This window comes from Barbatula barbatula, assembly GCF_947034865.1.
Source record: "Barbatula barbatula genome assembly, chromosome: 12".
Lineage (NCBI taxonomy): Eukaryota > Metazoa > Chordata > Actinopteri > Cypriniformes > Nemacheilidae > Barbatula > Barbatula barbatula.
The window spans coordinates 19796433-19868521 of record NC_136775.1 but is presented as its reverse complement, the minus strand read 5'-3'; the positions used below and the strand labels follow the sequence as shown (position 1 = coordinate 19868521).

At 41.7% G+C, this 72089-nt stretch overlaps 2 protein-coding genes across 3 annotated transcripts; both read left to right on the top strand.

Annotated features, from left to right (window-relative positions):
- The first annotated feature begins 37975 nt into the window (after positions 1–37975).
- On the top strand, positions 37976–42433 carry rrp15 (ribosomal RNA processing 15 homolog). Of its 2 annotated transcripts, none has more exons than XM_079469048.1 (5): positions 37976–38127; positions 38555–38943; positions 39042–39139; positions 39718–39901; positions 40288–40829. In XM_079469048.1, the coding sequence occupies exons 1-5, from the start codon at positions 38079–38081 to the stop codon at positions 40441–40443; spliced, it is 876 nt and encodes a 291-aa protein (XP_079325174.1). In that variant the 5' UTR covers positions 37976–38078; the 3' UTR covers positions 40444–40829. The 2 variants fall into 2 exon arrangements, with proteins under 2 accessions (XP_079325174.1, XP_079325173.1); XM_079469047.1 differs by having other exon boundaries at positions 38055–38127; positions 40285–42433.
- Positions 42434–43292: 859 nt separating this feature from the next.
- Positions 43293–71720, top strand: tgfb2 (transforming growth factor, beta 2). The gene is made up of 7 exons (XM_079470411.1): positions 43293–44376; positions 61955–62118; positions 65843–65975; positions 67096–67206; positions 67600–67765; positions 68572–68725; positions 69298–71720. Exons 1-7 carry the CDS (start codon positions 44028–44030, stop codon positions 69454–69456), a joined length of 1236 nt encoding a protein of 411 aa, XP_079326537.1. The 5' UTR covers positions 43293–44027; the 3' UTR covers positions 69457–71720.
- The last annotated feature ends 369 nt before the right edge of the window (positions 71721–72089 follow it).

The window sequence follows — 72089 nt, the reverse complement described above, 5'->3', positions numbered from 1 at the left end:
GGAAACTCCTTCTCTTGACACAACATGCCCCAAGTAGTGAAGCTGCTGACGGAAAAAACTGCATTTTTCCAGTTTGGCCTTTAAGCCCTCCTGCTGTAAGCGGCTAAAAACCAACTCCAATCGCACAAGGTGTTGAGCTACGTTGGTCGAGAAGACAATGATGTCATCTAAGTACAGCAACAAAGTTTGGAATCGTTGATCCCCAAACATGCGTTCCATCAACCGCTGGAATGTACTTGGGGCATTGCACAACCCAAAGGGCATCCGATTAAATTCAAATAGCCCAAAGGGTGTGCAAAAAGCTGTCTTACCTTTGTCTTGCTCTGCCACTGGAACCTGGTTATAACCACTAACTAGATCAACAGTTGAAAACCACTGAGCCCCAGAAAGGGCATCCAAGGTCTCCTCGATGCGTGGCAATGGGAAAGCATCCTTCCTAGTCCTCTGATTTAACTGTCGGTAATCGACACACAACCGTATCCTGCCATCCTTTTTCTTAACAATGACTATGGGGGAAGCAAAGGGACTACTACTTTCCCTAATCACCTGACTTGCGAGCAATTGTTGCACATGTTCTTTAACCGCAACATAGTCAGAGGGAGGGATACAACGATACCTCTGTCGTATAGGAGCAGAATCCAATAGTGGAATCTCATGTGTAATCAGGTTGGTACACCCCAAATCAGAATCATCTGTTGAAAATACAGATCTATATTTTCCCAACAGACCCTTCACCTGACTCTGCTCCTCTACGGAGAGATGCGACAGATCCATTTGCTGGATCACCTCTTCGACCCCATCAACACTTCCAACTTGTGAGGAAACTACAGCCTGTTGGTCACTGGCAGCATTTGGACGAGTAGCAATAATCTCTCCTGGCCAGCTCATGGGCTGGGCCTGGCACAATGTTCCCACCACTTGCCGTGGTTGCAGAAAGACATCAAGTTCACCTATGTTAACCATCGGGACTTTAGTGATACCACCTCTTACCGGAACCAGTGCTACAGACGCCAACAAGCCAGATGGAAGTGGATTCCCATTATCCAAAGGCTCATAAAGAGCCATAGACAAGAACCCACACTGCACAGCACAAGTAACTGGGACAAATTGCAGGGAGTTGGCCGGAATGCGGACCGTATGTCTGCCCCTAACACGTACAGGCCCCCCGCTAAATTCCGACCTCCGAGAGCAACCAGTCTGGCAATATTGCATTGCTAATGTCCACGCTGGAACTTCTTTAACTATAGGGAGCTCAAACAACTCTGGGCCATGTTGATTAAACAGCTCCTGAAAACACTCACCTATAACATTCATTCCCAATAGGCCCGGCAACCCCGATGTAGGAAGGACCTGCGGAGGGTCTCTTACAATAAGAACACCCTTATTGTGAATGCGTCTACCCAATATAACAAAATCCAACTCCAGGTACCCTACGAAGGGGATAGATAGACCGTTAGCGGCCCGAAGCTGCAACCATCCACAATCATTCAACCGTTCCTTACCCCAGGGTTCAAAATGTGCCAGGAAGAAGCTCTCTGTGACGGTGGTTACCATGGACCCTGTATCCAATAAGCATGGAACGTTAACCCCACCCATATTAACTATGACGGAGGGGCACTTACCCAACAAAGTGGAAGGTCCACTACCAGTGGGGGCATGAGCACCTGAGCCAGGCCCTATCCCATCTGAACTGTGGCTCATCAGTTCAGAGGGTTGCAGTTTTCCGCCTGCCCATTAAGAGGCAATACATTTACATGGGACAAACCAGCCTGTTGATCTCTAAACGGAGCCTGTCCTAATGTACAATTCCGAGCAATATGCCCAGGCTGATTGCATCGCCTACAAATGATAGGGCCAAGCCGCCTAGGATGGCTTCCTACACTCTGAGACTGTAGTTGCCGTAGACTCTGAGTCAATTCATTAAGTTGTTCCTGCTGGGCCCTCATCATTCTCTTCAGTTCTGTAAGCTCCGAAACATTACCGTCCGATGGGCCAGAGGACTCTATCCGTCCCTGTACTCTATACTGAAGCGCAGAGGAATTTGGGACCGAATGACTCCTCTCCCTCATCTCATAATGAAACCCCTCATCCACCCATCTAATGGCTTCTTTACGAACATCCAATAGGGTGGAGTCAGGATCCAATCGAACAAAACGTTTGAGCTCCCGCCGTAAGCCACTATCCAGCACATGCTCTACAAACTGGTCTCGGAGTAAAACCACTGAATTAGTCATACCTCCTGGGGCCTGATGTACCACCTTATCCATTAGTGCAAAAAGGGCATGGGAATACTCTTGCAAAGACTCACCCTCACGCTGTTTACGGGAAAAGAAGTTTTGCTGCAGGGCAATATAGGACTGTGAACACCCATAAAGTTCCTTCAAGATGGAAAACACCTGTTCTGGTGTTTCCCTATCTTCCCTTGCCCTATACTTAATCTCATTTTTAGCAGGACCCTCTAAATGATCTGAAACAAATAAGGTCTGTTCAACCAGAGGCAGATGTCGGACCTGTAAGCAAGCGTGTATCTCTTCCACCCACTCGAACACATTGTCTTCCCCTCTACCACTAAACATACGGCCCCTCCGTTCCCTAGGGACATAGACCACTCGTTCAACTATGGGACTAGGGGCAGGTAGGACATTCACAGTTGAGGGGCCCACACCTCCCGTTGCCTGCCCTGCTTGCTGTTGGTGCAACCGCTCATTTTCTCCCCTCAATGACTGCACCTGTCTTCGCAACTCCTCCAATTCACCCTCCATGTCTACAAGCTTCCCCACCAAAAAGAGGGAGAGAGAAAAACAGAAAAAAAAAAAAAAAATACCTTACCACTTAACCAGAGTTTCCTCCACTACCACACTCCTGTCTGTATCTTACCAGCTGCTGTTTTGCTGTAACGGAAACACACCACAAATAAAATATAGATATAATGTTTTTTTTTCTTTATCTTTAAATGTTTTTGGTCAGTCTCTGCTTGTAACTTCGAAAAAAAAAGAATCCTGCCGACTACGCCACTTGTGACCGTATGACGATCATTAGCTTACACTGGTAAAGCCCTTGCTCAAACCCCAATTATCGAGCCTCCCAATTACAGGTTTTCAACTGAATGAAAAGGACAAGCAGAGACAAAACCACAGACTACTAAATTTATTTATCAAAATTACTAAAAAACACCTGTAACTCAATATCAATGGTAAAATTTAATAAATGTCAATGAATCATCCCAATGGGTTTCGTTTAGACCGTTTCCCTGGGCCGGCCACCCATACACTGGCCAAAAGAACAAAATACAATGCACAACAAAAATAAATTAAAGTTGGTTTCTTTCTTTGATATTATGTCTTTGCATACACATTTCACTGCTCAATTCAAAAAAACAAAATAAATACAAATCAAAACACTTCAAACCAACCAAACCCAAAAAGAAATAGTAAATTTAAACCCACTTAACAACCATCAAATGAACCAAGGGCAACAGAACAACAAAACAGATAAATACTCAACTCCGTAATAGAGCAGCATAAATGTAAAGCATGACAACGAAAGGATTACAACCAACCCAAGTAACAAAAACAACTAAATTTGTTAATAAACAATACTAAATAATACAATGAAGCGATTTCAATTCAACTCCATTACACCCACATTTGAACAAAATACACAGACAACGAATAAACGCAAATCAAATGGAATTACGCCAGCTACGTGAGCGAACCCGGTAGCACCAGAGTCAACGACCACGGGTTTAGAGCGCATCCGTGATTGTGGTACAGTTGTCAAGGCAATCATTCAAGGCGATCGCGAGCATTCAAGGCGATCGCGAGCATTCACGACAATCGTGAGCGTTTAACAACAGGAGAATCCAGCGTCCCAAACTGGAAACGCTATTTTAACCGCAGCAAAACAGCAGCTGGCAACCTCTGAAAAACAAAGACATTTTCGTTTGCTCCCTCCCCACTCCTCTCAGATTTAGTCACACAAACCAGGTAAGGGAAACATATTACCTTTCACGTGTAAAAAACTGACTCACATGCTCACTAGCAATGTCTGGACACACCCGACTACTCTAAAATTACATCAAGCAAGAACACTAAGAAAACATGTGAATTAAGTTAAATTCCCACGAACACCCATACTCTAGATTTATATTTCCCCATCTCTGAGCCACCAGTTTAATATAACACATACCTTTCTCGAGGAGTGAAGGAGAACCAAGACCTACACCAACAGGTCACATCGATTGAATGTCATGAAGCACCTAACTCACCTGAGTTTATATAGCTGGTTGATTACCTGACGTACCCACCCACTTAATGAGCTGCTATTTCTTAAAAGGGCCACGCAGACTAATCTTAAAGGGGCAATCCCACTACATCAATATAAAGCAAGACAAAGAAATGGTACAACCAACCCGAGTAACGAAATAAACAAACCAAATAATAATAACAATAATTTCAATTCAACTCTATTGCACACCCGTTTAAACAGACATACACAGACAATGAATAGACGCAAATCAAGGAAATTCCGCCAGTGAAATGAGCGAAGCTGATGACGCCAGAACCAGCGGCCACGGGTTTAGAACGCGTCCAACATGAGCGATGTACAAGCACTTGAAGACGTTCAAGGCAATCGCGAGCACTCAATGCAATTACAAGCGTTCAATGCAATAACGAAAATCCCGCGTCCCAAACTGGAAACGCCATTTAAGCCACAGCAAAACAGCAGCTGTTCACTTCTGAAAAACAAATAGACATTTTCGTTTGCTTCTCCCTCCCCACTCCTCTCAGATTTATAATCACGAAAACATGGTAAGGGAAAATAATATTACCTTTCACGTGCAAGACACTCACTCGCACATGCTCACTAATAATGTCTGGTCGCACCTGACAAATCTAAAATGACACCAAACATGTGAATTAAGTCAAATTCCCACGGAGATTTATATTTCCCTCAGTCTATGAGCCACCAGTTTAACAGATCCTACCTTTCCAAGGAGTGAAGGAGATATATGACCTGCGCAAACAGGTCACATCAGTACAATGCCATGAACAACAAACTCTCACCTGCATCTATATAGCTATGTGATTACCTGACGTACCCACCCACTTAATGCGCTACTATTTTTAAAGGGGCCACGCAAACTACTCTTAAAGGGGCAATCCCACTACATATGCAATAATTTGGCAATGCATTATGTTTAATTGACTATTCCTGGAGCGCTGAATATTGTTACTAAGGATGCACCGGGCCCGATACCAAGCTCATGTACTCGTACTTGTACTCGTAAAAATTCCCCGATACCAAAGACCGATACCTCACGTGACGTAATTGACAGAACGTTCCAGTGCACACAGAGACACCTGCCGTAGCAGACACAATGTCATAGACTGTTCACACCTAAATCGCGCTATTCGTATATAGCTGGACGCTTGAACATTTTGAGTTTACTCGCTTCATTCGCGCGTGGAATTCGCTTCAATCGCGAGTAAAATTCGCGTCATGCGAGGGGCTTTTGGCAGGCGGCTCCAGTCTTGTTGCGAAATGGCGGACATGGATTTTGTTGAGCAGGTAGCTGCGCATAAAGTGCTATGGAAGGCTGAAGATAGACGTAGACTCGTTCGGCACCGTGCCTGGGTCCAGAGGCGCAGTCCTTCGGGGGCGCAGTCCTTCATTGTTGTTTCAGATTTCTGCCTCCGCTCGCTATGTCATAACCACGTCACTACTACAGCAGGCGCCTGACTGATTAACGCGGCGCTAATTTTCGCCAAAGTTCAGATTTTTCAACTCCCGCGAATAACGCGAACGCTCAATTCGCGCCGTCTCATTTGCGTGAATCGCACCGCAAGTAGGTCTATCGCGTCTTTGCATTGATTTAACATGTAAATCACTCTCTCTTAACACTTCATTCGCGGAAATATTTCTAAATCAATGATGACGACCCACGCATGGCAATCTGCATGCTTGTCCTTGGTTTTGCCCTTTGGAGGTTATTGGATGGACACTGTGAATTTTGGCTTTGAAAAGTTTTGATAAGCACAAAAGATTGATTTATTTTTTCATAATATGAGTTGAAGTTGTTAAAAATAAAGATGCTGATATGTTCATTAGTCTCATTGCGTTGTTCCTAGAAAATTGCCACAAATAAAAACAATCTAGCATCGGTGTTGGTATCGGTATCGGCGAGTACCAGGGAAAAAGTATCGGTATCGTACTCGATCCTTAAAAAGTGGTATCGGTGCATCCCAAATTGTTACTGTCTTTTTGTTATTAATCATTTAATAAATGTTTGAAAAAATAAGATTAACTGGAAAAGTTAACTGAAACTCCAAATCTCAAAACTTCGCCGGGCATTGCTGCACACAACATATCATCCCACAATGACAGATTTACTGTAAGGAGTATGTTGTTTGGTATCATCCTCGAGATTAGTAAATAAAGTGATCTTCATATACTGTTTAAATTTTTTTTATATAAAATGCATGTTAAAATGAATTATGCATCTTTTCTTATGCACTTCGCTGTCGCTTCAAGTTTTTTTTGTTGTTTGCTACGGTGGCCGGAAAGTGCAAAACAAATCGCAAAACTAAAATCAAATCTAAAAGCAACATAATAAATCATGAAACACAAACACAAGTCAGAAAACACAACGACACATCAGTCAAACCGAACAAGGTAGGTATTTTGTTGGAATGGGACAACTACTGCTGATTGGACGAAATATCCCCTTGGTTTTTTCGCTTATACATATTAACATAAGCCTGTATATCAGCAGTATCTATCCCATTCCAACACAGTACCTACTTTTTCCGGTTTGACTGATTTGTCGTTTTTGTTTTCTGAATTGTCAATCTATATTGATGACCTTTTTTAATGGCAGGAAGCACATAGCGTTTGGGGTGCACATCCGTCACCTACTGACTTTTATTACAACCAAGTCACTTGACAATCGATCAGAATTATGAGTGGCCCCTCCTTTTAAAAATAGTCAATAGTTTAACTCACTCCCTGGAATTTCAAGAACGCTGAAGTGCATGATGTTATACAAATCGTCTCGGTTACGTATGTAACCTCCGTTCCCTGATGGAGGGAACGAGACGTTGTGTCGACAGAATGGGGTTTGACTTGAGAACCTACCTTCTCTGACTGACTTGAACAGGCCAATGAAAATTGGCGAATTAAATTTGCATGCCGGACTCCGCCCCCGGATATCCGGGTATAAAAGGGAGCCGGCGTGCCGCATTCATTCACCTTTTGTGCTGAGGAGCCTGAGGATCTTGCCCCGACTGCTGCAGCGGGCGGCCAGTGTTGTGGCATGAAGTTACATACGTAACCGAGACGTTCCCTTTCTGTCGGTCTCTCGACGTTGTGTCGACAGAATGGGGTTCCTCGGAAAACGCCACAGCGCTGTGCCGCGTCACAATTCCTCGCGAAGCGACGCTGACTGGCCTGGGCGTGTCAGACGTGAGTGCTTTAGCATGAATTGCAACCTTCCAGTGGAAGGGAAGGAGTCCAGAGCTTTCCTAAAAAGATGGGAGCCCCTTCCACCGGCCGTCACGGACGGCGGCCTAGTTCTCTTAACAGCGAGAAGCCGCCCGGCACCGTAAGGGCCACTGGGAAGCGTCATTCCCCCCTGAAGGAAACGCTCTACGGAGACCACTTCCTACCGCAAGGGAGGAGCTTTAGTGGAGATTCACACACGGTCTCACCGGGTAGGGGAGAGCACGTGGGAGACATGCAGACACGAGAGGGTGTCGCGAGCAGGTGAAGTACACCTGGGAGAGGTCATGGGCCATCGATTGAGAGCCATTCATGAGAAGACAACAGACGGAACCGCCCTGTGGGGGGGTTACTACGTGTGGAGCACTAGGCCTTGTTTGAGTCACTGCTAGAGCTCAGAAACAGGCCAAGGGAGGCAGGGCCGCTCCGCTGGGCCCGCCGCCGAGGAGTGCTTAGTGATGGATGGAACGCCTACTCTTCACCCACGTGGGGGGAAGAGGGGAGGCTAGATAGCGCCGCGTCTCACCTATGGAGGGGCGCTATCGCAGGCGTACGCCCACCGGCTGCCGGACTTACCTGGCGGTGCTTCCTAAGACTCTGGCTGATACCGGTTCCACGCGGAGGCTGTAGAACCTCGCGAAGGTGCTGGGCGTAGCCCAACCCGCAGCTCTACATACGTCTGCCAGAGGGGCGCTCTGAGCCAGTGCCCACGAGGAGGCCACACCCCTGGTGGAGTGTGCCCTCACTGCAAGCGGGCACGGGCGATCCTGTGATCGGTAAGCCATTGATGGCGTCCACGATCCAGTGCGCCAACCTCTGTTTGGAGACAGCCCTCCCCTTGTGCTGACCTCCCAAAACAGACAAAAAAGCTGCTCAGAGCTCCTAAAGCTCTGCGTGCGGTGCAAGCAGAGGCGCAGCGCATACTGGACACAACACGGAAGGGGTTGGGTCTTCCTCCCCAGAAGGGAGCGCCTGCAGGTTCACCACCTGGTCCCGAAAGGGAGTGGTGGGAACTTTGGGCACGTAGCCAGGCCGGGGTCTCAGGATAACATGAGATTGACCAGGCCCGAACTCTAGGCAATCCGTGGCCACGGAAAATGCTTGTAGGTCCCCTACCCTCTTGATGGAAGCGAGCGCCACTAGGAGAGCCGTCTTCATCGAGAGATGAGAAAGAGCGGCATCTCCGAGGGGCTCGAAGGGGGGCCTCTGGAGGCCCGCCAGGACCACATTGAGGTCCCAAGAGGGAACGGAGCGTGGACGGGCCGGATTCAGCCTTCTCGCGCCCCTTAGGAACCTAATGACCAGGTCGTGCTGTCCCAGAGACTTCCCACTAACTGGTTTGTGATGAGCGGCAATTGCGGCTACATACACTTTCAGCGTGGAAGGGGAGAGATTGTTCTCGAGTCTTGACTGCAGGAAGGACAGCACGCTCCCGATCGAGCATATCCGTGGGTCTTCTCCACGAGAAGAACACCAGGACGAGAAGAGGCGCCACTTAAATGCGTATAACCGCCTCGTGGCCGGGGCCCTAGCCTGAACAATGGTCTCTACCACCGCTGGGGGTAGACCACTCAGGATCTCCTCGTCCCGTCCAGGAGCCAGACATGGAGGTTCCAGAGGTCTGGTCTCGGATGCCACAACGTGCCCTTCCCCTGAGAAAGAAGGTCCTTCGTCAGGGGAATCGGTCAGGGGGGAGTTGTCTTCAGGAGCATTAGCTCCGAGAACCAAGTCCGGTTGGGCCAGTAAGGCGCAACTAGTAGCACTTAATGCTCCTCTTCCCTGACTTTGCACAAGACGTGTGCAATGAGGCTCACTGGGGGGAAGGCGTACTTCCGCTTGTCCCGCGGCCAGCTGTGCGCCAGGGCATCCGTGCCGAGGGGGCCCTCGGTCAGGGAGTACCAAAGCGGACAATGGGTGGTGTCCAGGGAGGCGAACAGGTCAACCTGTGCCTGCCCGAACTGCACCCAAATGAGCTGGACTGCGCGGGGGTGGAGCCGCCACTCTCCGCGGGGCGTCGACTGACGAGAGAGCGCATCGGCTGTCTGGTTCAGGTCGCCCGGGATGTGCGTGGCTAACAGAGACTTCGTCACCTGCTGGCTCCACAGGAGGAGGCGTCGGGCGAGTTGCGATAGCTGCCGTGAACGAATACCACCCTGTCGGTTGAAATATGCCACGGCAGTCGTGCTGTCCGACCGGACCAGCACGTGCTTGTCCTGCACGAGGGGAAGGAACCTCCTCAGTGCAAGCAGCACCGCCAACAACTCTAGGCGATTGATATGCCAGCGCAGGCGGGGGCCCGTCCTGCACAGGGGAGAGCATGCTCTTCTCACGGTTGACCTGTAACCCCAAATGGTCTAGGTGCCGGAGCACCACAACGTGCCCTTCCCCTGAGAAAGAAGGTCCTTCGTCAGGGGAATCGGTCAGGGGGGAGTTGTCTTCAGGAGCATTAGCTCCGAGAACCAAGTCCGGTTGGGCCAGTAAGGCGCAACTAGTAGCACTTAATGCTCCTCTTCCCTGACTTTGCACAAGACGTGTGCAATGAGGCTCACTGGGGGGAAGGCGTACTTCCGCTTGTCCCGCGGCCAGCTGTGCGCCAGGGCATCCGTGCCGAGGGGGCCCTCGGTCAGGGAGTACCAAAGCGGACAATGGGTGGTGTCCAGGGAGGCGAACAGGTCAACCTGTGCCTGCCCGAACTGCACCCAAATGAGCTGGACTGCGCGGGGGTGGAGCCGCCACTCTCCGCGGGGCGTCGACTGACGAGAGAGCGCATCGGCTGTCTGGTTCAGGTCGCCCGGGATGTGCGTGGCTAACAGAGACTTCGTCACCTGCTGGCTCCACAGGAGGAGGCGTCGGGCGAGTTGCGATAGCTGCCGTGAACGAATACCACCCTGTCGGTTGAAATATGCCACGGCAGTCGTGCTGTCCGACCGGACCAGCACGTGCTTGTCCTGCACGAGGGGAAGGAACCTCCTCAGTGCAAGCAGCACCGCCAACAACTCTAGGCGATTGATATGCCAGCGCAGGCGGGGGCCCGTCCTGCACAGGGGAGAGCATGCTCTTCTCACGGTTGACCTGTAACCCCAAATGGTCTAGGTGCCGGAGCACCAGGTCCCTGTGTGTACACAACAGATCTCGCGAGTGCGCCAAGATAAGCCAGTCGTCGACATAGTTGAGTATGCGCACCCCCTGCTCCCTGAGGGGAGTGAGGGCGGCCTCCACGACCTTCGTAAAGACTCGAGGAGACAGGGACAGACCAAATGGGAGGACGCGATACTGATATGCCTGTCCCTCGAAAGCGAACCGTAGGAACGGCCGGTGACGAGGGAGGATGGACACATGGAAGTATGCGTCCTTCAGGTCGATCGCCATGAACCAATCCTGACGCCTGACGGACGTCAGAATGCGCTTCTGCGTTAGCATCCTGAACGGCAGCTTGTGTAGGTGCTTGTTCAGGGTACGCATGTCCAAGATGGGGCGCAGCCCGCCACTTTTCTTGGGGACAATGAAATACGGGCTGTAAAACCCGGAGTACATCTCGGCCAGAGGGACGAGCTCGATCGCCCCCTTCGCCAGAAGGGTAGCGACCTCGGCCCGAAGCACGGGAGCATCTACCCCTCCCACTGAGGTGAAGACGATGCCCCGAAACTTGGGTGGGCGCTTGGCGAACTGAATCGCATAGCCGAGACGGATCGTTCGTTCTAGCCACCGTGCTGGTCTGGGAAGAGCCAACCAGGCTCCCAGGTACCGAGACAGGGGGACCAGAGGTTCGATCTGATTCATTGCCCCCGTGGGGGGTGGTTCGATGGCTGGCAGTACGGCTCCCTCGTCGTGGGGGGGACCCCGGGGAGGAGAGCGGCTCTGCCGAGGTGCCTGTCGGGCGATATCGCGGCCCACCGCACCGTCTGACTGAGGGTGCTGGTGGCCACTGAGAGTATACCCAACCGTGTGTCTCGCCGAAACACAACGTGGGGTTGCCGAGCACCGTCCTGCGGAGGGTGAGAGCGGCTGTGAAAAAGACCCAGGGAGAGAGACAGCTCTTTTCGTGAGAATGTGGGCACCAGGCCCTGAAAAGGGCCCGGCTGGTGTTGCTGGGACGGGGCAGGCACCGTCCCAATCCGACCCTCCAGCGATGTAGTTGCTTGGGTCGGGCCCGGTGAACTCGATCTCCCTGGGTTCACCCCGTCAGGAACGCTTCTGCTTCCGCGGAGATTGGTGACGGGATGGTGCTCTCCTCTTCGACATCCTTCTCCGGGAGGCCGCCTGTGCAGGGGGCGCTGGGGCCGGAGTCTGAGTCAGAGAGGGGCGGGGCTGCTGGGAAGCAGACGCCGCGCGGGACCTCGACGGACGATAGGCGGCCGGGTCGCGGCGGGGCAGGATATGCTTAATCGCCTCCGTCTGCTTCTTTACAGTCGAGAACTGCTGAGAGAAGTCCTCGACCGTATCACCAAACAGCCCACCCTGCGCGATGGGAGCGTCGAGAAAGCGAACCTTCTCAGCGTCCCGCATCTGCGCAAGGTTTAACCAAAGGTGTCTCTTCTGGACCACCAGTGTGGACATCGTACGACCCAGGGCTCGCGCCGTCACCTTCGTCGCCCGAAGAGCGAGGTCAGTGGCAGTGCGGAGCTCCTGCATTAGCCCCGGGTCGGACTTTCCCTCATGCAACTCCTTCAACGCCTTGGCCTGATGGACCTGCAGGATGGCCATGGCGTGAAGAGCCGAGGCAGCTTGACCCGCAGCGTTGTAAGCCTTCGACACCAGTGATGCCGAAAACTTACAAGCCTTGGAAGGGAGTCTTGGTCGATCCCTCCAGGTGGCAGCTGTCTGCGGGCACAGGTGCACCGCGACTGCACGTTCCACCTGTGGGATGTCGACAAAGCCCTTAGCTGCCCCGTCATCGAGGGAAGTCAGGGCGACCGAGCCAGTCTGACGTGCACGCGCCGAAAAGGGGGCGTTCCAGGTCCGACTGAGCTCCTCATGCACTTCCGGGAAGAATGGTACCGGTGCCGACCGTGGCTTAGAGTCACGGCCGGCTCCAAGATACCACGTATCCAACCGCGAGCGTTGGGGAAGAGGCGGTGCGGTGCACTGCAGCCCAATACTCGCGGCGGCCCGGGAAAGCATGGCTGACATCTCGACGTCCGCTTCATCCTGAGCTCGACCCCCCGGGGGAGGAAGCTCCAAGGAATCGTCAAGGTCGGATGCCAGGAGGTCGCCCTCCGATGCTGCGAGCGACATGTCATCGTCGTCACGCCCCGTGTCCGAGTACCTGACGGAGGAACAAGGCGGCGTACCGCCTTTTCCGGGACGGTCAGACGAGCGAGGCGGGGCGTGAACGGTCCGGGAGCCGGTGGCTGACGGATTGAGGCTCACGGTAATTCCCCGATCACCCTTGGTGCTCGCCGAAGCGGACGGCAGGGCTGATGCCGCTGCTGCCGCAGAACGGGAAGCACTCGAGGTGGCGGCTGACAGCTACCTGTGACCGCAACGTCTGAATCACCATCTGCCCGCAGTGCGGGCAAGATGAATCCACAAATGCTGCCTCAGCGTGCTGGGGTCCCAGACACCTGAGGCAGACATCGTGTCCGTCCCCTTCCTCGATGAGTGCGCCGCACCCACGAGCACAGCGGGACATGCCGCACTGAAGAAATATTAAGCCCTGAAAAGGGCTCGCTCTTTAGAGAGACGCTTTGGCAGTTGCCGAGACGCCCAGGGGAAGTCACAGGAAAAGGGACAGTCCGCTGCACCACGTCGTAAGACCAGCAACACGTAGATAGTATCTGCAGAGTCGTCAGCATCAGGATGCGAAGGCTCCGAAGAACAAAAGGTGAATGCATGCGGCACGCCGGCTCCCTTTTATACCCGGATATCCGGGGGCGGAGTCCGGCATGCAAATTTCATTTGCCAGTTTTCATTGGCCTGTTCAAGTCAGTCAGAGAAGGTAGGTTCTCAAGTCAAACCCCATTCTGTCGACACAACGTCGAGAGACCGACAGAAAGGGAACTGCTTTTACAGAAGTAGAGACTGTAAGTTTTGAATGCTAATGTTTTTGTAAATCTTACTTTGTGTTCAGCAGAACAAAAAACTTTAAACTGTAAAGTTACAATTTTGGGTCGATTTAATTAAACTTTTGTTAAATGTGGTTATGCAATCAATCACAGCGACAGTTGTGATCTCCTCATAATGTAAATACATTTTGGCATTTCCAGTGTTATGGATGTAAAATTTAGAGTTATGAGTGTGATATATAAATGCACAGAGAATGTATTTATTAGTTAGATGCGACAATTTAGAAAATGGCACTTACCGGACAATGAAAAACCATGCACTAAAATAAAAAACTTCAAATCAACTTTATTTATATAGAGCTTTTTACAGTTTTCATTGTTACAAACCGGCTGCACAAGAAAACATATTGACTATAAGCAAATATATATATAAAGATATACAAGTAAAAACAAAAAGGGTGAAAAGACACACACAGATTCAGACACACACACGAATGATCACACAGACACACAAACGATCACACAGACAGACACACAAACGATCATGCAGACACACACACAGACACACAAACAATCAATCACACGCAGACAAACACACAGACACACAAACAATCAATCACACGCAGACAAACACACAGACACACAAACAATCACGCAGACACACACAGACACACACACAGACATGCAAACGATCACACAGACAGACACGCAGACACACACACACATACACACACGATCACACAAACGATCAGACAGACACACACGCAGACACACAAACGATCACACAGACACACACAAACAGACACGCAGACACACAAACGATCACACAGACAGACACACAAACGATCACGCAGACACACACACACACACACAAACAACCAATCACACGCAGACACACACACACACACACAGACATGCATACGATCACACAGACAAATACACACACGATCACCCAGAAAGCAAAGGAAACGATCACACAGACACACAAACGATCACAGAGACAGACACACAAACAAAAAAAGGTGAAAACGAAATACAGACAAACAGGTTCAGACAAAAAAAAAAAACACCCCACACACACAAACACAAACAATCAGACAGACACACAAACGATCACACAGACACACACACAAACAATCACACAGACAGACACGCAGACACACAAACAATCACACAGACAGACACACAAACAAAAAAAGGTGAAAACACAAAAGACAGACACAGACACACAGATTCAGACAATCAAAACACTCAACACACACAAACAAAAATGATCAGACAGACACGCAGACACACACAGACAGACACGCAGAAACACACACAGACACACAAACAGACACACACACACGCGCAAACGATCAGACAGACAGACACACAGACAAACAAACGATCACACAGACACACAAACAATCACACACAGACTGACACACAGACAAACACACAGACACACAAACTATCAAGCAGACACACACGCAGACATGCAAACGATCACACAGGCAGACACACACACAGATACACACACGATCACACAGACACTCACAGACAAACACACACAGACACACAAACGATCACACAGACACACACACAAACAATCACAAAGACACACACACACAAACAATCACACAGACAGACACACACACAGACACACAAACAATCAATCACACAGACACACTAAAAAGGTGAAAACACAAAAGACAGACACAGATTCAGACAAACAAAACACTCAACACACACCAACACAAACGATCAGACAGACACGCAGAAACCCACACAGACGATCACACAGACACAAAAACGATCACACAGACACACAAACGATCACACAGACAGACATGCAGACACACAAACAATCACACAGACAGACAAACGATCACACAGACAGACATGCAGACACACACAGACACTCACGCAGACACACACACAGACACACAAACGATCACACAGACAGACACACAAAAAAAGGTGAAAACACAACAGACAGATTCAGACAAACAAAACACTCAACACACACAACACGCACCAACACAAACGATCAGACAGACACGCAGAAACACACACAGACACACAAACGATCACACAGACAGAAACAGACGCAAACGATCACACAGACAGACACACAGACAAACAAACACGCAGACAGAAACACAGGGGCCATCCCCGAGAACTACACACCGCAGTGTTAATTAAACAAAACTTAAAAATTCTAGAAAGATTTGTTCAATTTGAACTACACACTGAAGGAATGCATTCAAGTGTTTTTTGACCCAAAGTAAAAAAGGCCAAAAAGAACAGCACAGACAAACACTCCACACACACAACACGCTCCAACACAAACGATCAGACAGACACACAGACTCACACACACACGAATGATCACACAGACACACAAACAGATATGCAGACACACAAACGATCACACAGACAGACACGATCACGCAGACACACACACAGAGACACAAATGATCACGCAGACACACACGATCACGCAGACACACACACACACAGACATGCAGACATGCACACACACACACACAAACGATCACACAGACAGACACACAGCCAAACACGCAGACAGACACACAGGGGCCATCACCGAGAACTACTTAAAACTTAAAAATTCTAGAAAGATTTTTCTATTTGAACTACACACTGAAGGAATGCATTCAAGTGTTTTTTGACCCAAAGTAAAAAAGGCCAAGAAGAACAGCACAGACAAACACTCCACACACACAACACGCGCCAACACAGACAGACACGCAGACACACAGACACACAAACGATGACGGTGTTTTTTGACCCAAAGTAAAAACGGCCAAGAAGAACAGCATAGAAACCGCTAGAATAAAGATCGTGATGCGCAGATTTTGCGCAGAGATGGTGCTCTTCAATACAACTCGTCATCTAAAGGTAGGCTTTTCATGTATTTCCGCGGGAAGTGTTTCTATGCAAGCTGGATGTGTCATTGCAGGTCACGCACGTTTCTTTCAAGTAATTGATAAGCAGAACTTGCTTTTTCAGTCTAAGCGATGGACCAAACGGAAAACAACACATCACACCTTAACGGGTAAAGTTTCATTATTTCCCTGCACAGTAAACCGCAATTTAACTACTGATCTCTCTCGAGCCGGGACAAGAAAGTACCCATTGCGCACTTAGTTTCATACCGAAACGTCAGCCAAAAACTGGGTGTCTCATTTATTGTCAGACGTTTCGACAAACATTTGTATTAGGACTATAAAACTATTTTTGTAGGTCCAGCTGCCCCTGTTAGTGGCACCGGCACACCCGTGGCTACTGTTTTAAACCAACTTTGACTAAAGGCGGACAGTTTCACAAATGTTAACATTAACCTGACGGTTTCAGCGGGACTGTCTCGCTGCAGACGGATGATGTCAGCTGCCATTGTTTCCTATGACTGGGGCAGAGACACGTTAATGGCACAAAATTAGCAAATTCATATATTCGGGTTTCCTTTCTCGGACGGGATTCTCTATGCTTATAGTTCGGGCCTGTCTCCTCAACGATTGGTGTATTTGATTGCACAACAACGATTCGTTATTTCAGCTAAATGATAAAAACACTCACTTTTAACATGATGGACGATGGCAGATAGCTTTCTTTTGCCGGTCAGCGGGGCGTTCCCTAAGCGCATGACGTCACATGATAACTATGGATACAGTATGCATTCCCACGATCAAATTAATGTCTCCAGACGTCTCAGCCCTTGAAGTTTTAATAAAAAGTTGATAATTATCAATTATATTGTGTTGTTTTGTCAATATGTTATAAACTGTTTATCCATTATACAAACATTGCTTGGTTTGCTGTAAGAGACTTGCCATTGGCTGTTGATTTTGAATATTTAATTAGCTAGATGTAGTCAAGGTTAGGATGGTGTTTAGGCGATGTTTTCATTGATACTTTATTAATATAATTATGTTACGAGCTCCGTTCTAGGTGATAATATGTAAAAGACATAATCTCTTCATGTATAACTCTGAGATTAAGGGTACTTAAAAGTTACCGTCGTTGTGTTTATTGTCACTCCTGGGTATAAATTGCAGAGTACAACATCTCATCATTAGAGCGGAGCTTCGGTCCACGCGTTCTCTGGGCTTTGAAAGGTAAAAGACTAGAAGCTCTGCTTCGCGATCGCGTTAGTAGACGATAGTTCCGCAGATGCGTCGGCGTCGTTTTGTAATTTTGTAGTAAAAATGGGAGTTTTTAACACGCAGAATTGTTCGACTCACTGGTCACATGAGATTTAAAAACGCGTAGCTCGCTGCGTATGTTACTCTTTCAGTGATGTTGGGCTCAGCTGTCGGCTAGTGGTCAGAGTTGTTGGGCTTGTGATCAGAAGGTTGCCGGTTCGAATCCAGTGCCAGCAGGTCATGACTGACGTGCCCTTGATTGCTCTGCAGTAATGTGCCACTGTAAAAAAACAACAACTTGTAAGTCACTTTGGATAAAATGAATACATGTAAATAAATAAATATCCTAAAGTAGTAGGCAGGCTGTCCTTCAATGATCACATTGCAAAGACAAACGGCAACCCTGCCGATATGCTTTATTCAACATTTGAAAGGTTAAACCCTATCTCACTGAGCATGTGTCACAACTTCTTGTCCATGCCCTGGTTATCTCAAGGTTGGACAAATGCAATGCTCTCCTTGCTGGTCTTCCTGCAAAGGCTATCAAGCCACACCAGCTGGTTCAAAACACAGCAGCACGCCTTGTCTTCCAACAGCCCTCTTGTGACACCCATTTTCATCTCCTTCTACAAGCCGGTATCAGATTCAAATCACTGATGCTTGCCTACAGGACGATCACTGGATCTGCACCGTTATACTTTAACACCCTCCTACACCCCATCAAGAACCCTGCGTTCTCTTCTGTGAATACTTGACAGATTCTTTCTCTCAACAGGTAGTGGTCTAGCTTTTGTTGAAATTAGAAACTTTGTATTAGCACCTATTGTGTTATTGCTCCTGTATGACACAATTTTAGCCAGAGGTGACCTGGAGGCCGTGGGAGCAGGATTTGGATCACCAGCTTTCACAAGAGTAGTTGGTGCTATAGACGGCTGTCATGTCCGAATTAAACCTCTATGACGACATGGCAACCACTCGCAGCGAACATTCTGTCTCAACAATGTGTTCCAAACTACGTAGTACTGAAATGTGCACGTCTTTTAATATCTACTTCTGGCCGCCTGGTGGGAGTATGTTTTTCCTGAATACGATGGTAACAACATCGAGTGCAAACCCCTGCAGCGTTGGAAACTTCCGCATTTCATTTGTAAGGTGATTTCAGATCACCGCAACTTTCGGAAGATTTGCGTGGCTTTCAACCGATCGGCGGGCTTCATCTAAGCTTTGGAAACTGCTGAAAAATATACATTTACATTTAGCAGAGGCTTTTATCCAAAGCGACTTACAGATGAGCAAACATTGGCAGCAATTATAACAACATAGGCGACAAAATACATAAGTGCATCAAACTAGTCCATTAAAGCCTAGCACAGTATAAAAAGCTAAGAATAGTGAGGTTAATAAGTGTTTTGTTTTTTTCATGTTTTTTTATTTATTTATGTGGACATAAATACATAGCTTTTATCTTGGTACTGATGAAATTTAATCAAAATCCATACAGGAGAAGGTGTTTTACTAAATCGCGGAAATTGGGTCGTCACATTTGTGGCGGGTAGATTAGTGGTTGTACTCAGAGGCGGTCTTAACATAGAGGCATAGGTAGGCGGCTGATTGGGGCCCCCTACCAGCGGGGGGCCCCCCAACCACCCTAAAAAGTAAAAAATAAACAAAACCCTTATCATCATGAACACTTCAAAAGCATGGTAAATTGTATTAATATTCTTAAGAAATACGTTGAAACTTTGAAGTAGTTTGAAGTACACCCTCTTCTTTCACAATGAAATAGACTAGTCCGTAACCGTGCGCGCTATGCGGCACGAAAGATAAACACAGAGTGACAGGAGGACTGGGAATGTACACAAACAGAGACGAATCAAACAATCTTTCCCAAGCGGCTCAAATAAAAGACAAAAGCGAAAAAGGCAGCGATAAATACTTGGCAACGCTGCCAAAGATAACACATTTCTTTAGTACTGTTGATGAGGTTACTGACAGGAACATCAACTACGTCCAAAGTGTTTAAAAGGCCTGTACAGCAGCTAGCAGTGAAGTGGCGCTAAATAACGTTAACCAAGAAGAAATTGAAGAACACTTCACGTTGTTGCCGCCCGTTGTCATCGGCTACAGTGTTAATGACGTGACACAGATGAGGTGGAAGAGTTGTACAGTGATGGCCACTTTGACACTGATGATGACGATGATGGAGCTTTGGTGAGTCAACCGCATAGTTTTGTTAGTAATAGTCATAGCCATACACTGATAAAAAATATTTTGTGGTGAAGTAAATAACGTTACTACAGAAAAAGCTAATTTAACCCTTATGTTATGTTGGGGATGTTTGCGTCCACTATGTGTTGTGGTTATGTCTTAATTTGGCCACAACTTTCTCTGTGTCACAGCAAATTGAATGATTTTTGGTGACAAATCTTATTTTGATACATATTTTGGGAAAATGCTTTGAACATTTTTCAAAAACTCAACAATACACTGTGAGCAAATTCACAACCCTTTCGTTATGTTCGGGATGAAAACATCCACTCAATTAAACTTCTGTAAAAATCTGATTAATATTTGGTTTGATTTTTTTTCATAAATCTGTTAATCAACCTCAGTCCTGATCAAAACTGCTAAACGTTTAAGGAAAAATACTGGATTCTTACTCTTTTGTTGCCAATGATTTTTTTCAAAAACTGAAAAAAACACACAAAATGACTTATTTTCAATATAAAAAGTGAATGTGGACTGGATTTTATTTAACCTTTTATCACAGTCTCGGACATGTGAAAGATTAGTAACAACATTGGCTTTGATGCATTGTTAGTTTTTGTGCAGCATCAGATTACTTTTTTTACGCCCTATCATGTATCATGTACAAAGGTTTGTTTGTAGAATGTTTGAAATGTTCAATCTCAAATGTAATGTCAATTCACTGAGAATATCCTGTATCTTGTATATGTTATATTGATATTGATTTGATCTTAAAAAATTGTTTTCCTGGTATTTTGGCAAAGACGTGTTATCTGAAACCTTATTCTCTATTGGGTTCCATCGTGATTATTAGTTTGTCTCTTTTAAAGAACGGATGGTTGGGCCCCATACACATCTTCACCTTGGGCCCCCAATTTGCTAAATCCGCCACTGATTGTACTGCAGGCGTCGTTCTAAAAAAAAACCCTCTATATTTAATAATAAGCATTTTCGATCACATGACTTCTATTGTAGTTAATGTTTACTATTTTAATATATTCCCCGTTATTATAAATATCATAACTTTCGCAATCGTCAACTGATTTCCACAATTCAGGTGTCGTCGTAAAGGGAATTTTCAGCTCTGTCTAGAAATTTGATCCATTTTGAGTTTAGGGGTTTTTGGAAATTTTTATTATCATACCTACAAATAGCTCCAACTGCTACTACAACAAGAAGCTGTTTCACTCCATCCAACTCCAGGCCATCACTGATCACCAGGGGAAATGTATTGATGTCTACGTGGGATATACGGGATCTGTTCACAGGTGCATTTCACGACTGATTGCTTCACGAACCTGGGAGAGATCAAGACTGGCTGTGCACAAAAGCTTTTGTTAAAAACCACTTCAACTTCGCAAGGAAAGTCTGGCTATTCAGATTCGCAGCATGTAAGTATATTTTCATTGTAAAAGACTTTGTTACACAAGTTGAGTTTGTCATGTGTTTGCAGTGAATGTTGTTTCTTTGTGTGATTTGCATGTGGAAAATACAGTGTTTTTTTACCTTAATTCGTGTATAGGCCTACACATTGCATTACATCTAAAACATACTATTTGTTTAAGCCGTGCCATATGACTCCTTTAAATTCTTGTGGTCAGTCCAAACCAGAAAAGGTACTTTACCCGCTCTCCAACCAGTGGCGCCACTCCTCCAGCGCCAGCTTAACAGCCAGCAACTCCTTATTCCCGATGGATGTCATAGTTAATATAGAGAATATCAGAAAGAGCAATAGCAAATAAAACGTCTATTAGTTAGTAAAGAGAAAATTTGCTTCTTAGTAACTGATCTCTGGCAAATGGCACTTACCGGACAATGAAAAACCATGCACTAAAATAAAAAACTTCAAATCAACTTTATTTATATAGAGCTTTTTACAGTTTTCATTGTTACAAACCGGCTGCACAAGAAAACATATTGACTATAAGCAAATATATATATAAAGATATACAAGTAAAAACAAAAAGGGTGAAAAGACACACACAGATTCAGACACACACACGAATGATCACACAGACACACAAACGATCACACAGACACACAAACGATCACACAGACAGACACACAAACGATCATGCAGACACACACACAGACACACAAACAATCAATCACACGCAGACAAACACACAGACACACAAACAATCAATCACACGCAGACAAACACACAGACACACAAACAATCACGCAGACACACACAGACACACACACAGACATGCAAACGATCACACAGACAGACACGCAGACACACACACACATACACACACGATCACACAAACGATCAGACAGACACACACGCAGACACACAAACGATCACACAGACACACACAAACAGACACGCAGACACACAAACGATCACACAGACAGACACACAAACGATCACGCAGACACACACACACACACACAAACAACCAATCACACGCAGACACACACACACACACACAGACATGCATACGATCACACAGACAAATACACACACGATCACCCAGAAAGCAAAGGAAACGATCACACAGACACACAAACGATCACAGAGACAGACACACAAACAAAAAAAGGTGAAAACGAAATACAGACAAACAGGTTCAGACAAAAAAAAAAAACACCCCACACACACAAACACAAACAATCAGACAGACACACAAACGATCACACAGACACACACACAAACAATCACACAGACAGACACGCAGACACACAAACAATCACACAGACAGACACACAAACAAAAAAAGGTGAAAACACAAAAGACAGACACAGACACACAGATTCAGACAATCAAAACACTCAACACACACAAACAAAAATGATCAGACAGACATGCAGACACACACAGACAGACACGCAGAAACACACACAGACACACAAACAGACACACACACACGCGCAAACGATCAGACAGACAGACACACAGACAAACAAACGATCACACAGACACACAAACAATCACACACAGACTGACACACAGACAAACACACAGACACACAAACTATCAAGCAGACACACACGCAGACATGCAAACGATCACACAGGCAGACACACACACAGATACACACACGATCACACAGACACTCACAGACAAACACACACAGACACACAAACGATCACACAGACACACACACAAACAATCACAAAGACACACACACACAAACAATCACACAGACAGACACACACACAGACACACAAACAATCAATCACACAGACACACTAAAAAGGTGAAAACACAAAAGACAGACACAGATTCAGACAAACAAAACACTCAACACACACCAACACAAACGATCAGACAGACACGCAGAAACCCACACAGACGATCACACAGACACAAAAACGATCACACAGACACACAAACGATCACACAGACAGACATGCAGACACACAAACAATCACACAGACAGACAAACGATCACACAGACAGACATGCAGACACACACAGACACTCACGCAGACACACACACAGACACACAAACGATCACACAGACAGACACACAAAAAAAGGTGAAAACACAACAGACAGATTCAGACAAACAAAACACTCAACACACACAACACGCACCAACACAAACGATCAGACAGACACGCAGAAACACACACAGACACACAAACGATCACACAGACAGAAACAGACGCAAACGATCACACAGACAGACACACAGACAAACAAACACGCAGACAGAAACACAGGGGCCATCCCCGAGAACTACACACCGCAGTGTTAATTAAACAAAACTTAAAAATTCTAGAAAGATTTGTTCAATTTGAACTACACACTGAAGGAATGCATTCAAGTGTTTTTTGACCCAAAGTAAAAAAGGCCAAAAAGAACAGCACAGACAAACACTCCACACACACAACACGCTCCAACACAAACGATCAGACAGACACACAGACTCACACACACACACGAATGATCACACAGACACACAAACAGATATGCAGACACACAAACGATCACACAGACAGACACGATCACGCAGACACACACACAGAGACACAAATGATCACGCAGACACACACGATCACGCAGACACACACACACACAGACATGCAGACATGCACACACACACACACAAACGATCACACAGACAGACACACAGCCAAACACGCAGACAGACACACAGGGGCCATCACCGAGAACTACTTAAAACTTAAAAATTCTAGAAAGATTTTTCTATTTGAACTACACACTGAAGGAATGCATTCAAGTGTTTTTTGACCCAAAGTAAAAAAGGCCAAGAAGAACAGCACAGACAAACACTCCACACACACAACACGCGCCAACACAGACAGACACGCAGACACACAGACACACAAACGATGACGGTGTTTTTTGACCCAAAGTAAAAACGGCCAAGAAGAACAGCATAGAAACCGCTAGAATAAAGATCGTGATGCGCAGATTTTGCGCAGAGATGGTGCTCTTCAATACAACTCGTCATCTAAAGGTAGGCTTTTCATGTATTTCCGCGGGAAGTGTTTCTATGCAAGCTGGATGTGTCATTGCAGGTCACGCACGTTTCTTTCAAGTAATTGATAAGCAGAACTTGCTTTTTCAGTCTAAGCGATGGACCAAACGGAAAACAACACATCACACCTTAACGGGTAAAGTTTCATTATTTCCCTGCACAGTAAACCGCAATTTAACTACTGATCTCTCTCGAGCCGGGACAAGAAAGTACCCATTGCGCACTTAGTTTCATACCGAAACGTCAGCCAAAAACTGGGTGTCTCATTTATTGTCAGACGTTTCGACAAACATTTGTATTAGGACTATAAAACTATTTTTGTAGGTCCAGCTGCCCCTGTTAGTGGCACCGGCACACCCGTGGCTACTGTTTTAAACCAACTTTGACTAAAGGCGGACAGTTTCACAAATGTTAACATTAACCTGACGGTTTCAGCGGGACTGTCTCGCTGCAGACGGATGATGTCAGCTGCCATTGTTTCCTATGACTGGGGCAGAGACACGTTAATGGCACAAAATTAGCAAATTCATATATTCGGGTTTCCTTTCTCGGACGGGATTCTCTATGCTTATAGTTCGGGCCTGTCTCCTCAACGATTGGTGTATTTGATTGCACAACAACGATTCGTTATTTCAGCTAAATGATAAAAACACTCACTTTTAACATGATGGACGATGGCAGATAGCTTTCTTTTGCCGGTCAGCGGGGCGTTCCCTAAGCGCATGACGTCACATGATAACTATGGATACAGTATGCATTCCCACGATCAAATTAATGTCTCCAGACGTCTCAGCCCTTGAAGTTTTAATAAAAAGTTGATAATTATCAATTATATTGTGTTGTTTTGTCAATATGTTATAAACTGTTTATCCATTATACAAACATTGCTTGGTTTGCTGTAAGAGACTTGCCATTGGCTGTTGATTTTGAATATTTAATTAGCTAGATGTAGTCAAGGTTAGGATGGTGTTTAGGCGATGTTTTCATTGATACTTTATTAATATAATTATGTTACGAGCTCCGTTCTAGGTGATAATATGTAAAAGACATAATCTCTTCATGTATAACTCTGAGATTAAGGGTACTTAAAAGTTACCGTCGTTGTGTTTATTGTCACTCCTGGGTATAAATTGCAGAGTACAACATCTCATCATTAGAGCGGAGCTTCGGTCCACGCGTTCTCTGGGCTTTGAAAGGTAAAAGACTAGAAGCTCTGCTTCGCGATCGCGTTAGTAGACGATAGTTCCGCAGATGCGTCGGCGTCGTTTTGTAATTTTGTAGTAAAAATGGGAGTTTTTAACACGCAGAATTGTTCGACTCACTGGTCACATGAGATTTAAAAACGCGTAGCTCGCTGCGTATGTTACTCTTTCAGTGATGTTGGGCTCAGCTGTCGGCTAGTGGTCAGAGTTGTTGGGCTTGTGATCAGAAGGTTGCCGGTTCGAATCCAGTGCCAGCAGGTCATGACTGACGTGCCCTTGATTGCTCTGCAGTAATGTGCCACTGTAAAAAAACAACAACTTGTAAGTCACTTTGGATAAAATGAATAAATGTAAATAAATAAATATCCTAAAGTAGTAGGCAGGCTGTCCTTCAATGATCACATTGCAAAGACAAACGGCAACCCTGCCGATATGCTTTATTCAACATTTGAAAGGTTAAACCCTATCTCACTGAGCATGTGTCACAACTTCTTGTCCATGCCCTGGTTATCTCAAGGTTGGACAAATGCAATGCTCTCCTTGCTGGTCTTCCTGCAAAGGCTATCAAGCCACACCAGCTGGTTCAAAACACAGCAGCACGCCTTGTCTTCCAACAGCCCTCTTGTGACACCCATTTTCATCTCCTTCTACAAGCCGGTATCAGATTCAAATCACTGATGCTTGCCTACAGGACGATCACTGGATCTGCACCGTTATACTTTAACACCCTCCTACACCCCATCAAGAACCCTGCGTTCTCTTCTGTGAATACTTGACAGATTCTTTCTCTCAACAGGTAGTGGTCTAGCTTTTGTTGAAATTAGAAACTTTGTATTAGCACCTATTGTGTTATTGCTCCTGTATGACACAATTTTAGCCAGAGGTGACCTGGAGGCCGTGGGAGCAGGATTTGGATCACCAGCTTTCACAAGAGTAGTTGGTGCTATAGACGGCTGTCATGTCCGAATTAAACCTCTATGACGACATGGCAACCACTCGCAGCGAACATTCTGTCTCAACAATGTGTTCCAAACTACGTAGTACTGAAATGTGCACGTCTTTTAATATCTACTTCTGGCCGCCTGGTGGGAGTATGTTTTTCCTGAATACGATGGTAACAACATCGAGTGCAAACCCCTGCAGCGTTGGAAACTTCCGCATTTCATTTGTAAGGTGATTTCAGATCACCGCAACTTTCGGAAGATTTGCGTGGCTTTCAACCGATCGGCGGGCTTCATCTAAGCTTTGGAAACTGCTGAAAAATATACATTTACATTTAGCAGAGGCTTTTATCCAAAGCGACTTACAGATGAGCAAACATTGGCAGCAATTATAACAACATAGGCGACAAAATACATAAGTGCATCAAACTAGTCCATTAAAGCCTAGCACAGTATAAAAAGCTAAGAATAGTGAGGTTAATAAGTGTTTTGTTTTTTTCATGTTTTTTTATTTATTTATGTGGACATAAATACATAGCTTTTATCTTGGTACTGATGAAATTTAATCAAAATCCATACAGGAGAAGGTGTTTTACTAAATCGCGGAAATTGGGTCGTCACATTTGTGGCGGGTAGATTAGTGGTTGTACTCAGAGGCGGTCTTAACATAGAGGCATAGGTAGGCGGCTGATTGGGGCCCCCTACCAGCGGGGGGCCCCCCAACCACCCTAAAAAGTAAAAAATAAACAAAACCCTTATCATCATGAACACTTCAAAAGCATGGTAAATTGTATTAATATTCTTAAGAAATACGTTGAAACTTTGAAGTAGTTTGAAGTACACCCTCTTCTTTCACAATGAAATAGACTAGTCCGTAACCGTGCGCGCTATGCGGCACGAAAGATAAACACAGAGTGACAGGAGGACTGGGAATGTACACAAACAGAGACGAATCAAACAATCTTTCCCAAGCGGCTCAAATAAAAGACAAAAGCGAAAAAGGCAGCGATAAATACTTGGCAACGCTGCCAAAGATAACACATTTCTTTAGTACTGTTGATGAGGTTACTGACAGGAACATCAACTACGTCCAAAGTGTTTAAAAGGCCTGTACAGCAGCTAGCAGTGAAGTGGCGCTAAATAACGTTAACCAAGAAGAAATTGAAGAACACTTCACGTTGTTGCCGCCCGTTGTCATCGGCTACAGTGTTAATGACGTGACACAGATGAGGTGGAAGAGTTGTACAGTGATGGCCACTTTGACACTGATGATGACGATGATGGAGCTTTGGTGAGTCAACCGCATAGTTTTGTTAGTAATAGTCATAGCCATACACTGATAAAAAATATTTTGTGGTGAAGTAAATAACGTTACTACAGAAAAAGCTAATTTAACCCTTATGTTATGTTGGGGATGTTTGCGTCCACTATGTGTTGTGGTTATGTCTTAATTTGGCCACAACTTTCTCTGTGTCACAGCAAATTGAATGATTTTTGGTGACAAATCTTATTTTGATACATATTTTGGGAAAATGCTTTGAACATTTTTCAAAAACTCAACAATACACTGTGAGCAAATTCACAACCCTTTCGTTATGTTCGGGATGAAAACATCCACTCAATTAAACTTCTGTAAAAATCTGATTAATATTTGGTTTGATTTTTTTTCATAAATCTGTTAATCAACCTCAGTCCTGATCAAAACTGCTAAACGTTTAAGGAAAAATACTGGATTCTTACTCTTTTGTTGCCAATGATTTTTTTCAAAAACTGAAAAAAACACACAAAATGACTTATTTTCAATATAAAAAGTGAATGTGGACTGGATTTTATTTAACCTTTTATCACAGTCTCGGACATGTGAAAGATTAGTAACAACATTGGCTTTGATGCATTGTTAGTTTTTGTGCAGCATCAGATTACTTTTTTTACGCCCTATCATGTATCATGTACAAAGGTTTGTTTGTAGAATGTTTGAAATGTTCAATCTCAAATGTAATGTCAATTCACTGAGAATATCCTGTATCTTGTATATGTTATATTGATATTGATTTGATCTTAAAAAATTGTTTTCCTGGTATTTTGGCAAAGACGTGTTATCTGAAACCTTATTCTCTATTGGGTTCCATCGTGATTATTAGTTTGTCTCTTTTAAAGAACGGATGGTTGGGCCCCATACACATCTTCACCTTGGGCCCCCAATTTGCTAAATCCGCCACTGATTGTACTGCAGGCGTCGTTCTAAAAAAAAACCCTCTATATTTAATAATAAGCATTTTCGATCACATGACTTCTATTGTAGTTAATGTTTACTATTTTAATATATTCCCCGTTATTATAAATATCATAACTTTCGCAATCGTCAACTGATTTCCACAATTCAGGTGTCGTCGTAAAGGGAATTTTCAGCTCTGTCTAGAAATTTGATCCATTTTGAGTTTAGGGGTTTTTGGAAATTTTTATTATCATACCTACAAATAGCTCCAACTGCTACTACAACAAGAAGCTGTTTCACTCCATCCAACTCCAGGCCATCACTGATCACCAGGGGAAATGTATTGATGTCTACGTGGGATATACGGGATCTGTTCACAGGTGCATTTCACGACTGATTGCTTCACGAACCTGGGAGAGATCAAGACTGGCTGTGCACAAAAGCTTTTGTTAAAAACCACTTCAACTTCGCAAGGAAAGTCTGGCTATTCAGATTCGCAGCATGTAAGTATATTTTCATTGTAAAAGACTTTGTTACACAAGTTGAGTTTGTCATGTGTTTGCAGTGAATGTTGTTTCTTTGTGTGATTTGCATGTGGAAAATACAGTGTTTTTTTACCTTAATTCGTGTATAGGCCTACACATTGCATTACATCTAAAACATACTATTTGTTTAAGCCGTGCCATATGACTCCTTTAAATTCTTGTGGTCAGTCCAAACCAGAAAAGGTACTTTACCCGCTCTCCAACCAGTGGCGCCACTCCTCCAGCGCCAGCTTAACAGCCAGCAACTCCTTATTCCCGATGGATGTCATAGTTAATATAGAGAATATCAGAAAGAGCAATAGCAAATAAAACGTCTATTAGTTAGTAAAGAGAAAATTTGCTTCTTAGTAACTGATCTCTGGCAAATGGCACTTACCGGACAATGAAAAACCATGCACTAAAATAAAAAACTTCAAATCAACTTTATTTATATAGAGCTTTTTACAGTTTTCATTGTTACAAACCGGCTGCACAAGAAAACATATTGACTATAAGCAAATATATATATAAAGATATACAAGTAAAAACAAAAAGGGTGAAAAGACACACACAGATTCAGACACACACACGAATGATCACACAGACACACAAACGATCACACAGACACACAAACGATCACACAGACAGACACACAAACGATCATGCAGACACACACACAGACACACAAACAATCAATCACACGCAGACAAACACACAGACACACAAACAATCAATCACACGCAGACAAACACACAGACACACAAACAATCACGCAGACACACACAGACACACACACAGACATGCAAACGATCACACAGACAGACACGCAGACACACACACACATACACACACGATCACACAAACGATCAGACAGACACACACGCAGACACACAAACGATCACACAGACACACACAAACAGACACGCAGACACACAAACGATCACACAGACAGACACACAAACGATCACGCAGACACACACACACACACACAAACAACCAATCACACGCAGACACACACACACACACACAGACATGCATACGATCACACAGACAAATACACACACGATCACCCAGAAAGCAAAGGAAACGATCACACAGACACACAAACGATCACAGAGACAGACACACAAACAAAAAAAGGTGAAAACGAAATACAGACAAACAGGTTCAGACAAAAAAAAAAAACACCCCACACACACAAACACAAACAATCAGACAGACACACAAACGATCACACAGACACACACACAAACAATCACACAGACAGACACGCAGACACACAAACAATCACACAGACAGACACACAAACAAAAAAAGGTGAAAACACAAAAGACAGACACAGACACACAGATTCAGACAATCAAAACACTCAACACACACAAACAAAAATGATCAGACAGACATGCAGACACACACAGACAGACACGCAGAAACACACACAGACACACAAACAGACACACACACACGCGCAAACGATCAGACAGACAGACACACAGACAAACAAACGATCACACAGACACACAAACAATCACACACAGACTGACACACAGACAAACACACAGACACACAAACTATCAAGCAGACACACACGCAGACATGCAAACGATCACACAGGCAGACACACACACAGATACACACACGATCACACAGACACTCACAGACAAACACACACAGACACACAAACGATCACACAGACACACACACAAACAATCACAAAGACACACACACACAAACAATCACACAGACAGACACACACACAGACACACAAACAATCAATCACACAGACACACTAAAAAGGTGAAAACACAAAAGACAGACACAGATTCAGACAAACAAAACACTCAACACACACCAACACAAACGATCAGACAGACACGCAGAAACCCACACAGACGATCACACAGACACAAAAACGATCACACAGACACACAAACGATCACACAGACAGACATGCAGACACACAAACAATCACACAGACAGACAAACGATCACACAGACAGACATGCAGACACACACAGACACTCACGCAGACACACACACAGACACACAAACGATCACACAGACAGACACACAAAAAAAGGTGAAAACACAACAGACAGATTCAGACAAACAAAACACTCAACACACACAACACGCACCAACACAAACGATCAGACAGACACGCAGAAACACACACAGACACACAAACGATCACACAGACAGAAACAGACGCAAACGATCACACAGACAGACACACAGACAAACAAACACGCAGACAGAAACACAGGGGCCATCCCCGAGAACTACACACCGCAGTGTTAATTAAACAAAACTTAAAAATTCTAGAAAGATTTGTTCAATTTGAACTACACACTGAAGGAATGCATTCAAGTGTTTTTTGACCCAAAGTAAAAAAGGCCAAAAAGAACAGCACAGACAAACACTCCACACACACAACACGCTCCAACACAAACGATCAGACAGACACACAGACTCACACACACACACGAATGATCACACAGACACACAAACAGATATGCAGACACACAAACGATCACACAGACAGACACGATCACGCAGACACACACACAGAGACACAAATGATCACGCAGACACACACGATCACGCAGACACACACACACACAGACATGCAGACATGCACACACACACACACAAACGATCACACAGACAGACACACAGCCAAACACGCAGACAGACACACAGGGGCCATCACCGAGAACTACTTAAAACTTAAAAATTCTAGAAAGATTTTTCTATTTGAACTACACACTGAAGGAATGCATTCAAGTGTTTTTTGACCCAAAGTAAAAAAGGCCAAGAAGAACAGCACAGACAAACACTCCACACACACAACACGCGCCAACACAGACAGACACGCAGACACACAGACACACAAACGATGACGGTGTTTTTTGACCCAAAGTAAAAACGGCCAAGAAGAACAGCATAGAAACCGCTAGAATAAAGATCGTGATGCGCAGATTTTGCGCAGAGATGGTGCTCTTCAATACAACTCGTCATCTAAAGGTAGGCTTTTCATGTATTTCCGCGGGAAGTGTTTCTATGCAAGCTGGATGTGTCATTGCAGGTCACGCACGTTTCTTTCAAGTAATTGATAAGCAGAACTTGCTTTTTCAGTCTAAGCGATGGACCAAACGGAAAACAACACATCACACCTTAACGGGTAAAGTTTCATTATTTCCCTGCACAGTAAACCGCAATTTAACTACTGATCTCTCTCGAGCCGGGACAAGAAAGTACCCATTGCGCACTTAGTTTCATACCGAAACGTCAGCCAAAAACTGGGTGTCTCATTTATTGTCAGACGTTTCGACAAACATTTGTATTAGGACTATAAAACTATTTTTGTAGGTCCAGCTGCCCCTGTTAGTGGCACCGGCACACCCGTGGCTACTGTTTTAAACCAACTTTGACTAAAGGCGGACAGTTTCACAAATGTTAACATTAACCTGACGGTTTCAGCGGGACTGTCTCGCTGCAGACGGATGATGTCAGCTGCCATTGTTTCCTATGACTGGGGCAGAGACACGTTAATGGCACAAAATTAGCAAATTCATATATTCGGGTTTCCTTTCTCGGACGGGATTCTCTATGCTTATAGTTCGGGCCTGTCTCCTCAACGATTGGTGTATTTGATTGCACAACAACGATTCGTTATTTCAGCTAAATGATAAAAACACTCACTTTTAACATGATGGACGATGGCAGATAGCTTTCTTTTGCCGGTCAGCGGGGCGTTCCCTAAGCGCATGACGTCACATGATAACTATGGATACAGTATGCATTCCCACGATCAAATTAATGTCTCCAGACGTCTCAGCCCTTGAAGTTTTAATAAAAAGTTGATAATTATCAATTATATTGTGTTGTTTTGTCAATATGTTATAAACTGTTTATCCATTATACAAACATTGCTTGGTTTGCTGTAAGAGACTTGCCATTGGCTGTTGATTTTGAATATTTAATTAGCTAGATGTAGTCAAGGTTAGGATGGTGTTTAGGCGATGTTTTCATTGATACTTTATTAATATAATTATGTTACGAGCTCCGTTCTAGGTGATAATATGTAAAAGACATAATCTCTTCATGTATAACTCTGAGATTAAGGGTACTTAAAAGTTACCGTCGTTGTGTTTATTGTCACTCCTGGGTATAAATTGCAGAGTACAACATCTCATCATTAGAGCGGAGCTTCGGTCCACGCGTTCTCTGGGCTTTGAAAGGTAAAAGACTAGAAGCTCTGCTTCGCGATCGCGTTAGTAGACGATAGTTCCGCAGATGCGTCGGCGTCGTTTTGTAATTTTGTAGTAAAAATGGGAGTTTTTAACACGCAGAATTGTTCGACTCACTGGTCACATGAGATTTAAAAACGCGTAGCTCGCTGCGTATGTTACTCTTTCAGTGATGTTGGGCTCAGCTGTCGGCTAGTGGTCAGAGTTGTTGGGCTTGTGATCAGAAGGTTGCCGGTTCGAATCCAGTGCCAGCAGGTCATGACTGACGTGCCCTTGATTGCTCTGCAGTAATGTGCCACTGTAAAAAAACAACAACTTGTAAGTCACTTTGGATAAAATGAATAAATGTAAATAAATAAATATCCTAAAGTAGTAGGCAGGCTGTCCTTCAATGATCACATTGCAAAGACAAACGGCAACCCTGCCGATATGCTTTATTCAACATTTGAAAGGTTAAACCCTATCTCACTGAGCATGTGTCACAACTTCTTGTCCATGCCCTGGTTATCTCAAGGTTGGACAAATGCAATGCTCTCCTTGCTGGTCTTCCTGCAAAGGCTATCAAGCCACACCAGCTGGTTCAAAACACAGCAGCACGCCTTGTCTTCCAACAGCCCTCTTGTGACACCCATTTTCATCTCCTTCTACAAGCCGGTATCAGATTCAAATCACTGATGCTTGCCTACAGGACGATCACTGGATCTGCACCGTTATACTTTAACACCCTCCTACACCCCATCAAGAACCCTGCGTTCTCTTCTGTGAATACTTGACAGATTCTTTCTCTCAACAGGTAGTGGTCTAGCTTTTGTTGAAATTAGAAACTTTGTATTAGCACCTATTGTGTTATTGCTCCTGTATGACACAATTTTAGCCAGAGGTGACCTGGAGGCCGTGGGAGCAGGATTTGGATCACCAGCTTTCACAAGAGTAGTTGGTGCTATAGACGGCTGTCATGTCCGAATTAAACCTCTATGACGACATGGCAACCACTCGCAGCGAACATTCTGTCTCAACAATGTGTTCCAAACTACGTAGTACTGAAATGTGCACGTCTTTTAATATCTACTTCTGGCCGCCTGGTGGGAGTATGTTTTTCCTGAATACGATGGTAACAACATCGAGTGCAAACCCCTGCAGCGTTGGAAACTTCCGCATTTCATTTGTAAGGTGATTTCAGATCACCGCAACTTTCGGAAGATTTGCGTGGCTTTCAACCGATCGGCGGGCTTCATCTAAGCTTTGGAAACTGCTGAAAAATATACATTTACATTTAGCAGAGGCTTTTATCCAAAGCGACTTACAGATGAGCAAACATTGGCAGCAATTATAACAACATAGGCGACAAAATACATAAGTGCATCAAACTAGTCCATTAAAGCCTAGCACAGTATAAAAAGCTAAGAATAGTGAGGTTAATAAGTGTTTTGTTTTTTTCATGTTTTTTTATTTATTTATGTGGACATAAATACATAGCTTTTATCTTGGTACTGATGAAATTTAATCAAAATCCATACAGGAGAAGGTGTTTTACTAAATCGCGGAAATTGGGTCGTCACATTTGTGGCGGGTAGATTAGTGGTTGTACTCAGAGGCGGTCTTAACATAGAGGCATAGGTAGGTGGCTGATTGGGGCCCCCTACCAGCGGGGGGTCCCCCAACCACCCTAAAAAGTAAAAAATAAACAAAACCCTTATCATCATGAACACTTCAAAAGCATGGTAAATTGTATTAATATTCTTAAGAAATACGTTGAAACTTTGAAGTAGTTTGAAGTACACCCTCTTCTTTCACAATGAAATGGACTAGTCCGTAACCGTGCGCGCTATGCGGCACGAAAGATAAACACAGAGTGACAGGAGGACTGGGAATGTACACAAACAGAGACGAATCAAACAATCTTTCCCAAGCGGCTCAAATAAAAGACAAAAGCGAAAAAGGCAGCGATAAATACTTGGCAACGCTGCCAAAGATAACACATTTCTTTAGTACTGTTGATGAGGTTACTGACAGGAACATCAACTACGTCCAAAGTGTTTAAAAGGCCTGTACAGCAGCTAGCAGTGAAGTGGCGCTAAATAACGTTAACCAAGAAGAAATTGAAGAACACTTCACGTTGTTGCCGCCCGTTATCATCGGCTACAGTGTTAATGACGTGACACAGATGAGGTGGAAGAGTTGTACAGTGATGGCCACTTTGACACTGATGATGACGATGATGGAGCTTTGGTGAGTCAACCGCATAGTTTTGTTAGTAATAGTCATAGCCATACACTGATAAAAAATATTTTGTGGTGAAGTAAATAACGTTACTACAGAAAAAGCTAATTTAACCCTTATGTTATGTTGGGGATGTTTGCGTCCACTATGTGTTGTGGTTATGTCTTAATTTGGCCACAACTTTCTCTGTGTCACAGCAAATTGAATGATTTTTGGTGACAAATCTTATTTTGATACATATTTTGGGAAAATGCTTTGAACATTTTTCAAAAACTCAACAATACACTGTGAGCAAATTCACAACCCTTTCGTTATGTTCGGGATGAAAACATCCACTCAATTAAACTTCTGTAAAAATCTGATTAATATTTGGTTTGATTTTTTTTCATAAATCTGTTAATCAACCTCAGTCCTGATCAAAACTGCTAAACGTTTAAGGAAAAATACTGGATTCTTACTCTTTTGTTGCCAATGATTTTTTTCAAAAACTGAAAAAAACACACAAAATGACTTATTTTCAGTATAAAAAGTGAATGTGGACTGGATTTTATTTAACCTTTTATCACAGTCTCGGACATGTGAAAGATTAGTAACAACATTGGCTTTGATGCATTGTTAGTTTTTGTGCAGCATCAGATTACTTTTTTTACGCCCTATCATGTATCATGTACAAAGGTTTGTTTGTAGAATGTTTGAAATGTTCAATCTCAAATGTAATGTCAATTCACTGAGAATATCCTGTATCTTGTATATGTTATATTGATATTGATTTGATCTTAAAAAATTGTTTTCCTGGTATTTTGGCAAAGACGTGTTATCTGAAACCTTATTCTCTATTGGGTTCCATCGTGATTATTAGTTTGTCTCTTTTAAAGAACGGATGATTGGGCCCCATACACATCTTCACCTTGGGCCCCCAATTTGCTAAATCCGCCACTGATTGTACTGCAGGCGTCGTTCTAAAAAAAAACCCTCTATATTTAATAATAAGCATTTTCGATCACATGACTTCTATTGTAGTTAATGTTTACTATTTTAATATATTCCCCGTTATTATAAATATCATAACTTTCGCAATCGTCAACTGATTTCCACAATTCAGGTGTCGTCGTAAAGGGAATTTTCAGCTCTGTCTAGAAATTTGATCCATTTTGAGTTTAGGGGTTTTTGGAAATTTTTATTATCATACCTACAAATAGCTCCAACTGCTACTACAACAAGAAGCTGTTTCACTCCATCCAACTCCAGGCCATCACTGATCACCAGGGGAAATGTATTGATGTCTACGTGGGATATACGGGATCTGTTCACAGGTGCATTTCACGACTGATTGCTTCACGAACCTGGGAGAGATCAAGACTGGCTGTGCACAAAAGCTTTTGTTAAAAACCACTTCAACTTCGCAAGGAAAGTCTGGCTATTCAGATTCGCAGCATGTAAGTATATTTTCATTGTAAAAGACTTTGTTACACAAGTTGAGTTTGTCATGTGTTTGCAGTGAATGTTGTTTCTTTGTGTGATTTGCATGTGGAAAATACAGTGTTTTTTTACCTTAATTCGTGTATAGGCCTACACATTGCATTACATCTAAAACATACTATTTGTTTAAGCCGTGCCATATGACTCCTTTAAATTCTTGTGGTCAGTCCAAACCAGAAAAGGTACTTTACCCGCTCTCCAACCAGTGGCGCCACTCCTCCAGCGCCAGCTTAACAGCCAGCAACTCCTTATTCCCGATGGATGTCATAGTTAATATAGAGAATATCAGAAAGAGCAATAGCAAATAAAACGTCTATTAGTTAGTAAAGAGAAAATTTACTTCTTAGTAACTGATCTCTAAAGACCGGTCTGTTATTTGCACATACGAAACATACGCAGTATTCTTAAATATTTTTACTACAATTGACTGATTATCGATCATGGATAAACAGTAAATTGTACTAAAAATATTTAAGAATATATATATGCATATTTGTGTACACTGCTGAATAACTTAGTTAGTTAGTTAATAGTAATTTGACCTGTGCTTTTTATAATTTGATTATTATTTACATTTTTAATGATACATTGGAATTGCAGGACAAGATCGGCATATTTGGTGAAGGTTTTTGTTATAGGGTCAATGAAAAAAGTGACAGTTTAGAAGATTGTATTGCATAAAAAAAGTGTACATTTTTTATTAATGAATAAAGCAAGCTGATAGTAAATACTAAATTAACTAAATTAGTTAAACGGAGCTGGAATTCACCAAAGATTCAGAATCGAACAGCCCCATCAGTCTTCCTAGTGAAGCGGAACCTTTCGTTAACGCTCAGTGTGTTACCGGACAGTTTGAATGTTACTCGTAAATATCAGCGAAGATGGCGGCGCGCTTGATGAAGCCACATGTCGTTATTGAAGATGAAAATGGTAACGAAATGTTACTCTTTTATTTTAAATATGCTGTGTGTACCTTTTCAATGGTATATTGATCGTTGTAATGAAGCCACCACTCGTGCAGGATACGTGATAGAATTGTATTAACTCTTAACTCATTCGATGAAAGTGCATTGCTGTTGGGTAAATCAGTAACACTTTTTATTAAACCTCATGTTTTGTTGAGATTTACTGTCTTTAGGCCTGGCGCGTCAGAGAGCCAAATCAGAATCAACTTTATTGCCAAGTACTGTTTAAATTTAAATGACTGGTATAGATTGTGTTATTGTAAAGCATGGTGACACCTTCTTTTAAAACGAATCAGCCTTTTTATTTATTACCAACAATAACAAATTGTAGTGTAACTGCTTATGCAAATACAATTGTGCTGCAATGGTTTTATTTATGTGTGTCTGTGCAGGGGACGTTTCTGATGACAGCATTTGTATAGATGAGGATGATGAAGCATCGGGGAGTGATGAGCAGGATGCGGATGAAGAGGATGAGGAGTCATCAGATATGGGGAGCGATGGAGATGAAGAGGATCAGAAGGCATCAGATAGGGGGAGCGATGGAGATGAAGAGGATCAGAAGGCATCCGATATGGGGAGCGGTGGAGATGAAGAGGATCAGAAGGCATCAGATATGGATGAAGAGGATCCCAATCCCAACGCCGGCTGGGCTGAGGCTATGGCCAAAATCCTGGGGAAGAAAGTACCAGAAAGCAAACCCACCATTCTTGTGAAGAACAAAGAGCTGGACAAGGTCAAGGCGAAGGAGAAGAAAGAACGTCTTGAAAAGAAGAAGCAGGTAAAGCACTTTAAATATTCACTATTAAAAGTAATTTACTCAAACAGACATTAATGTGTTCTACATCACTCAATTATATTTTTTTATATAATTGACAGTTTGATAAAAAACGAACATGGGAGAATATGTGCCGCGAGAAGCCGGATGTGGTACGAGACAAAGACCAAGAGAGGAATCTACAGAGAATTGCTACTAGGTAATAATGTATCGTCTTTACCATGTGTGTTTCTATCTGGGAGAACAACTTTCCTCTTTTACCAGGGTTAAGATGACCTTGTACAGGAGGTAAATCTCTGTGGCTAATACTAAAAATTATGAATACATGTGTAAGCACAGCAATGAAATTTTAGCAATTGATACAAATACTGGTGAAATTTTACCAATACAGATACCACAGCAAAACAATCAGCCGTTGAATGCGTTCCTTTATTAAAAATATGTTTTTGACAAAGTTTCTCCTTACAGTCTTTCTTTATTTGAGGCAAAATAATTGATTTTGTGATGCAAAACAACTACTGCATCGATGCATTCAAACAGATAATCGATTATTAAAACATACAATTTAACATCATACGTGTCAGTGTTTATTGTAAATAGAAAGTGTTGTTGTTATGCCTTTTCTTATTTGAAAACGTTGCTTTTGACAAAAAGCATATAAATACATCTTTCAGACTGTAGTTTCAGCGCGACAATTGCTTGCATGTCTCTCCCCCTACTGGCTCTTTAATATTTCTTCCACTAAAAGTTTATTGTTCTTTTGTGTGGTCTCTTCAGGGGTGTAGTGCAGTTGTTCAATGCTGTGAAGAAACATCAGAAAAATGTGGATGACAAGATGAAGGATGTTGGGGGTTCAGTGAGGAAGAAAACCAAAATCCTCTCCTCTGTGTCTAAGAAAGACTTTATTGATGTCCTTCGGGCAGCAGATGGTGTTCACAGACCGGCCATCAAGAATGAAGCGGTAAATTAGTCTGCTTTTTCTCTCTTCCCTGCTTCATGCTATTGTAAAATCAAAAATATCTCTAATACATTGTAATTTCCTTCTCACATTTATGCCACCCTAGATGTAAACGCCTTCTTTTCTTTCGGAAACTTTTATAAACGGTTCCTTTATCTCAAAGGCACACGGTAATTGTTGTAGACAACATGTGGCCAAGTTATCACCGATGTAATTCATGCTTGGTGTTTCAAAGTAATCGAAGCATGTCCACATGAATTATATATTTCACTCTTGTAGGGTGTTAGAAGTATCAAGTACGTTATGTAGAATAGGATATGCTCTTCACAGCAGTGCTTAGACCACGAGCCTGATTCTAACCCAAATTTAAACTAATTCTCTCTTAGCAGCCTGTAGAAGTGAAGGAGGAGCATCCATCATGGAGTGTGCTGAGAGATGATTTTATGATGGGCGCCTCTATGAAGGACTGGGATAAGGAGAGTGATGAAGAGGGAGGTGGAGGTGAACAGGAGCCAGCTGAGGACTACAGCAGTGATTCTGAGTGATCTCATCACTGATGCCCATCTGCATCTTAAGTTGTATACACACATGTGTCCTCACAGAGAACTGCCCACTGTTGAGTGCTAAAACTCTACATTACCCAGAATTCTGTACTAAAGACATTGGTTTGAGACATTGCCCTAATATCGATATTGTGACAAAGACTCTTTATACAACGCTGTTCTGTATATAGTCATTTATATTGCTGTTCTACGAAAAAATTACTAGATATTTGAAATGAGTGCTTGTGGTTTCTTTCTTTAAAAATAAAAACTTTGCTTACTTATATGTTTATGCATTGCAATAGAATGGCATCCATAGATTTTGGGTATCCAAATAGTTTCCAGACATTTTGCTTTGGTGGGTCTGTGAGCATTGCGATGCTGTTTTTAGGTGACCACAGGGTGGTGCTGCTGTCAAAGTATTGCAATGACTTACAGGCCACAATTGATACCCAGACTTGCAGGGAGAAGCCAGTTCTGCAAATTAAAACGAACCATCCTCGTATGATTTGACAACATGATATGGTGACTGTCGGTACTAATACATTTGCAGGTGATTGCGTGCCAATCTGCATTCCTGTGTTGGATGATTGCCAGGACAGTTGACCTTTCCGAGTACAACCTTGCAAGGACGACAGTTCTGCTGATTCTAGACTTTCTCTATTGTTCTCAGTCGAACTATGTGTACACACCCAGTTGAGATATATTTACCCAGTGTCTTAGAGGGTACCCTATCTGCCTCTGAGGTACAGCACTTCATTGAGTCCAGTGTAAAACACTAATTCGTCACATTGATACCACAAACAGCCCTTCAGGAATGCCAGCGCGCTCTCTACTGCATATTGACACACTGCACTAGAATCAGTCAACTTCTCTGGTTTTCTGTCTCTATCGGAAAGACTATCAGCTTGCTTAATCAGAGTGATTATTTGAAGCAACAGGTGGATGGATCACTTACAAATGTTTATTTTTTATTGTATAATTATTTTACATCCTCGCTCTCTTCTCTTGAACTCAAGGTTAGCTGAAAGCAGGTTTTTTGTTAAGAAAAATGCAAATATTTATTAATGAAAATATAGATACAAGGACTATGTACAAATGTCAAACAGGTTTGTTTTAGGGATCAATAGCATTTTATGAACACCAAGACTTAATATCGAAGTTGTTTGCGGAAGGTTAGACATCATAATAAACTAGATTATGAATATTAAATAAGAGTAGAACTTATAAATAATGTAGTGTTCTTTGCTCTTGTTCGAATAGACGATGATTTTGAAGTAAGAGGTTAAGTTATGTGACAGTCAGTGTCTTTATATGCGAATGGGATGATCAATTAACGTTTTGCATGACAAAAGTTTAACATTTAAAATAATAGTATAATTGGCTATTCATACATGTTAGCAATACATATATAAATTATACAAGTTTTCCATTTGTTAGATTAAATATATTACATTTTCAAAACACAGAATAACATTTTATTTGTGCTGTGGAAATACATTTTAGTCCATTAATACACTCTTGCATCTGTCTGTGTTGGTACTAATTAAGTGATAACATCTGGTTTACAGCAGTGGGCAGGGCCATTCGGAAAGACTTGCCACATATGATCCGGGTACAAAAGGCTTTGGCAATTTATTTCTTTAAAATGATAAAGAGAAAATCAAGCAGGTGGTAGGGCAGATGCAGAAAGATCGAGAAACACCTGTCATTGCATGTTCCTCACTGAGAATCTGTGATCTACTGACTTAACAGTCTCACAAAAGGGATATCAGCTAGATTTGTACGAGTCGATGCAACAGCTGGGCTGCTTCTCATTTCTTATCAGTTGCCTGTGTCATAACAGTAGTAATACCATAAGCTACTATTTGTCGCGTATTTATTTGCAGAATTTTAAATGAAGTGAGATAACAGAATGTATGGGTGGTCTTGGGTACTGTACAAGATATCTAATTTTACTGATAAATAAAACATTGGCTATAGCTTGCCAAAACTCTGTATTTGTATATAATGATGTTTTTAAAAACAGACAATTTATACAGTATTTTGTTTTATTTTCATACATGCAGAATACCATTCTGTGGTTATAATGTGATCAGTATGGAGAATATTGTGCCTGTTGAATTCATAATACTATGAGAACACTGATATTTTAGAACTTTAGTAAAAAGTCAAATTGTTTCTGTAATAATCTATAATTTCAATATAATTTCTAATCTCTAAAACCGAACTTGCAATTTTGAGTGATAGTTACTTGATTCTAGGCCAATTTTCTATTTTAATACGTTTCTAAGATGTGCAAACGAATAGATTTCAGTTATCAATCATCGAGATGATTTTGATTTTAGTTTTTTATGTTACGTATAGAACTGAACAAAGACACGATACAAAACAGTAAACTTAATAAAGTCCAAAATTTTAAATCTGCAATATGAATATGATCAGATATGCTTGATGTTTCCCCCCCATACACCTAATGACGAATCTTCAAGATTCTCTGTGTTTTAAGAATTTAGACAGTTGATGTTTGTTTTACTTTGCTTAAAAGACCACGAAGAAGACTTTTGTGACAACATTATAAAGCGTTATCTGTTATACCTTTGTATTCTGTTGGTTCCTAGCCACCAGATTACATCCCACAACACATTAGACACCTCAGCACTTTGACTTGCAAAGCCAGATCCCCAGATCCACTGTCAGTGGGCGTTATGGCCTGGCCGCAGTGCTGAAGAGCAGCGAGATATTTACACTAAACTGCTCGGTAATTGCGCGCTCCCGGTCTCACCGTTATGACCGCAACCACGTGGTGAAGTCAGCCCCATATAAATCTCCCTCTCCAACCGGTTGCCTTCATATGCGTGTGTGCGCGCTGGCACGGGGACCACAGTTTTCCACCAGGAGGAATGGAGGAGCGCGTAAACTGAAGGGGAAATAACTTACACTAGTGTGTCATTCAGTATCATTCAGTATTCTTCACGTTTTTCAACTTAGATGTGCGTGAGGACGCTGGGTGAAGTCTTTATTTTCTTCAGCGCATACCGGTGCCAAACGCGTTAACCTGTGCGCCAAAAGAGCGGCGATGCGCTTTGCGTAGTGAGCGGAGTCTTCGCATCTTCTCGTATACAGTGAGAGCGAGTGAAAGGCGCGATTGTGCGGGGGTTTGGAGAGAGTTTGCGGCGCTCTGATGCGGCGAAGGTGCGCGCAAAAAACCCGCAGGCTACGCGTCTGTCATCTGCAGTGTTTTGAAAGACTTTTGTTAGGGCATTTGGCCACTTCGATGGCTGTTTTGCTGTCCCATGAGTTTGAACTTTTTAAAGATGAATGTGCACTCGCTATGAAGTGATTTTGTAATGAAGATCTTGTTTTTTTACCCTCACATCAAGGATTTGACACATCTTTCCATGCTGTCACGTTTGCGGGAGTTGCAGGTACGATAAAAAGACACAGTTGTATTTGATGATAGCGCGCAAAAGACGAACGTTGTGCCATTAACTATATTTTATTGAAATGGTTGGTCTGTCTACTTAACTTAATTCACTGAATATCATTTTTAAAAGTCACGTCTGGTACTGAAACAAAGGCACAAAATGAACTTGTACATCTTGAGTCTTTTTCTGACCTTGGATTTAGCCACTGTGGCCGTCAGTTTATCCACATGCAGCACTCTGGACATGGATCAGTTCAAAAAGAAGCGGATCGAGGCCATCCGTGGTCAGATACTCAGTAAACTAAAGTTAAGCAGTCCTCCCGAGAGCTATCCCGAGCCCGAGGAGGTGTCCAGGGACATCATCGCCATCTATAACAGCACACGGGACCTGCTGCTGGAGAAAGCCAACGAGCGCGCGGCCACCTGCGAGAGACAGAGCAGTGAAGAGGAGTACTACGCCAAAGAAATACACAAGATAGACATGCAACCACCCTACTATGCTGCCGAGAGTGAGTCCTTCATCCTTGTTTAAGGTGTTTCGAGGGTGGGGTGGTGAAGTGCTTAAAGACATGGGCTATTAATGTAAAGTTTAAAGGTTCAAACAAGCACAAAGGATAATGATCCATCGCTTTTGTGCCTTGGGCAAGACGCTTTAAATGTAGGGTCTGGTTTTAAAGTCAAGGTTTGTCTTAAACCAGGACTACGCCTTAAATTAGGATTATTAAATGATTTAGAAAAAACACTACTAGTGTGCATCTTGAGACAAAACAATACATTTTAGGGAAACATTTTATAAATTAAGATCGTCAAACATCCATTTTAGTCCATGACTAACCTTAAGCCTTGGGGTCCATTACCTCTAATGAGTGTACTGGTCCCCATAGCCCACAAAAATAGAGTAGTTTACATTTAGCCTAATTAATATCTATGTTTTAATCTAGCTGGTTCTCTCAATTCATCCTTTCAACAAAAAGAGTGTTCAAATATTATTCATTTGGTGTGTAATGTACATGATTTTGTCACTCTTTAAGTTATTGCGGTTGTCTCTTAATTTGTCTAAGCAGTTAGCAGCACAGGTCCACGGGGTCCCTTTACGGCTGCCCCACCCACATAACCGGTAATGACGCCACTGTTTGTGTCACTTTGGATAAAAGAACCAAGTAAATAACTAAACACTCCCAGATATTGAAGATCAGCAGCGTGCCAGTTTATCTCAGCAGGTCATTCCTATAGATGACTGTTTTTGTTTTAGATTTTCTTTTGTTTGTGAAATATTTGTAGTAAAATGTCCTACATTTTTTTCTTTGATCTGCCTCATTTTGCTCAGAAATGCTGCACAATGTTTATAGTCTGGAACGCACAGTTATCTGATTGCTGTCTAATATGAACCGCATGTGAGATGCGAGGTGGGACAGTTTTACTTTGCAATCCAAGTACCAAGACATTATTGCCATTTTCATGACGGAGACGTACAATCCCAGAGTAATCTAAAGTTCAGCTTTGATCAAGGGCACAATACTGAATGCTCGTAAGTTCTCTCTCTGAGTCTATATATTAGCAGCTGTCTTTCATTGGACTGAACGCTAATTTGAAAGTATATTTCACATGGTCTTTTCAGGACTAACCATTTAAGATTGGCTGATATATAATATTTTACAGAAGATCATTGGAAAACATCTTGGTTGTGATCCTCAGTCCACACTGCTCTGCCCTCAAACACCATGGGCGAATAATGCACCTCAGTATTGCCATACCGTGCCTTCAATTCGAGCCTGTAAAAGCAAACGAATGTTTTAAATGCCTTTATTGCGCCATTAATTATGTAATCCTTCTCAGTTTCCAGATCAAATGTTGATATACAGCATGAAAGATAAATAAATTAGCAGATCTTTTATGCCCCAAGGTATATTTTGCCGTAAATGTTATTCTTGGCTCCGCCAGTTATATAAATACTCCAAATATGAATAGAGATGGCGCAGTGCCAGCCCCAGTCAGCGAGGCATTTGAGGTATATAAGTAATTCTGTGTCAACGGTCAGATTACTTTAGTCAGACGTCTCGGATAATTTTAGTATTCAGCCTTGGCACTTTAGATTGTAGGTTGGAGACCTATGGCTCTGTTCCAGATCTTGAGGGTTGCCTACGTAGGTAGCATTTTTAAGGCATTATATGCACGCATTCATTGTCAGGTTCTGAAAGATTGGCAGCGTCATTTTTCTGATTACACAACAATGTATTAAACAATTGAAATATATTTTAAGTTTTTGAAGTCTGCATACCGAATACGATGTGTCTACATCACTGTTCCCACAAATCTGCTAAAACGACTAAAACAACATGTATCACTCACGCTACTAACAAAATGTATTACACATGCACATGACATCACCCTTTTTTGTAGTTTACTTTAGTGACAATATTGTTTTCCGAACCGTTTAAAACCCGGTTTCAAAAGGTTAAGTTTTCAGGCTAGCCAAATGTCGTGGTGTAAATGAAAAAACATTGCAATGCATTCTGGGATTGATTTTTGTGAGTTTAAGATAACTCCTGATTGGATTATAGATATATTCCTTTCAATAGCAGAAATCATAAAAAAATATTGTATTAATTATTTTTGCCCAATATTTTGTGTTGTATGCATTTTTATGCTCAATAGAAAACCAGTTTAGAAACATGCTAACAAGGAATCTAAATCAACTGTGTGTAAATGTCCGATACACTTTTTGTATTGTAACAGCTATCTGAGTGGCATGCGAAGATGTAGACTTTTACAGATAAGTCATTGACCTAAAAGGCAGCAACCTACAGTATAGACAGTAGACAGCAAAGTTTGTTGAAGAACAGAGCCTGCGTGCGGGGGAAAAAAACAAGCATATAGAAAGAAAAAGTCTGTAATGCCAAAATATATGTAGGTGTAATTTTCCTGGAAATAAAGTTTGAATGGCAATTCCAAAAAATATCTGAATAATGTGTTTGCGTATACACGCTCACAGACTATCAGCCTTATTTGGTGGGGCGCCAGGAAGTCCTCGCAGGCAGAACTGCAGGGCACAACAGCACTGGAAGCCACACAAAAATGCGAGAGAGAAAGGAAGAGATATGTGAAGTGGGGCTCGTACGGAGACTGAGAGCTGGCAGAGCCCAGATAGCACTAGCTGTGTGCGTATTCTGCACACTGTGCCACATGCTTCATGGAAAATTCCACCCGGAGACCCACTGTTGCTGGGGTGTGGAGCGCTGGAGTCACTGGAGAGGTTTCCCCTCTCCCCCCATAAGCAGCCTGATCCCCCCACCACCCCACCTCCTTGCAATCTCATATGCTCTTAAAAACAAAAGGTTCTTCAGTCCGTCAGTTCAGTTCAGCGCTGAATCGTCTCCTTATCAAGAGGCATTTTTAGGTCTGCAGGGTATTTGAGGTTACTACATAGTTTCACGGAGCCCCACAGCTTAAACCTGAACCGTTGAAGAAATAGTTAGCCAAAAAATGTCATCATTTGCTCACCCTTTTGTTTCTTTGTTCTGTGGATTTAAGAGTTTGAAGTTTTTGGGACCGCCTCTTGAAGACTCAAAAGAACACAAGTTACAGTGAAAAGCTCTAATTTATTGTATCATTAATGCGTTTGCATCAAAATTCACACGATTTTGTCTGTTTTTTGTATCAAAAAATTGAATACTGTTCTTGTCATGGTCTACACAGATCACAGAAGTTCAGTTAAATATACTGGATCTGTGAAAATGTTTTAGGTAAATCTTCAAAGAAGAAAGATGAGAAACATTGTATTCTTCTTAACTTTTTCAACCCTCATAAGAACCATGTCACAATGTACCCTATAGCGTTAGTTTGGTTATATGGTCCATGATGTTATGGCACCAGACTCTCAATGGCACCTTCGTGTTTAACTGTTCTAAACTCACAAAATTTGATTGATTTTTACTTTACCGCTGTGGTATTAGTGAGAACTTGTTATTGCTCCATCACGCATACAGCCCGCTATTTACGACAACTCTTTTGATACTGCCGCGTTATTTAAGAAACAAACCAACTCCTTCAAACATCTTCAGTCCTGCAGGAGTGTCCATTAAATCTAATGTCCCATACAACAGGCCTGTATGTTTTTGCTGTGGTATTAAATGTCCATGCATGCATAAATGCTAACATACCGTGGCCCCACTGGTCTGTTTGTAAACGCAGGTCTCTTGGAGCTCAGTACAGAGCTCCCTTGTGACTGAACACACAGAGAAACACAAGGCTGCCTCTGTGCACCGGGACAAGGCTCTAGGAAATGGTTTATATTGCAGCCGGTTTATGACTTTTTGTGGTTTATGCTGTTCAAGAGTATATGACTTAGTATATGTGCTTTGAGTGGTTGCTGAAGTATGCACTCTGTTTGCGCTTGATATCAGCAGCGTTCTTTACTAAAATAATGAGCGAATGCTGGAAAGTCGCAATACTTTTTAGTGTTATCTCAGCCAGGCAGCTAAAACGAGATATAATAATGATGCTATTCATCACAGCAATATTCAACACATACGTGTGCTTCAACGACTTATCCAACAAAAGGACTCTTGGTGTGAAAACCATTCCTGCCCACATGATTTGTCGTAGCTTAATCGAAACCGTTTTGACTGACAGGTCATAAATAAGACAAATGTAGCCTTACGGTCGCTTTACTTTGTTTTATTATCTGCCATCGCAGAAAAAAATATTTCAAGGTATTACGTCCTTCAAGTAATCGTTGAACATGGTGATCATAGAAAATCCAGTTCTCAAATAAACAATTTCATATGATTTATTACAGAACATCAATCATTACAGGAGTCTGTACAGTGTTTAATAAATGTTTATGTTACCGTTCCCAGGCAAAATTCATCTTTCCACGATCAGGTCTAGTGAATTATACTTGTAACAGTATAGTTATGTATAGTGTAGCAGCTCAGTGTTCAAACATTATACGCACATGCCCTAAACATTATTTAACACCAACCTAACTAATACTTACTGTATTTTTTATTTATGTATATATCATTAATAAATATTTCTTGACAGGTCAATAGTTCACACGTATATACAGTTTTTTATTATTATTTCAATATAGTGATTTGTTATAGTAATAGTAATATAGTAATGTAATAGTGTTTCTTTAGAGTCAATTTTATTAATGAAAGTTATCATGAAGTGTTGCCCAAAACTATGAAAGTGAGGTTGGGTCACTGAGTAAACACGCAGGCATGAAAAGATACGCAAACCCTTAAGGTTGACTCACTTCAACAGTATTGCTTTTGTTGCTATTTCTGTTCATCTGAGGTCAGCAGTTTTGTTATTTTAAGAGCAAAATTATTTGTGCCTTAGTTGTAGACAGACGTTGGCCTTTTATCTCTGAGAAAATTACAGGGTGTACTAACTAATGTGTCACATATGGCAATTTTGTTATAAAGTGAGCTAATTTTACCCAAATAACTTGAAAATATCTCTGCACTGTTGTACAAGCACGCCGGCGAGTCGATACTACACGAATTATACTTAAATGAGATAACACTAAATGAAAACAAAATAGCTAAATGATTTATAACAAAAATAGGTCACGCTAAAGGAGGAAATGTTTAATGAGTCATACAAACCCAGTAAATGTTAAATGAGTAAAGATCCTCCTTATCAGTGCATGTGAAATGAATTTAGCCAGAATGAGTACATACCAGAAGAGTTATATTACTAGAGACAGAGTGAAACATTAGGATCTACAGATTATTTGTAGTATTTGCTATTACTGTTTTACAAAGAAACAAAATAGAAAAGACATACAAATATGTTTAAAAGCTTTCGTGTGTGTTGTGTATTGCAGACAATGGGCACAGAATTATTTGGACTATTATCCCCACACTTTAGATACAACATATCAATTTGCCAACAAGTGATGCTTTTCTAAAACTAAGTTGCCACGTCGCAGTTTTAATGGATGTATGAAATCATTTACATTTAGTCATTTAGCAGACGCTTTTATCCAAAGCGACTTACAAAGAGTTCAGGCAGCAATAAGCGATATGTCATAAAAGCGCAATAGTAAGATAGGTGCTAATACAAAGTTACTAGTTTCAACAAAAGTCACACAAGTGAAAATGAAACGTAAATGAAACGTTCTAATATAAATGCCATTTGTTTGTCTTTTTCTTATCTAATGACATGTCATCCACACTATTCAGTGCGTCTTAATGGGCCAAGTATTTTTAGGACCAAGTATTATAGCTTGGAATTAGAGAGCAGTAGTGTTTATTAGCGAGTATCTTAAGTGTGTTTCTAAGTGCAGTGTAAGAAGTGTGTCAGTGCTTGTGTTTCTTTCAGAGCGGGCCAGTGCGTGTGCTTGACGGATCGTGTTTAGTGATTCTGAGAGATCTCTCCAGCCCACTGCGCCTCTCCCTCTGTAAATAAACACAGGCGTGTGGAAAGGCCATCCCAAAAACAACCCAACACACCAGAGAACACGGGCCAAGGGCGGGCGCGTGAACTCCCCTCGCAAAGACCTGTCACAATCGTTCACGTCAGCTCTTCTGGGGTGTGTGCGGTTGCTTCTTTAAGCCAAACTTTGCGATTTTGGTGGACAGCAAATGGAGTTTCATCTCGAAGAACCTGCGAGGAGAAACATGCTTGTGTTAACATTTTATTTGTGGCCTGGACTCAAGTTGTAGCCTGCCAATCAGAGCTTGTCATCTGCTCAAATAAAACATTTTATCATGTTGGTGTTACAGTGGTTTCATAAAAGCTATATGCCACCGGAGGCCACGGGTTACAGTCATTTTTCCAGTTTTTGGAATGAGATGTTACGTGTGGTTGTAAGATGCCTCAATTGCTGTACCGAATCGTTTTTCAAAGCAACAGATGCATGTTTCTATCTGCTGCCCCAGATATGGGTCCTTGCTATAAGAGTGAATTTTTGTTGATATTAGGAAGGTTTTTTGTACCGAGTTGGATCTGAGTGTTTGGGTAGTCTGCTTTCAGATTTACAGCCTGTGTGCTTATGCAGAACATCCTGATCGCAAAGAACATTTTTGGTTTTCTCATAGCTGCCTTGAGAGATTTGGTTTTGGTCCATCAAGCATCTCTCTCTCTCTCTCTCTCTCTCTCTCTCTCTCTTTCGGTGAGATTGTTGTGATCGACTCAGTGGGGTTATTGTCGAAAAACGGGGCTCAGTACTTACGCAAGATCTGGACTCTCTTCTGCTTTTACTAGGGAGTTAGCGACAGCCAAGCTGAATTGCGTAACAGGGAAAGAGTGGAGGGGGAAAGAGAGTTTGAGAAAAGGATGAGAGAGAGTGCGATTGTGAAAGAATAACAACTGCTCGTCCAATGCTTTTATACTGTTTACAGAGAGAGCACAGGTCCCATGTAATACAATACTTTAACACGAGCACGAGAACTCAGTGTGGGAATGAAATCTGGGGCCCATTTATGTGTCTCTAAAGAAGAGAGAAGGAAGATCAAGATGCTTTGTGAGGCTAGGAAGAATTGAACAAATGTCACAGTTTACTGAAAGAGTTACGTTTACATGTAAATACCTCACCAAGTGAAATGCAACACGTTTTCAACAGTGAGCCATTTCACAGTGAATGTGCACGACTGGGACGGGATACAGACAAAGCCAATCCAAACATTTTTGATGGTTACTGTACAGTTATTATGTGAGAACGATTTTGGCCATGGTGGGCCGGGGTGCCCGAGTGCAATGATGCAGGAAATTCAAATGATAGGCTAAATGTCCAGTTACTCGCTGTGGCCATAGGCGTAATTTGCAGGTGGGACATGTCCCCACAACGTTTTGGAAGAAATGCTTGTGGTAGGTGTGTATTGTTTAGGGGCAGTTAACATTAACATTGTGGAAAACGCGCCACTTTCTCAACATCTCCTGTTGCTCACACTCGTAAGTTATATTTGCAGAAGACCCGCAACTTCAGGAACTCGACCGGGATAAAAATGCGTGCATTATCCACACTCGCTGCGCTTGCTTGTGCATCGTAAACCAATAAACAAGTGACATTTTTCGTCATGGGAATAGTTTTTAAGTGTAGTGCAACACAACAACCAAGTGACCTTCCCCAATTGACAGTTTGTCAACCACATACTGTGATAATCGAACTGCACTAGCCTATATGATAAATATTACATAAACAATTTATTAAAGTATTGTTTCTGTCATCTCTGGCCCCACCACTTTTCAAAACAACCTTACGCCACTGGCTGAGGTCCACGATTTTAGCGAGAAAAACTGCCAAGAGGCAAGTTACACTCTTTTCTATTAGTCACCCTTTATGTTTGTCATGTGGTTTTGCAAATGTGACCAATAAAAAGTATTAAAAAGTGCTGTCAACTTTGACAAAGTACAGTGTTTTTGGCATTCCTGCCAATTTTGGACATCCAAGGTTTTGTATGGACAGCTACAATATTTTGAATCGTAATGAACTAAAGATGTTGTGATAATCGCTTGTGATGCAACCTCTACTTCTACTAAATCCCTTAAGCAGAAAATACATTTGACCACAAACAAATAAACTCTAAACTGTGTTGCATGCATTCTGAAATGTGCACACACACACCAAAGCCCAAGGTATGTTTTGGCTTTGCAAAGTATACAGTGTGCATGATGTATTTTGTCATTAGCACAGAACACTGACCATATTAATGGATGACGTACTGTATACCTACTTTGAGAGCCCTGAGGATAATGCCGTGTGCGAGGGAGCAGAATAGGTCAAACTAAATATACCTGAGCCAATACTTGTGTTTGACACAGACCCAGAGTGACTGTTTATATTATTTTCAAAGGTATCATTTTTAGTTACCGTGGAGACCTATGGCATGACATGTGGTTTCAATAAAAATATGACATTAGGGGCTTATTTATGAGGATACATTCATTTTCTCAGCTTTTACAAGAAAGTGAATTATGAGGAAAATATTCAAACGTTTGTTCACATTCAGAAGACTTGATCCTGATATATGAGTTTGAGGGATTGCCGGATGCAACCGTTTGCTACATCAGAGTCACTTTTACCATTTGAAAATGGAAACTGAGACCATGGCCTGGTAGCGGTGCTCCAAAACCCCAGGATGGAGACCAGAGGGAAAGTATTTGACCTACTTTTGAGCATTTCTCACTTTTGTAAGACATGCTCACGGATTCCCCCGTTTCCTCAGAGGGATTTGTTGTTTTCTACTGCTCTCCCCCTGTCCGGTAAGGGTCACAGAGAGAGGAAATAGTGAATGTTCAGAATATTGCAATGCTGGGGACTTGCAATGCTACTATATTTGTGGACTTGCAGTGCTATAGCTACAGTAGAAAATGTAGCTGCTTTCATTAAAGTGTAGTTTTTCCAATAGCAAGCTATTTTTTCCAGTGAGTAACGGCATGGCATGACAGAATGCTGCACTGCTATATACAGTTTTTGTAACACAGAATCACACCGTGAGTTTTAAAGGCAAACAAACTGAGATAATTTGCAAAAGCACTCACCTGAAACAAAGCATTGTGAAGTACAGTTTGTTATAGCCAATGTCGATTTTCAGTGTGTTACTATTCTAAACTTAAAATAAAGGGATAGTTCACCCAGAAATAAAAACCCAGAAATTAAAAGTTTTTCAAAATCTATATCAATTTCTTTGCTCTGATGAACACAAAGATATATAATCTAACAGTTCTTGGACCCTATTGACAACCATTGTAGGAAATAGTATTTTTTGTTCTGTTCAAAATAAAGATATTTTAAAGAATGTTGGACAGCAAACAATTCTTCGGCCACTTTTGCCTTCCATTGTCATTTTTCCTACTATGGTGGCCAAGAACTGTTTGGTTACAAGGATTCTTTCAAATATATTTTTCTTTTTTCAACCAAACAAAGCTATGAATATACTGTAGGTTTGGAACAACTAGAGAGTGAGTCATTTATGACAAAACCTTCTTTTTTGGGTGAACTATTCCTTGATTTTTATTCGATACATTTCTTAGATGGGGCAAATCTATGTCAGTAGTTATTTCTCTCGCGTGGGCTATGTTTGGCTAGCTCCAAAAAGGGCAAAACGTATTAAATAAACCCCTTATTAAAGTATTCCTTATGATTCATGCATTTCTTTTGAAATGTAATTTGCCAAAAACAATGAATTGCTTGACCGATGTGTTGGACATTTCATTGTAAATAACTTCTATTGAGTTTCACAGAAGAAATATTTTTGGGTATATATTCCTGTGTGCATGTTGTTAATGATCTTGATAAAAATAATGATGAAAATAAAATAATTTCCTTAAATTGCATGTAGCTTGTGAAGTTGCAGGTTACCCATAATTTCAAGTAACTTCCCCAACACTGCTGCTACAGAGCCTGAGGCCTTGAGGGCCCGAACGGAAGCTAGATTAAGCAGCGGGGGTGAGAAAAGAAGAGAAACTGGGAAAGAAATAAGAGCAAGAGAGCAGAGAGAAAGTAACTGCTGAAGACTAAGAGGAAAAAAGCAGAGAGTGAAATAAAGAAAGGGAGAAATCAGAGAGCGCTCCCCTCCACCCAACCAACCGCTCACCTGCCAATAGCAAATTGAAAACAACGCTCTTCATAATCCCTGGGAACTAAAAATACCTCATACTTTAAAGGGCCTTCCATGAAGGCCGCTCCATCTCTGCAGGACTCTTCCGTGAAACCGTCCAACACACACACACACACACAGAATAATGATAAAGATAGAGCTGGGAATGGGAATGGGCGACAGCCTGCAATGTCAGGTCAGATCGACACATTAAATCAAGGACTTTATCCATTTACATAAAGCGAAAACTAACTTTTTGCAAACTTTGTAGAAAATATGAAGCCACACAAAAAAGGTGCTTCGAAAGGTTCTTTGATGCCATAGAAGAACCTTCTGGTTCCTGGTGAAAAAAGGTTCTTCAGATCATAAAAAAGTACGAAAGAGGTGGTTCTTTAAAGAACCTTTGACTGAATGGTTCTTTGTGAAACCAAAAATGGTTCTTCTATGGCATCGCTGTGAGGAACCTTTTTAGCACCTTTAATAGTGTAGTGTGGTTGCTAGTACAAGCATTGCTGTGCTGTTCCTAAGGGGTTTTGGGTGGTTGCTAGGTGATTGCTTACAAGCTCATGTACTCATTTTGACCCTGGGACAACGTTGCAGTCAACCAATTGAGGTATAGTTTATACTTACTGTGAAGTTTAGACCTATTACAATAGTAAGACCAGTCCCACAACATTGCTATTCCATAATTTTCTCTTCGATTTTAGGAATAAGTTATGTTTAGGAATTGTTTCTGTAAACTATGCTGACCTTGGCAAAACGTTTCAAAGCGAAAGACCCCACCCCATTTCTTTTATTGGACTCGAGGCACTGTTGGATTTCTTTCACGGTGTTAGTGTAGGATATATTCAATATGTTTAATCGCTCAGAAAGGCAATAGCACACCTATTACTTGTCATACCAACCTATAAATATTAGCAATTGTAATAACAGTGCTTGTCTTGGAAAATGCTATTCATTAACAATACATTTCTCCAGTGACATTTAAAGTTTTTCATGTTGGATTAATGATGAGTTCTGGTCACTTCTGAGCCATGACACATATCTTGGAACATCTCAAGCAGATGCTAAGAGTGTTGGATTATTCTAACAGATACAGTCCTCCAAAAAATGACCCATAGGTCATTTTTTTAAAAGCAGCTTATTATGACCTCGATACGTATTAAGGATAAGCTCCCTTTAGCAATGGTTTCCATTGCTTTAGATTGTTTGCCTTATGCGTAAAATCAAAACACGTTCAATTCTTCAATTCGCATTTGTACAAGTAGAAATGGTTATATAAATGTTTATGTTTTTAAAGATATTTTGAAGCACCTAACCCAGCACCTATCTAAGCCTACTCAAGAATGCAACATAAGAGAAAAAGTACAGGCACAGGTATATATTGCACAAATAAAACAGTATAAAAGTTTTAAAACAACTTGTGTTGCAAACGTTGTGAACTGAGGCAGCAGTTTTGAATGTGCAGATTGTGGTCGCATTTGTCTCTGTTCCTCATAAAGTCAATCGTTTGACCTAGGGAAACTTGGAACGTTTGTGCAAGTGTTTTGTATGCAGTGTTTTATGTTATATAATAAATAAATGGGTTATTTGCTCAAAATACCTGAAAAGTGTAATGTGTCATGTACAGTTAATACAATTAACCCTGGCAGTTTAAACTGAAATATAGATTTTCAGACATCATTTTGAAAGCTTTGCTTGCTGCCGAAACTCGTGGTCCATATTTGCTGACCTATACGGTGATGTGAGTTGGAGGACAGGTTGGAGATAAGGTAAAACGTATTAATTTGCGTGCATTGGGGAGTGTTCCCATGTGTATTTATGTAAATCAATCCGACCGCAAACTCTTTTCCTGTCATACACGCATCTGACAGTGTTTCCAGGCTGATTGTCGGAGAGACCGCTGGTCCGGTCAGCAACAGGAGTTATTTCCAGACTGAAGGACGGACAAGCGTGTCATTGAGCAGACAAGCATGCGGATCTATCTCCCTCATTAATGCCTGGAGAGAATCCAGTGCACAGGAAGTAGGAATGGGGTCAGTGCGAGAGCAGAGGACACTGGGAAGCCTTTCCTGGCACAGGTGTTTGATCAGTGAGCTTTCGGGGTAGCAGATTGGGAACCGGGCTCCAGCTCCAATGTCTATTTAAGTACTTAATGCCTTCAAGATGTATATTCCGCATAGGATAAACAGCTTACACACCGGCAGGGCTTATGGTTTCAGCGTTTAAAACAAACATGAAGTCATTTGTTCACATATGTGCATGTGCGGTTTGGAGAGGGTTCAGCCGAGGTATGGAGCGCACGTGTTGGAAACTGTGCGGAAGCGATAGATAAGCACTTTCGGTAACCAAACAACTCGCGGCTACCACTGCGAATCGGTTTTGGCTAGAATGGACACAGCTACCTCCACTGGACATGCGCACTTCAATACCGCATCATTTTTTACAGTTAATTACATTTTTTTATTATTGGAAGGTTAGGTTTCGGGTCGGAGTAGATGTAGGCATTAGCAAATGTCATTTATTGTCGTTTTATGGCCAGATTTTGCATCACTTCCTAGTATCCCTTCTAGCCACAACCCTGCAAAGCTCTGTCAGAGGCCCTCAGGACGAAAGGGTAAAGTCTTTCCTCTCAGGAAGGAAGCTCTTGTGAGATCAAGCTGCTGTACATATTTTTTGGCGCACATCACAAGTGGTCCTCACTCAGGAAGACTTCCTGAGTTTAATGTCGAAGTGTTTGCAATGGCAAACCTGACGAGTGATTTACGAGAACGTAAAATGGCTCTTTGTTATTATTAGTGTGTATTAAAATGTGTGTGTGTGTGTGTGCCTGTGAGATCATTCATCACAACTGCAACTTTTTGTGTGTGCTTTACATCGAGTTCAACTGGTTCATTTTTAATGGAAGAATTGACTAATCTTTTCCAATGTTATCGCATTTTCTTGATAAACTGTACAATTATTTTATATTGCATCATTTTATGTGTTTGTTAACAAGTTGCTATCAAAGACCTTGTGTAAGTAAGTTAAAATTCCATAAATGGGAATAAAAAACCTTTGCAATATATACTGTATGAGCAGGCAAGAGTATTCATTTAGCCTTTTAAAGGGCCTGTTTAAAAGTCATAGATTGGCAGGTCATGCTCATTTCACTAAAATGATCATGTTACAAATACGCTGTAGCTCAACCGGTACAGTATTGCATTAGTAGTGCAAAGGTTGTAGGGTCAATTCCTAAGCAATACACAAAGTCATATCAGATCATGAATAAATGTATACATTGAATGCATGTCGCTCGGATAAAAGAGTCTTCACTTGCAAAAATATACATAGGCCTACTGTATAAAAATGTTATTAACAATATTTTTGTCAAATTCAAATATCAACATTTTATGACATTTTTAATGTGGAAATATATATACCTACTATACAGTGTAAAGTTCGCATGGTAGGCTTATTTATCAGACAAATGTGAAAAAACACTTTGCTCGGTGAACTTTTTGTCACTGTGTCTGTTCTCTATCATATCAAGGAACCACCTAGACAGGTATAATCTATCTCAAGATCCACCATTTTCTTCAATAATTAAACTGTAAAACACATACTCGTTCGCTTTTAGTATTTTTCATTGTTGTACTCATTCTGAATAAATAGGTTTAGTTGCAATATTAAAATACCTTATAGTGGGGCTGCACGATTATGGCAGAAATATAAACTGTTTAAATTTAATGCTTTTGATATTGTATTTGTTTTTATTTATGTTGATTAGATTTTACATTGAAGTATGTATTAAAATCTTTCAACTTTCTGTGAGGCAAATCCAGGCCATATTCTTTCTATAAACATCTCAAACAAACTGCTCCTGAAATATGTGATGACTGGTCTATACTCTCGAAAGGTACCTTGATGTAATAACTATGTAATAACTCATATGTAACTACAGCATTTGACAGAAACGTGGCCAATATGAAAAGCGTGCTTTCTCAATGCTGTAAACGCAGAGGTAAACATGCAAACCAATGAACAAGAGTCATTGTTTTAGTGGTGCAACGGATCACATTACTCACGGTTCCGATCATTTTATGGAAGTTGTGAAAGTACCCTTAAGATATCAATAGATGGATTTAACCGATTATTTTATATTTATTTTCTAAAATAGGCTATGTTATACAGTATGCGTGCATTAAAAATGACTATGAAATAAACATGCAATCAGACAGAGTAAACCGTTTACAACTGGATCTTTAGAGATCAGATTGTAAATGTAACAGGTGTTACAATCATGAAGTATCTCAAATGACTTTCTCTCGTCTTCTTAAATGTGTTACTGAACCCTGAGTAGATGGCATGTCAAAATTGCTGAAGTGGTGCGTGTTTATGCGTGGATCGCATCATTTGCTGCAGTTTAAATAAAGATATACGCAAGAATGCGCTTTAATATTGTACTCGTCCAGACATTGGAGAGAGACTCAATGATGAATAAATCGACGGTTAATCCACGGGTCACATGCATTCCAAACCGTAGAGCACGATCCGTACGGATCAAGGATCATCCGCAAACCGTTTCACCACTAATTGTTAGTCATTGGAATAATATAATATAATAATAATATAATTTCTGCAAACCTTAATCTGGAACTGATGCAAACTCAACATTTGTTACATCATGTTTGTATAAACTAGCAGTTACAGAGTCCCTGCTACCGAATCTCTTCAAATCTGTAGCTGTTTTCCTGAGTCAGCCTGTACTCTCCAGTGGATTGGAGGGTGACAGGAAGCTTGTGGTGTATAAAGATTAGAAGTATCATTATCCATGTGTGTGCCCAGTGCGGTTTCCAGCGAACCCTGCTGAAAGCATCCACTGTAGTACCCAAAACAGGAGAATGTTTCATGGAGTCAACTTTATGCAAACTCTGCTCTTTATTCTGGCTTTTTACACTGTTTGACTTTGTGACAGTGTGACTTTTTCTGTTAATAGATGTAAAAGCTAGAGAGAAGTGAGCTAGTCTTGGCCTTTTAGTCCAGTAGATCATAAAGAGAAGAGTTAGTGTAGAATCCTCTATGAATGTGATTGAACCATAGAAATGGAGAGGGACAGAAACCGAGAAATTATGAATTGGAAATTGAGGAGATTTATAGACAAGCATATTTTGACTTCTCAAGTGGGAGATAAAGAAGTCAAGTGAAGTCAAGTTTATTTATATAGCGCTTTTGACAATTTTCATTGTTACAAAGCAGCTTTACAAGAAAACATATTGACTATAAGGAAAACAAATAAGGTTATGCAAGTCAAAACACAGGTCAAATATCAGACAGACTATAAATTCCTAAATGCAGTGTTAATAAAATAAAACGATATAATTCTAGCAGCCCCCCCGGCCAGGCAAAACAGTATGCAAATGGTGTTGAGGAACCCAAAACTCCATTGGAGGAGAAAAAAAACCTCAGCGGGAAACTAGGCCTAACCAGGGGAGACATAAGCAATTGCCTTTTTGACTTTGGACAATTAGTGACCCCCTAGCAACAACGCAGACCATCCCAGCAACCTTTTTAATAACTGCTCATCAGAGCTGCAGCCAAATAGCAACATCCTGAGAAACACCCACAGTGCTCTACCATCGTGGCGGTGTGTTTTGTATGGTTAAGCGCTATTTACATTTTCACGGAAAATGTAAAAATCTGGTTCATGTTGGATATCAGTTGCAGTTGTGCAGTAACTGGCCACAAAAGTATTCCAGAGAGTTGTGCAATAAAATAAATTCCCTTGAAGTGGAACTTCATAAATATTGTTTCTTCAAAGTCGTGATTGTTCTTTCAGTCACAGCAGCTGCTCAGTGTTTTCTTCTCTCTGTCTCTTGTGGATGGACGTCCTGCTTGTGTAGGCTTATTAAATAAACCACTGAAGGTTTCTAATCCCCAGCTTCTGTGCAAAATTCAGGCTATCAACATGGCGCTTCAAATGTCACACGGTTGGACACATGGTTTCTCTGTGTTAACGGAAAGCATATGAAGCCAGTTCAAGGCACACACTTGTTACACATGGTTGAAGTTGTACGTGCACTGCGGCCTGCCACAGTCCTCTTCAATCAGCCTCCTGCAACGCTGTGGGTGGCTTTCAGGGAAACCAAATATTTTGCTATGTGTCACAGGACATCACGGCACTGTAAATCCATGCTGTGTCACGGCGCCCTGCTCCCGACGTTAGCTTACGTGGTTGTGCATCTGGCTTTGGTTGTATTTGTTAATTTGTTGAGCTACTGTGCAGAGTGACACTCATCTCGCTGTTGCACACATGGTTCTCGGCACATGCTGTGTGTATACAGGGCCCTGTCAAAGCATATGACGTTCACACATGGTTTTGAGTACTGCTTGAGTGTTGGGCTACTGGGCTCGCTCAGGAATGAAATCGGGCAGGAGTGTACCCCAGCTGACCCTCGCGTGACAGCACAACTCGAGAGACGTGTGTCTTCCCCGATGTTTCATCACAGTTTGGTTGGAGTCTACATCCCTGCCCCATGCCTCAAACCCCTTACCTTGCAGGACTGATTGGACTAGTTTAGTCCGTTTATAAAGCGTGTTTTCATTAGAGATATGGCACGATGACCAATTCGTTTTATCTTTTTTTTCCCAACATTTCATTTTTCACCCAGCCCAACCACTTGATTTCATCTCAGGAGACCATGAGCGTAACCTAATATCAAGATCTAGCCTTTCCCTGTGAGTAGCTGTTTGGTTATGGGATAAGCAAGCAGTCACTTATCTGACTTTTTATCACTTGTTACAGGGTCAGTAACTATTGAGCAATCTAAATGGTCATTGAGTTGGGACCTACTGGGATCACAGTTTCTACAAAGGAAGATACAACTCCAGGAAGAGACCACTCTAGTTTGCATAATTTAACTCAAATTAATCAGTGTGTCCTTTCCATTCCAGTGTCTATAAAATGTCAACAAAAACACACTTTAGTGGTAATATAAATGTATCGAACAGTGATGTAAAATACGGAGAAGATACATATTAAATATATAAAAAGAAACTTTAGTATTGTGTGGTCTTATGAGCTATGAGCTTATGAGTTTTGTTTGCAGTATTTGAGTAATTAAAAAACAAAAGACAATATTTCTCTTTCGAATTTGGGGAACCTTGTGTCAATATTTTACATATGAAACACCAATAAGAAATGTGTACCTAAATACATATTTACAAGATGAAGATTTAGAAAACTGAAAATAGTTTTAGAGTGCTCTCTTCCTTTTTTATATAATTTGGAATATAACCAAGTTGTTCACAATCTATAGACTGAAGCACATACGTACGCTCCTTCATGATATCAGACGGGCTTGCTGTTAAACTATTTGAGTGCAATGATTTTCTTTATGTAACTTTTACGGTTTGATTTTACTGTTCAGCAGTTTGTTACTGGCCAATAGTCCAAAGTTGTACTACAGAGGTACATGTGAAAGATGGGCTGGCAAGGAACACTACATAAAGAACTTGGCGTTGCAGTAACAAAGCCTAATGTGTGTTCCAGATGTCATCTCTCCAACACATTACAATCTGTACTTCCGGAGGCTAATGTTTGATGTGAGCTCTATGGAGAAGAATGCCTCAAACCTGGTGAAGGCAGAGCTCAGGATCTTCAGGCTTCAGAACTCAAAGGCTCGTGTGTCTGAACAGCGGATCGAGCTTTATCAGGTCAGTCTTTTTCATCCTTTCAGATATTCCTTCATCATTTTAGCATCTTTATTCACTTAAATCCATTAAGTCAACTCCACTAACAACTGGACCCATTTTCTAAACCATTTTGAAGATGTCCTACCTAAACAAGCACTTGCATGCAAACTGTTCACACTTGGTTCGATTGGCTTGGTCCCAGTTCTTCCCTCCCACTGCCCCTGCATGTTCCCTTTTCAACACAATATTGTTTGGGTCAAAACCACAGTACGTTTGCGTCATCATTAAATTCACACTGTGAGTATTAGCGACAGCTGTTTATCACTGTAACTAGGTACTGACTAAAGAGAAGACACCCATTTCATTGCATTATTAATAGATTTGTCTAATTGCCTACCAAAACGTTGTACACCAGCATCAATGAGAAATGTGAAACCCATTTTTCTCCAAATTCCGTTCCTGAAAATCATAGCGCTCAACAGACTTCAGATAGCCATTACTTAAGGCTTGACACAAGGTATGAGTGAAATCGCATTCCCAGATCGCATCATAAAATAATTGTGAACGTGGTCATACAAAGATGGCAAAGTATACATAACTGATAGTGGTCATTTCATTGCATTATTAATAGATTTGTCTGTTTGCCTACCAAAACGTTGTACACCAGCATCAATGAGAAATGAATTTTACTGTATGGCCGTATTTAGGACTAATGCTGATATTTCTTTTGATAAAAGATCTATAGCAATTGACTGTGGCACTTTTTTGTCGAATGTCGTGGTGGGACGTTTTCAGAAATATAACAAAATAGATCGAAAGTCAAAATAGTTTTTTCATTAAATTATTATCCTGTAACCTCTTGTCTAATCTCGGAAAATATTGTGGCGAAATTTACTTGTTTATTGCTGGAAATGGCGATTTATATAACTGATGTTTATATCCCAGGAGAGCTGCAAAACATCACTCATAACTTTTCCTCTCTTAACAGTTCACATATCAAAGTAAATCACATAACATGAAGAATGAAGTAGTATCAATGCATATTTCCCACCAGTCCTGTGTAAACTACTGTGTATACAACGTTATCGGGAAATGGCGGAGCTCACCGTCTGAAGCACTGGGAGTTATCCCAGGTCCGCTACTCATGCGAGCTGCTTCCGGAATGCGGTCGCAAAACATACAAGGGATGATCAAAAGTTCAAACACTATGGCCATGATAAACAATGTAAAAGTTGCTTCAATACTTTCTACAAGTTGTTGTCCGTAATGTTTGCTAGTGTCCTTGTGTAGTGATGTAGTGCTCTTAGCGCTCCTGACAGAGCTCTCGTTCTTAAGTGTGCCCAGCACCGTGCCAGTTTTATACAGTATTTTTATAGACTTCAAAACTAGGAAATGTTTTTATTAATAAATTGTTATTAGAGTAAGTCTTTTACCACTGTAAAGTGACATTTACTTGTGATACTTTACTGTTGTCCTTTTATTTTTGTCTCCTAAATTTAAACCCATTTTTCTCTGTTCCTGAAAATCATAGCGCTCAGACTTCCGATAGCCATTACTTAAGGCTTAATGAGTATGAGTGAAATAAAATCAGCTTTGGGAAAGGGCTAGGTATCAAAACCTGTTATATGAAAATTTCACCATTTTTGGGTTTTCCCAGATCGCATCATAAAATAATTGTGAACGTGGTCATACAAAGTATACATAACCGATAGTGGTCATTTTCTAGCTACTATCGCACAAACTACACTCTGAAAGGCTGAAGCACAGAAAGTTCTAGTGTGAAAGCGTCCACACATGCGTTCTCTTTTCGTTCTTTTTTCTCATATGTTCATTTATTTACCTTAAGGGTGCCGTAGGGCTCCCGTCCATCGATCACTGGGGTTTTATGTGTGTGTGGAGAGAAATGAGGGAGGAATGCTGTTTGTGATTTAGAGTACGGAAGGTCTCGAGGGCAGAATAAAATCCCTGTGCTGTTCCCCACCTACCACCTGCCCCTCCATTTAACCTCGCTCCCCTCCACTGTTCATGTGTCAGGTCTGTCATGACAGGTGCGGTAAACACTATCCAACTAACACAGAGATGATGAATGTGTTAGGGAGGTTAAAAGAGAGTTGACAGGGAAGGAAAAGGCTTTTTATTACTGACTTCAATATAGGCAAGATTTTCTTGCTGTAGGTAAATGCATAATAAAAGAGTCCTTCAGTTTTGATAATATAATAACATTAAGTATACTTATATTACATTCAGTATAATATATGTAACTATGTTTGATGCCTAAAATAATGATAGTAGTATATTAAGAATACCTAAATAAAAACTGCCCTAAGTCCCATAATGAAAACATTAATGTCCAGTCCTACCTTAGCAACTGCTGATGTCCAACATAATGCCGTACTGTCATTTTAAATTATAATATGCAAACATAGCCTACTGTATGATGAAATGTGATAGCCGGAACTGTGCCCTCCAAAGAGGATTCACATACTGTTCTTTTCCACCTAATATTTGAAAATTGTTTCCATTTTCATGGAAATAGCATTGTTTAAAAACACTTATATTTACTTCTCCTATGTGATATATGCTGCAAACCTCATCTGAGCCTGTAGAAGTATACAGGTGGGGCTTAGCAAAGTGTCAGCTGAATATGCTCATACATATGTTTTTAGATGTATGAAATAGGGTGTGTGTTATGTGTAGTCAGCCATAAGGTAGCATACACCATAAGATTACAAATCTCTCCAATCGGTAAGGCATTTAGTAATATCTCCAAGATACGTCAAACTAAGTGGAAAGCTGACTTAGAAACTGTATATATTAGATACCTGTGACAAAAGCTGTTTTAAAGGAGCAATGTGGAAATTTTTGCGGCATCTAGCGGTGAGGTTGCGAATTGCAACCAAGGGCTCACTCCACCCCTCCCTTTCGAAGCACTACGCCACCTGACACAGTCAAAGAGGACGTCACGTTTACGCTTCTTATGTTTATTATATTGCATTTCTATCAATAGATCCTCCTAAAGATTACATACACAGCACCTTAATAGCAAACTTTTGATTTAGTTTGTCAAATTTGCATTACAGCATTTTTACAGTTTACAGTAGTTTCCATGTTGGTAGTTCTAATCTTTTTTTCGAGATGTTGCTAAACTTCTCATGGATTTTTTTCTGACCCTCAATACCTAAATTGATGATGCTGATATCAGATCTCTGTGTGGGACGTATGCTGTACTTGTTTATACAAAAATGTCGCAATTTTTAATGCTTGGAAAAGTTTTCATATTTTAAATAATTTCTTCTGTTAAACAAATGAAGTGTAACAGGATTTGCAGCTTCATTCTAAGATAAGTCATTTGTATCTCCATTTTGGAGCCTCCCTGTCCACATTCATCTCCACGGCCTGATGGAGGAAAGCTAAGACATTGCAAGCGCTGCAGCTGAAGCAGTGTTTTACACATTAGGACGTGTGCCGTCCAATGTAAACACACAGCCACGAAGGACAGAGCACCCTGTTCAGCATCTGTTTCCGCCAGCAAAGCCTCGCCAAGCATTTCCCAGACCTGGCTAATCAATCAGGAAGCTTCCAGTGGGAGGAAGGGATTGGGGGTGGAGGAAAGAAGAGATGTGCTCACCAGTCAGGCGCTGAGATGGGGTACCGTTTTAAAAGAGGCGGACAAGTGGCAGGGATGATATTGATATTGTTGGTGGTCTGTGGGTGACAGATGCTGATGTGTTTCGTTTTTCTTTAGATTTTAGGTCATAAAGATCTCACCTCACCAACGCAGCGCTACATCGACAGCAAGGTGGTGCGTACCCGAAGGGAGGGGGAGTGGCTTTCTTTCGATGTGACGGAGGCAGTTAGCGAGTGGCTGCTGCACAGAAGTAAGGGTGTGTGTGTGTGTGTGTGTGTGTGTGTGTGTGTGTGTGTGTGTGTGTGCGTGTGTGTGTGTGTGTGTGGTAATGAAAAATAGATTTTGAACATATGTTATCTTGTAAATATTTTACGCATGTTTATCCAACTGAAACAAGTTAAAATTCTGCCTGAAATCTTCTTTGAGGCCACCTATTTGCTGGTGTACTCCTAGAAAAAAGTTTTAGCTTGAAGACTAGCGAAATTTGTTTCAACGTGTTTTTTTCAACAGGTAGAAAATAAGATACTATCATTGCAAAATCAGAAGCAAGAATTGAAAAAGCATCAGCGAACATACTGAAGATAAATGCCACTATAGAAAATCGATTTTAAATCATACCTCACAATCACACAATGTTTCTTGTCATATCTCAATCACTTCTCTCAGACATCAATGAGATTAAGTTTGGAGCAACTAGAAACTTTTGCTTAAGTCTCCTGTGTTCTAGATGAGAAAAGATCTCCCGAGGAAAATACATCTCACATGTCGGCATTCAAGTTATATCATTAAAGATTTCTCATAAAATGCCCCCAAATCCAGATTATTCTACGCATTCATGTTACAGTTCCATACTCTTTATGTATGTTAACATATCCAAGATTGCGTTGGTATTTATATACGAACGAGAAAAAACTGATCAATAAAATGTCCTAGCAAGAATCCATTAAACATAGAAAACTATTATATAAAAGCAGTGATTTATAGGTGATTTGTGTGTTTATAAAAACAATTCCAAAGTTCATAAGCCATACAACAATGAATAATAAACATCTATCATCTTCATCATCGGTACACAGCTCATGAGCTCATAACAGCTTCAGCCCAGTCTCCGACACTTTACACACGAGAGTGAGAGAAATCATCACAGGAGAGAGTAGATCAGGAGATATCCAGCATTACTGGCTGGCAGTTGATGGATATGGGATCTTTCTGTTGAAAGACAGCGGTGACTCTGTTTGTCTCCCGAGGGACCGTGGGAGTGGGCTTACTCAAATCACGAGCTGGCTCCAGAAATGACATCATTTATCTGCTGTAGATTATCTAACCTTACCGTGCACATTTTGTTTTCTTTACTGTTTTTCTCCCACCAGACAGAAACAATGGATTCAAGATCAGCCTGCATTGTCCCTGCTGCACTTTTGTGCCGTCAAATAATTACATCATCCCCAACAAGAGCGAAGAGCTGGAGACACGCTTTGCAGGTGGATTTGGGTGGGGGTGTGAGCGAGTTAGTTTGTTTATGAGGGTGTTTCTCTGTTTCTGCGTGATTTTCAGAACATGTAAGGGAAAATAGCTATTCATGTTCCCCCATAAACTCCATCAGATTGCATTTATTTATTTGTTAATATATTAACTTATATTTGTTAGAACAAAGTTGAACGTTGTACAGACTTCAGGGGTATGAGGTTGACACAGATGCCAATATACATTTAGGTTCATAATATGAAGAGACAATAAACAGCCATTTATGTGTTCTTTTGTCTAAGAAAACTCTGGCATGAGTCAATGGCACAAAAACATCTGTTTTATTATCGCTTTGTCCAACCAATAGAAGACAGGAAAATCTTACTGCCGTTTGTCTGCCCGCTTCACAGGTATAGATGACAGCATCTTGCCAGGATCTGATCTGAAGTATAAGAGGCGCCGTAACAGTGGCCAGTCTCCACACCTTCTCCTGATGTTACTTCCATCATACCGTCTGGAGTCCCAGCACAAGAGCCACAGACAGAAACGAGCTCTGGACGCGGCCTTCTGCTCCAGGTCCAACCTTTTTCTCACAAAGCTTAAAAGATTTTTCCCACACGCTGTATTTGAACCATATCAGGATGTTTAAAGCTTACTCCACAGTGCTTCTGGTGTCTCTATAGATACTCATCTGTCATTTGTTAGAAACAGCTTTAGTCCAGGATTATGCAATTGGTGGGACATGCATCAAAGCAGACTGGCGGTGGTATCAATTCAGACTGAACTTCATCGATGAACTGGAAAACCTTTCACTGCTGAATTAAAACTCAATGTGACTCAAATGTCCTATAACAAAAAGGGTCTGTCTTTATACTCTTTGTCCTGCCCGTTGGTGTCACAATCACACAGATTTACCTCATTGATGTTCATTTTACACTTCCTGACCTGGCAGTTGGTCCAGTAACCTTGTGCTCTTGGCCAGTTTTTCACAGCTGTGCCAAAGAAGAACAAGTTTTGGTTCCCCAAAAGTTTCTTTTTTATCGTCTGTAAAACCTTTACCTACTAAGAACCTTTAGTGCAAAACAAATGTAAGGTAAATGTGATACGCATATCCAGCCAAATGTGATACGCATATCCAGCCAACCCTAATGGAGCCACAACATATAACATACATATGAGCAGTAGAACGTATAACATATTGTTTTCTGCGGCATTTGTTCGTAGGGAATTTTTTTTGACTTATTAGTAGAGACACCAGTTTGCATTTTAAACTTCAAAACTATTTGTGTGCCATTTCTATTATAACCGAATGAATCGACGTATCTACGGTGCAGAATACTGGTCTAATATCACGTGTTCTGTTTTTACCCATCATTCCACAGGAACGTGCAGGATAACTGCTGTTTACGCTCTCTCTACATCGATTTCAGGAACGATCTGGGCTGGAAGTGGATCCACGAACCGAAAGGTTATAACGCCAACTTCTGTGCGGGGGCCTGTCCGTATCTGTGGAGCGCAGATACTCAGCACAGCAAGGTGAAAAATAAGTTTCTTCTCTTTGTGCTTTTGCAATGTAAAGTGTGAAACTGTACTGGTGATTTCTATAGAAAGCTACGAAAAAACTGATATGTTGTAGATGGTTTCAAGGCAACAAATAAACAAACGTTACTGCGCATGCACGTTTTTGTGAATTTTGTACTTCCGGTACACATCCGTATTTCTGAAAACAAGGAAAGGAGATTACAGGTAAATGATATCAGCTAGCAAGTCTGCAAAGTCTGGTTGGTATTATTTTGAGTTACCAGTAGAAGAACTGTTACTTGGCTACACGTAAATGTTATATGACCCATTTAACAAATTGTTTAGTTGATACAATTATTATACAATAAAATTTAAATTTATATTGATATCAATTAAATAAAACATAAATAGTTATATCATTAGCCACTAGCCAGACTGATCAACAAACACAGATAGGAAGTTAACGAAACCATCTATATGCAAGTAGGTTATATACGTAATACTACACTCATAAGGCAGCATATTCTTAAGACTGATGAATTCTGAATGGTTTCAGTTCAGTAACTTTATTTCTTGATCTCCTTCAGGTTCTCGGCCTCTATAACACCATTAATCCAGATGCGTCTGCTTCTCCATGCTGTGTGTCTCAGGATCTGGAACCCCTCACGATCCTTTACTTCATCGGCAAAACTCCCAAAATCGAGCAGCTCTCCAACATGATTGTCAAGTCCTGCAAGTGCAGCTAGGAATGGATCACCTCCATTATCACCAACACACATTCACACACACACACGCAATAAGACACAGACATGCTGGGCGGAGTGTCGAGGTACAACAGAATAACGTTCCTATGACAAGTACACACCCTCAAAAACAATCAGAAACCAAGATGATACATAGTGTGTGTGGATTTGTGTACTCGTGCTGGAAACAGGCATGTTATGGAGACACTCATCACTCTATGGATGTGAGTTTGGCAAACACTGGAAGTATGTGATAGGTATCTATATGTGAAGCAAGTGGAAGAGAAAATCCCTTGTTCCAACATTTATTTCAAGCAAATACTTCTTTCTGTTATTTTTTCATTGTTGTTATTGTCATTGTTGATTTTGTTTCCCTCAAGAATAAAGATCTTTTTGTTAATATTTAAAACCCATGATTTCATTACCAGATGTGGTGACCAACCTCGGTGACTAGGTGTCCGATATTGTTCACCTCTACTGGCAATGAGCAAAAAACTTCTGGAAAACATTTGTGGCAAACTGGTTCGCTGCATATTAACCACAAATGAAGTTCAAGACGGCCACAAGTTTTTGCAGGGGGTTGAAGCAGACAATAGAAAATGGAAAATTGTAAAGTATTGGCAGCAGTGTAAGCCTCAGAAGGACTAGGATTCCCGTGAATTCTAGAACAGCAAGGCCTGTTATTTAGAGCAACCAAGGAAGATTTGTTTATTGTAAACAGCCCATTAGGACAGTACTCAAGTACGCAAATGCGTTGCATTCCTTTACAGTAGTAACAAACCTTAAGACTCCAGCGATAAAGGTCCCTTAAAAAGTCTGTGCTTTAAACTGCATGTGGTACTGGCTGTAAACATGTCTCCAGTCAACTAAATCAAACTGACTTGATCAGCGACATTCTCTTCAAACTTCGCCCTGAGAAAATCTCACCTACATGAGAAAAATGACTGCAAACGACGGTTTACGCTATAGTGCTGCTTGCAGAAACGTTACAAATGCAAACCTCCGAAGATCTCATTTTTCACAGTGGAATTTCTGATCTCGCAGGCCAGTTGTGAGTGCTACACTGGGAGAAAGCAGCAGATCTGGAATAACTTAGTGGGACTTTACAGTGCATAGGTTTTAAAGTGCAGAAAGTGCTTGGAGACCACTCTTCTCCAAAATGTATACTATAAATCATCATATTCCAGGATCAATTAAAATGCAAATCTCTTACGCTTTCTGCAGGCATAAGCAGCACAATGTTCATAAATAAGGTGCATACTTTAATGGCTAATCTATTTAGAAAGGAGACTTCGGGCCAATTGCATAAACAGTCACTAAGTCGAGACTAAGTTTCTTAACAACTAGTCTCAATACGTTTCTACTTAAACTCATTGCTACTTCTACTCAAAATCTACCTTTTTTGTACCTGATCTGAAGAAGTTAGGGCCATTTAAGACAAGTCTATTCAGTTTATGCAACCAGCCCTTGTTGATCTTGACGGAGATTTAAATATTAGAGTAGTTTATCACCGTGACAGTACAGGCGCAGGCTGTGATGAAGGAAGTGATGTCATGAGACAGATAAAGAGGCTTGGGTCACAGCAGGTAATTCACATTGATGCATGAAATGATTCGGGGGTGATTATGAAAGGTAGATATTGAAGAAAGCCACGACACATAAGAGAGGTAGAGTAAGTGTAAATCGTGAGGGATGGGTAACCCGGGTGTGTCCGGTTTCAGCAGCTTCACAAATGCACTGCAGCGGCCAAAAATGCTCACGTACGTGTTTATAAAGAGAAACGTTTTCACATCTCAACATGTCTTTCTGAATTTGTCATTTTGTTCGCTCTCATTGGAAAATAAATATTTTATTACAAAGAATTGCACTGAATATTTTATTTCTACCTTTTTTATTTGTAACTATTGTTTGTTGTTTTTTATTCGTAGTTATAGCTTCACCCAATGTATCATGAGCTGATGATGTGAATGGCTTCCGGGTGAAGTTTACTCTTTTAAGCGGTTATCATTCTAACCAGTTTAATAGAGCAACCTTCACCAATGCCCAGGATTTTTGGTGACACTTATTTTATTTTACAAGGGCAAGAAAGCCAGTGGACTTCCTGGAAATACAGGAAGTGGAAGGAGACACCAGCATTGTCACACCAGAGCTGTTTATTGTTATTGTTGTCTATGATGATGTTGATATTGTTGACCCACTACGATGTATTGTAACGCATTACTGTTGTGGTGCTCTAGTGGTAAATAAATTATTTAAGTGACAAAGGGATGGTATGTGTGCTTGTGTTTTTGTTTCTCGAAAAATGTTGGCAAACGGTTACACTAATAAGAAAAAAGCTTAATCACACAATTCCAATGAAAAATGGTTAGGGTTTTTCAAACATTTAGGTAGCTCTTCCCAACACTGAACATGCTGTACAATGAACAATCCCTGCACGGCGAAGCAGTTGAGAGGGACTAGAACCTTATGTAGATGTTCATTCAAACACAGAAATACAGATCAAATATTACTCTATATATACAGCACATTTAATATACTATACTTATATACTTTAAATATACTGAAATATAAAATAATATTTCTATAAAAGTAATATCAACATTAAATGAATAGTTAATGATTTGTCATTCCAAACC

What these genes read in the sequence shown, in the direction of transcription:
- tgfb2 (XM_079470411.1), top strand. Translation starts at nt 44,028, where the DNA reads ATGAACTTGTACATCTTGAGTCTTTTTCTGACCTTGGATTTAGCCACT. An exon ending in AGCGGATCGAGCTTTATCAG is followed by an intron (nt 62,119 to 65,842) that starts GTCAGTCTTTTT and finishes GTTTTTCTTTAG; the next exon opens with ATTTTAGGTCATAAAGATCT. An exon ending in CGAGTGGCTGCTGCACAGAA is followed by an intron (nt 65,976 to 67,095) that starts GTAAGGGTGTGT and finishes TTCTCCCACCAG; the next exon opens with ACAGAAACAATGGATTCAAG.
- rrp15 (XM_079469047.1), top strand. Translation starts at nt 38,079, where the DNA reads ATGGCGGCGCGCTTGATGAAGCCACATGTCGTTATTGAAGATGAAAAT. An exon ending in GTCTTGAAAAGAAGAAGCAG is followed by an intron (nt 38,944 to 39,041) that starts GTAAAGCACTTT and finishes TATAATTGACAG; the next exon opens with TTTGATAAAAAACGAACATG. An exon ending in CTACAGAGAATTGCTACTAG is followed by an intron (nt 39,140 to 39,717) that starts GTAATAATGTAT and finishes TGGTCTCTTCAG; the next exon opens with GGGTGTAGTGCAGTTGTTCA.